We start from the raw sequence: 72089 nt of genomic DNA on the forward strand, positions 1-72089 counted from the left end.
TCAGGCCCCACTGAGACTGTGTTTTTCACCTTAGTGAGTGCAGCCATGACCTGTTACCTGCTGACAGTTGAGGGGGGATTATGCTGGTAGGGATTTCACAGGAGAAATTGTGAGTAAAGTTTGAACTGAATTTGTCAGCCAGCAGATTCACTATGTCACGCTGCTCATTAAAGGTGGTACCATTTACTACCAGTTCTGCACACAGTTACGTGTTACCTTTGAAATTTCAGACATGGCTGTAGAAGGTCTTGTTGTTGTCTTTAGCCTGAGAAGCTATCTTGACCTCATAATTGACCTTGCTGGATTTAATTAGTCCTCTTAGTTTCCTGTTTAGTATTTTTAATAAGCTTTTGTCATTATGAGAGTTGTTTGGACATGACATTTTTCATTTTGTTATATACCCCATTAAGATTAAGATTCCTCCAATGTAGTTTATTTTTGGAGTTTGTTTTGGGCTTACTTCTGGTAGCTGCAGCAGTCTCTATGCATACATTTACATGTTTCTATAATGTTTCTGTGAATAATTCTGCATAGGCTGTTGTGAACTTTGGGTTGGGCAGGGCACTGAATTTTGTCAAACTGTCGCTTAATAGGATGCGGTTTGCTTTAGAGTAGTGACTTCCTCTCCTACTTTCTACTTTCACCTTAGTCTGTATGTATTTTTCTGACCATCATCACCCATGTTCTTCTGTACTTTGCATTTCTCTGACCAATTCTCTCTGCTAACTTCCTATTGCCTCCTTCTTTCCTGTCTCACCCTAACCATTTCTTTCCTGACTAGCCTCATCATATTATCTCTAGCTACCATATTCTCCTCTAAACTCACCCATTTTCCTCTGCCACCCAAAAGCTCCATGATTCACCCTATGTCCCACATCATGAGCACTGTGTCCATCTGTCATTGTCCCTCATTCTTTCACAGCCCGCATTGCTTCTTTCATTTTGTCTTATTCTTTGAGTCCTTTACTTCTACATCTATTATTTGTAGCAGCTCGTTATATTTTCTGCTTGAAGTATTGTATTATCCCTCACACACTTATCAAAAATCAGATAAGTGACAAAAGCTAATAGGTAAATAAGAGTAAGAAGTCAGCAATTAGTACTTGATCTAACTTAACAAAACATAGATTTCTAGGTAAGCTGTCCTTGTGAATCATTTTAGGTCTAGACAATTTCCCTCACAGTGATAGTCAAACACAATATCTTGTATCTGTGAGGTTAACATGTTAACTATTATACCAATTCCAACTTACGTGTGAACAATGAAAAAGTGACCCCTTTATATTCTAAATAGTATGTTATACGTACACTAATCTCTAAATTCACAGGTCTTTAAGAAGCATATAAACAGTTTACTGCTTCTTCTGTTCAGATACTAACAGACATAGGTTATTTGTCTTAAATCTCACATAAGAAATAAATGATGGACAGAAAAAATGAGAATGAATTAAGTAAATGTAAAAGAAAAAGTATATGTACACATATAACCCCTAATCTACAAAATGTACAGTTATGTTGCTTCTTACTTTAAACAGTTTGTTTAAAAGTTTAAGAAAAAAGTTAAAATGCAAGGCCTTTCACACATTAAAAGTTGAAGGAGTAAATGCTAAAAATAGATTTAAATATAGTATTTTAAAGTAACTTTCTAAATGGCATACCCTATACATTTTTTATTTATTTTTATTTATTTATTTTATTTTACATTTGTTTACCGGGATAGTCCGACTGGATACATGTCCATTTTCAGCAGAGGCTCAGGGAGAAAAGCTCCACATATACAAACTTACACAGAAGTTAGCAAACAATTATAAAAACAAAGTGATTATATACAATGACTTAGTAGTGTTCCCTAGTAGGGACTCACAATTCTCATGGACAGACACTATTAAAAGTAAGAGACATCAGATTGGAAGCACAGCTTGGTGACATAGTTACAAGTTATGATAATTATAGAATATGCTTTCAGTTTATAACTTAATCAGGGTTGATACATGGGCATAGCCAATTCACTTTGAGATACAGTTTGAGGGTTGTTTTGAAGAGACTTTTGGAGGATTGTAGGGTTATATAGTTTGGCAACGAATTCCAGGTTTTGCCAACAAAGTTGGTAAACAGGGATTCACCAGCTGAGTTATTAGCTTTGTGGGTTTGGACCAGTAGTTTATTGGATGACCGTGTGTGTGTGTGTGTGTGTGTGTGTGTGTGTGTGTGTGTGTGTGTGTGTGTGTGTGTGTGTGTGTGTATACATTTATGTGTGTGTGTGTGTGTGTGTGTGTGTGTGTGTGTGTGTGTGTATGTGTACGTATACATCTATATGTGTGTGTGTGTGTGTGTGTGTGTGTGTGTGTGTGAGTACGTATACATCTATATGTGTGTGTGTGTGTGTGTGTGTGTGTGTGTGTGTGTGTGTGTGTGTGTGTGTGTGTATGTGTATACACGTGTGTGTGTGTGTGTGTGTGTGTATACATTTATATGTGTGTGTGTGTGTGTGTGTGTGTATACATTTATATGTGTTTGTGTGTGTGTGTGTGTGTGTGTGTGTGTGTGTGTGTGTGTGTGTGTGTGTTTGTACATCTATATGTGTGTGTGTGTGTGTGTGTGTGTGTGTGTGTGTGTGTGTGTGTGTGTGTGTGTGTGTGTGTGTATGTGTGTGTGTGTGTGCATATATATCTATATATCTGTGTGTGTGCATATATATCTATATATCTGTGTGTGTGCATATATATCTATATATCTGTGTGTGTGTGTGTGCATATATATCTATATATCTGTGTGTGTGTGTGTGTGTGTGTGTGTGCATATATATCTATATATCTGTGTGTGTGTGTGTGTGTGTGTGTGTGTGTGTGTGTGTGTGTGTGTGTGTGTACATATATATCTATATACATGTGTGTGTGTGTGTGTGTGTGTGTGTGTGTGTGTGTGTGTGTGTGTGTGTGTGTGTGCATGTACGTATATATCTATACATCTGTGGTTGTGTGTACGTATATATCTATGTCTGTGTGCGTACGTATGTATCTATATATCTGTCAAAAATTAAATCTGTGTAGTCTGTCTATCTAAAATCATGGTGTGGTCAAGTAGTTAAAGGACAAACAGCTACAGCAATTATAAGTCAAAAATTTAAACATGAAAAAAATCATGTTCTAATGTAGTTTATTCAGAAGTTAAAGTAAGGCTTTAAATATATTTTCAGATTTGTGAATTTGTTACAAATTTACTTTGGGTTATATTCTGTATTGTTACCAAACACTTACACAACCACAATAAAAGACACACTGGAGAGCCATATCTATGTGTCTGAACAGTTTACTTACATAGCAGGGAACTGCCTGAAAGTGGAAGCTCAAGTGACAGCCATTATGCACTTAGCATTATGGGCACAGAGGTTTTTGGAAACATAAAAACATACATATATATTTAATCCCTCCTCTTTCACTTTCTATTCCAAGTTTTATTATATAAATAAATATTATCTCCACTAATCTAGGAATGTTGTATAGAATAGGATGGAAGCCCTACAATATTAAGAAATCAAAAACAGGTGTGTACTATTTACAAACAGCAGCTGTAATGATCAGTCTTTGCATCACGTAGAACATCATAGCATGTCTTCAGATCATGCCATCTCTCTAGAGTCTTTAGCAGTATCCCACATCTGGTGCTTTTGGTGTCATGTCTGCTAGTTAAAATCATATTTGGACAAGTAATCTTAGCAGGTAACACATCATTAAGTTTTGATAAGGTCTCACGATAGAAATCCACCAGCGACTTTAACCGGTAACAATAAAGGCTCTCCTCCATATAAATAATAATGGCACTTAAACTCTCTCCAACACCCTTTGATACAGGCAAATGTAATCCACAGTTGGCACGAAGGTGTAAATATACGTAGTTTATTTATAATAAAAATACACAAACAGATTGAGCGCTCAGTCTGTGTATTTTTATTATAAATAAACTACGTATATTTACACCTTCGTGCCAACTGTGGATTACATTTGCCTGTATCAAAGGGTGATGGAGAGAGTTGAAGTGCCATTATTATTTATATGGAGGAGAGCCTTTATTGTTACCGGTTAAAGTCGCTAGTGGATTTCTATCGTGAGTTGTTTGCTTCTCTTTGGTTACCAGTTTTGATAAGGTCTGACAGGAACAATCTGGTAAGATATCTTATTCAGAGCAATCTTTAGATGATGTACATAGGTTCATAGGTTCATAGGTGTATAATGGCCATGGAGCCTTTACAAGCCTAGCCCATAGAAGTGCCCTGGTATTGTGCTGCCCAACGTCAGTTCCCAGTGCCTCTATCAAGCAGAGCCACTGGAGTGATCCCCGGGGTAAACTTTCTATTTCCCATTCACTCATCAAGATTTCTCTTGAACAAGGCCAGTGAGGTGCTCTGCTTAACATGTATGGGGAGTCTGTTCCAGAGCACGGGCAGTCTCTGGGTTATGAACCTGTCCCACCAGCATGTTGTTGATTATGGTAATGAGGTTGAGGTCTCTGGAGCATGTGGTGTAGAGAGATTGGGATTTCTTTAGATGTAGCATTTCTAACAGAGCTGGGTCAGACATGGCTTTGTAAGTCAAGCAGAGATTGTCTCTTAGTAGATGATATGAGACAGAGAATAGCTGGTGTTTTTTGAGTCTGTCCATGTAGGACATGTGTTTAAGGCCTAGGATCCTCTTTATGAGGTAGTTTTGTGGCCTCTCCAGCTTTTGCAGGTGTCTAGTGAGGTACATGCCAAATGGGGCATTATACTCTATGATTGGTCTAATGAGGGAAGAGTAGAGAGAAATGATGACCTCTTTCTTCCTAGATGCAAAACCATTAGTAATGAGATGTGCCACACAGAAGGACTTTCTGACCACAGTGGCAATGTGGTGGTCGAAGGAGAGGTTGCTATCAACCTGTGTCCTCAGATCTCTTATAACTCCTTCAGTGTTCAGTGGGCTCCCATCAATGTGGTAATTAGTGGGAACTGAGTTTTTCCCAAAGGGGATGACGATGTATTTTTTGGCATTAAGCTTAAGGCCATGGTTTTGACATCAGTCATTGGTCTCAATGAGGTCTTTCTGTAGGATGTCTGCATCACTTGGGGAGTTAATAATGGCTCCCAGTTGGCAGTCATCTGTGAACTTGGTCAGCCAGAGTCCCTCCGTGTTTGTTTTGGACTTCTGAGAAGTAGATGTCAAATAGGAGAGGACTCAGGACCGATCCCTGTGGGACTCCATTCGTGACTGGTCGGCAGTCTGACTTGGAGTCCACTACTTTCACACTGTCGGTTCTATCTGTGAGCCAATTTGCAACCCACCTAACAATATAGGGGTTGATGCCTATTTTGGTGAGTTTATCAATAATTCCTGAGTGAGGAATGGTATCAAAGGTCTGGGCCAGATCGATGTAGGCTGTATGAACTGCCATACCCTCATCCACAGCTCTGGTGACTGACTCAAAGAAGTCAACCATGTTGAGCAGGCATGATCTACCTTTCACAAAACCAAATTGCATGGGATCTAGAGTTTGGAGATTCCCTATATCCTTTTTAATTAGGTCCATGATGATATGCTCCACAGTCTTACATATCAGACTCGTCAGGCTAATGGGGCAATAATTTCCAGGGTCAGTATTCACTCCTCCTTTATGGACAGGGATGACTAGCAGTAAGCCATTTGGAAGGGACAAAGCCTGAGGTGAGGATGTGAGTGAACAGGGCACACAGATGTGGTGCCAGTTCACTTTGTAATTCATGTAGAACACAGCCAGGGATATTGTCAGGTCCCATGAAAGCTGTATGCTTGGCCTTGGACAATGCAGTTTTAACCTGTGCTGCAGTAATGCTGGGTGCCTGGCATTCTTCTGGTATTAAGATTGGTCCTTTAGGAGGGGAGAGAGGGGTAAAGTTGGCACTGAATATGTCGGCCAGTATGCTGGCAATATCTGTTGGCTCAGTATGGGAGGCACCATTGTGCAGAAACTCAGAGCAAATCGGGGTATTGTCATGGAGATTATTGATGTAACTATAGAAGGCTTTGTGGTTGTTTTTAGTGTCTGCCACAATTCTGCTTTCATAGCTGGCTTTGGAGGTTTTGAAGAGGGGTCTCAACTTCTTGTTGAGGCTAATAAGGGAATGTTTCCAGTCTTGAGACATCACCTTTTTCTGCAACAGTTTCTTCCTTCTGTTGTAGAGTTTATTAATGGCAGAAGACCACCAGATTGGCTTCCTTTTTTTGGAGGAGAGCATCTTGGTTTTATTGGGTATGGCTAGTTCCATGCACTTATGTACATAGTGTGTGAGTCGGCAGTCATGCATCTATTTTCCATTGACACAGGTGCCGTGAAGTTAGCCACCTCTTTTTTTAGTTGTCCAAAGTCAGCTTTGGAGAAGTGTTTCATAGTGGATACCTATTCGGGGGGTGTGGGTGAGATGTGGATTTCCATGGTGATTAGCTTGTGGTTGGATCTAACTAGGGAGGAATTGACTATTGGTGCAGAGCAATGATTGCCCATGTTAGTAAAAACCAGGTCAAGGATGTTGCTTCCTATAGTGGGAGTAAGAATGTGCTTTTCCAGGGCATTGGAATTGATGAATTCCAGGAAGTGTTAGGCCAGTGAATTGGTGCATGAGTAGTTTTCCCAGTTGATGGAGGGGTAGTTGACGTCACCTAGTATGAGAGTGTTGGGTTAGATCTTAATAATCTCCAAGGTGCTTAGGAATGTAGAGTGAGAGCCTTGGGACATGGTTGAGGACATATAGCAGGCTATGGCCTGAATCGCCATCTTACCCAATGTTAGTTGTACCTGGAGTATCTCAGATGCATTATGCTGGGCTACTAATCTGGAGGTGTGCATATTCTTTATGTATATGGAGACACCACCATCCTTGGAGCTTTGGTCCATGTTCTGGAGCCAAAAGATGTGGAATGAGTTTTAGCTGGTAACACAGGGGTGCTTTCTGTTGCTTTAAACCAGGTCTCCGTTACAGCACAAATGTCGATGTTCTCCATTTTGAGGAGTGGTTCGAGTGAGTACATCTTGAGATTTAGACTTCTAGCATTGAGCAGCATGACCCTCAGATTGCATTTATTTATAGCTGTTATGGTGGTAATTTGCTCTTTGCAACACCGCCTAAAAAAGGCACAAAAGGGGTGGCAAGAGCCTTAGCCAGTACCCAGAAATGCAGGGGCGAGAGATACAGGCCATCTCTGGCAAAGCATCGAGGTCTACCAGTCATGTCATCCCAAGCAGAAAGATACAGGATCCCATAAAAAACAAAACCGAATCACCATGGCTAAGGGAGAAACTGACTTTATTAACAAATAAATAAAAACAAGAGTGAGCACTTTCGCGATCTATGTGATCGCTTCTTCAGACTGCAATTACACTCAACTTCACCAGATTTAAATGCTCAAACACCCAATCTGCTTTTACAATCAATTAAACTATTCATCAAATGAGATACTAAAAGACACAATTAATTAAAAGTTCATCATAGAGGAATTTGTACTTTACAAAAGTGCATCTATTAAAAACAGATCTTAATAGTTGGAACTTATCAATCAATATCAAGCCTGGATATACATTATTATAAACTTTTAATAAAAACAAATCCAGCATTCCTAAGGGTGAGCTCAGTGCCTAAGTGCTCTTGCTTTAAGGAACGGTTTCAGTGATACTGTTTCATTGATTCCTGGGGTTCTGTCAGCATTCAGTTGTAATATCCATTTCTGTTCTACTTCTTCAGTTCTATTTTTTATATTGCCCCCTCTGAGACCTTTCTCTATCACTTCTAATACCAAAAATTTAAAAACATGATGCATTCCTTCTATTCCCACATGCTTAGCTAAGGCACTGGTCTTCTTCTTATTAACTATGTCCCTAATGTGTTCTAAGATATGCTCTTTTAACATTCTATTAGTTTTACCGATATAAAAAACTTTGCAGTACTGGCAAAAACTAAAATATACAATGTTTTTTGTCCTGCAGTCTGCATAGAATTCACTCCCTATTTTAAAATTCAGTTCTGGATGTATAAAAGTGATTCCGGAAAAAAATATATTTACAGGCTGTGCAGTTCCTGCATGACTATGTCCCTAATCTATGTGGTATCACACAAGAACCACCCAAGCAAAACTTTACGAAAGAAAAACTTAGATTTCCTATTTCATATGCTAGTGACGTCAACTTGTTTTGTGATATTTTCAAACAGAATTGGAATATTCTTACAGCTACTAAGGAATTAGAAGAAGTAATTGATCCTGTACCCCATTTTTCTTTTATAAATAAAAAAATCACTGAAAAGGCAGCTGTGTTATAAATCACAAATACCTGAACCAAAGTATTTATCACATAGATCAGGGACATACTCATGCAGGAACTGCACAGCCTGTAAATATATTTTTTCCGGAATCACTTTTATACGTCCAGAATTGAATTTTAAAATAGAGACTGAATTCTATGAGGACTGCAGGACAAAAAACGTTGTATATTTTAGTTTTTGCCAGTACTGCAAACTTTTTTATATCGGTAAAACTAATAGAATGTTAAAAGAGCATATCTTAGAACACATTAGGGGGTTCTACCTGACTTCGTCGACAGCTGAGAAGACCGACATCGGAATCCGGAGCTCCAGAAGATCGAAAGCGAAGAAGACCGACGCGAATCGCGGGTTGCAGAACATCGACAATGCAGAAGACCGACACGACGGATGACAACACCAACGCCGAGGATGCCGACATGGGGAAAGGCTGTGTGAGTATGCGGTAGTGACGGACGTTAGTGTGCGAGGCAGGTAAGTGTGGAGATTGACGGTCTGTGGGGATAGGGGTGGGTTAAGTGAGTTAGGGTTAGGGAGCGATAGGGGTGGGTTAAGTGAGTTAGGGTTAGGGAGCGATAGGGGTGGGTTAAGTGAGTTAGGGTTAGGGAGCGATAGGGGTGGGTTAAGTGAGTTAGGGTTAGGGAGCGATAGGGGCGGGTTAAGTGAGTTAGGGTTAGGGCGATAGGGCGGGTTAAGTGAGTTAGGGTTAGGAGCGGGTAGGTAAGTGTCGATAGTGACGGACCTTAGGGTTAGGGTAAGGTTTAGTGTGGGCTTGTAAGGATTTTGGTGTGCTTGTGTTGTGTGTGTGGTTTGTGGAATGGGGATGTGTTTTGTTTTGTATGGGGTTTCGTGTTTGTGTACCGTCGGTTATTTCGTTGTCGGTTATGTGTGGTTTCGTGTTTATGGACTGTCGAATATGTGGTGTCGGTGATGTGGTTGTCGGTGTTGTGTGGTTTCGATTATGTCAGGTAGAACCCATTAGGGACATAGTTAATAAGAAGGAGACCAGTGCCTTAGCTAAGCATGTGAGAATAGAAGGAATGCATCATGTTTTTAAATTTTTGGTATTAGAAGTGATAGAGGAAGGTCTCAGAGGGGGCGATATAAACAATAGAACTGAAGAAGCAGAACAATGATGGATATTACAACTGAATGCTGACAGAACCCCAGGAATCAATGAAAAAGTATCACTGAAACCGTTTCTTAAAGAAAGAGCACTTAGGCACTGAGCTCACCCTTAGGAATGCCGGATTTGTTTTTATTAAAAGTTTAAAATAATGTATATCCAGGCTTGATATTGATTGATAAGTCCCAACTATTAAGATCTGTTTATAACAGATGCACTTTTGTAAGGTAAAAATTATTCTATGATGGACTTTTAATTAATTGTGTCTTTTAGTATTTAATTTCATGAATAGCTTAATTGATTGTAAAAGCAGATTGGTTGTTTGAGCATTTAAATCTGGTGAAGTTGAGTGTAACTACAGTCTGAAGAAGCGATCAGATAGATAGCGAAAGCGCTCACTCTTGTTTTTATTTATTTGTTAGTAAAGTCAGTTTCTCCCTTAGCCGTGGTGATTCGGTTTTGTTTTTTATTTTTATGCCTAAAGCTTGTTCATGAACGCTGAATTATTATCCGGTACCTGTTTTGCTTATTTTTGGCTTAGATACTGGATCCCCTTAGAATGACACCAGAAAATTAGCCAGTTGTTGAATTCAGTCATTTTCTGTTTGTACTGAGGCATCATTCTGGGCAGTGGTAGGATGCTGCTCAGGGCGGGGGTCATACCTGCCTGGGACACATAATCTGAAAGCTCCACCATGTGTCTCTTTTCATGTAGTCCAGGGAAGTGCATCTCATGTCATTCACACCCACGTGGACAATGACAGAGTCATACTTGTACTTGCTGTGGAGTGACCTGAGTGCGTGTGTTATGTGTCGGATTCTGGCACCTGACAGACAGCCGACTGTTATAGGTTCATAGGTAGGTACTAGGCTATCAGCCCTGGGGCCTATACAAGCCCAGCCAAAAAGGTACCCTGCCTTTTGCCACCCAAGAAAATTATTTTCCTGTGCCATTGTCGAGCAGAGCCACAGAGGTGATCCCGGGGTGAATTTCCTATTTCCCATCCAATCATCAAGATTTTTCTTGAAGAGTGCTGTTGAGGAGCTTTGTTTGATATAGATAGGTAGTTTATTCCAGAGTATGGGAAATCTCCGGGACAGGAATCTATCCCTCTGGCATGTTCTGTTTATTGTGGTGAAAAGGTTTAGGTACCTAGAGCGTGTAGCTCAGAGGGATTGGGATTTCTTTAAGTGGAGCATGTCCAGCAGCTCTGGGTTTGACATAGCTTTGTATGTTAGGCAGAGATCACCTCTGAGTAGGCGATATGCAACGGAGTAAAGCTGGAGTTTTTTGAGACGGTCTGTTTAGGGCATCTGTTTGAGGCCAGTAATCCCCTTTGTGAGGTATTTCTGCAGCCTTTCCAGTTGTTGTAGATGGTCTTGTGAGGTACATACCAAAAGGGGCATTGTACTCTATAATGGGTCTAATGAGTGATGAGTAGAGGGGAACAATGACCTCTTTTTTTTCTGGATGAGAAACCTTTTGTGATGAGGTGTGCCACGTAGAAGGATTTCCTGACTACTGTGGCGATGTGATTATCAAAGGAGAGACTACTGTCCACCTGTGTCCCAAGGTCTCTTATCACACTTTCGGTGTTAAGTATACTACTGCCTATGTTGTAGTTCATGGGTACAGAGTTTTACCAAAGGGGATGACAATGCACTTTTTGGCATTGAGCTTGAGGCTATGGCTTTGACACCAGGCATCTGTCTCAGTGAGGCCCTTTTGTAGGATGTCCACATCATTAGGAGTTTCGATTATGGCTCCTAGTTTGCAGTCATCTGCGAACTTCGTTAGCCAAAGACCTTCTGTGTTAGCCTGTACTTCAGAGAAGTAGATACCAAACAGGAGAGGACCCAGGACTGAACCCTGTGGTACTCCGCTTGTCACTGGTCTGAAGTCGGATTTGGAGTCTGCTACTTTCACAGTGTGGGTTCTGTCAGTGAGCCAGTTGGCAACCCATCTTGTGACATAGGGATTTATACCTAGTTTAGTGAGTTTATCTATAATTCCATAGTGGGGGATGGTGTTGAAAGCCTTGGCAAGATCTAGATAGGCTGTGTGAACCACCTTACCCTTGTCTACGGCTTTGGTGACTGCTTCAAAGAAGTCTATCAGGTTTAGGAGACATGATCTGCCTTTTACAAACCTGAACTGGGTGGGGTCCAGAGAATGGAGATTACCAATGTCTTTGTTTATAAGTTCCATGATGATACGTTCCATGGCATTGCAGACCAGGCTCGTCAGGCTAATGCGGTGGTAGTTCTGAGGGTCCGTGGTGGCTCCCCCCTTGTGGAGTGGGATAACCATCGCTGTGCACCATTCAGCAGGCACAAAGCCTGAGGTGACGCTATGATTGAACATGGTACTTAGGTGGGGTGCTAGTTCGTTCTGTAGTTCATGTAGAACGCAGCCTGGGATGTTGTCAGGTCCCATGGATGCTGTGTTCTTGGCTTTGGAGAGTGTGTTTTTTACCTGTGCAGCCATGATTACAGGAAATTTGCATTCTTCCGGTATAGAGATGGGCTCTTTAGGGGGTGAGAGGGGGTAAAGTTAGCACTGAACCTATCTGCCAGGATGTTGGCAATATCAGTTGGGTCTGTATATTTAGTGCCATTGTGCTGTAACTCAGAGCAGATCTGAGTGTTGCCATTGAGATTCTTGACATAGCTATAGAATGCTTTGTGGTTGTTTTTAGAATCAGTGGTGATTTTGTTTTCGTAACTAGCTTTGGAGGATTTTATCAGGGATTGCAGCTTCTTACTGAGGCTGACCAGGGAGCTCCTCCACTCGTGGGATTTTACTCTCTTTTGCAACAGTTTCTTCCTTCTGTTGTACAGTTTGTTTATGGCAGGCAACCACCAAACTGGCTTCCTTTTTTTGGAGGATAGCATCTTGGTTCTGTTTGGGATAGCATGATCCATGCACTCATTTAAGTGCTTATAAAGTGCAATTGTGCAGGATTCAGTAGTCGTTACTGCATTGTCCATCTGCATGGGTGTCATGAAGTTCACCACTTCTGTCTTAAGAAGCATGAAGTTGGCTTTGGAGAATTTTTTTACCATGGTTTCCTTAATGGGGGGTGGGAGCATGGTGTAAATATCTAGGGTAATTAGCTTATGGTCGGATCGGACCAATGAGACATTGACTTTAGGTGTGGAACACCGGTCGCTCATGTTGGTAATGACTAGATCTAGGATATTGTTGCCCCTGGTGGGGGTGTGGATAAGTTGATCCAGGGCATTGGAGTTTATGAATTCCAGAAAGCATTGTGCGAAGGAGTTGGTACCTTCTCCTTATTCAACTTAGTGAGTGGGACATCAGTGTGCCTCTCTGTTGAGTCACCTATGATTATTGTATTGGGCAAGCTTTTGCCTTAGGGGCTTAGGTTGAGGAGCACACTGTGTAGGTGAGCTATGTATCTTGTGGTTTGTACTGTGTTGTGGTGTTGAATGCGTTTCTGCCTTGGAGGTCTCTGCTGTTTGGGTAGATTTCTGTTGAGAGCCTCCATGAAGGTGGGTGAGTGGTTTATGTTTTTATGTGAAGGCTGTGATGGTGGGTGTTCTGGAGGGCTATGTGTTCCATGTGGTGTGGTGCAGGTGTTGACCTTCTCCTCTTGACCAGATATTCCAGTCATGGCTGGAGAGTGCATGGCTTCCACTTTGGAGATATAAGTGCATCTCTCACAAGTCTGAGTGTTGGGAGGTAAGAGGAGAGGGATGTCTGTGTACATGAGGCAGTTGCTACACTGCCTCAGAATGCCCAAGTTCACCAGGTTAATACGAGAACGCACAGGGAACTGACCTTTAGGCATGCCAGGAGGGATGGTTATCATTACTATGTACTGCAGCTGTTTCCTTATAGGACATCTAGTGCTGATAGCACTTATGTGTGCTACAATAATTGCTACAAAAAGCCTGATGAAGTGCTAGGTGAATAAGCTAACTAAAGTGCGAGAGAGAAGAGAACTAGCAAGATCTAAGAAAAAATTGTAGAGCAGACTTTCTGGTAACAGTTTACCGCTTTTAAACCAGAAAGTTGAAAGGAATAGAAAAACTGCCCAAACGGCCAATGAACTACAATTTCAAAGCCGGAAACCACTCCTCTTGTGATAGATAGGCTGCCTAGTGCTTACCACTCCCACTGATAAGCTGGAAGGTTTCCCTCTAACACAGATTAGTCTTGGGAACTTGGAAACTTACAAAACAGTCCAGGATACAGCAAATCTGTATTTGGACTACTCTAGTAACAGGAAAGGCAGTAAACAAGCTTAGAACTTTTTTTTTTTTTTTTTTTTTGCAGCAAAAACAGTTAAAACAGCAATAAAATACTTTAAATGCAGTGCAAGCTAGCACACTTGAGTGTGTAGCAATATTAATGCAAATACAGTTAAAATAAATACAATTAAATGAAAAAATGACTTAAATCAAGTGCAGAAAGCAGTATAATCAGAAAAGTCTTTATCTAGTACTTGTTTCATTAAAATTCTGTTACATTTGGTAATCTGAATTATGTCAGTCCATTCATGTAAATGCCTTTTGTTTCTTCTACGTAAATGAGCTTCTTTCTCCCAGCATTAAAGCATCCAAACTAAAGGTTACAAAGGCCACATGGGCAAACCATTTAGTAAAAAATGCAAGAAAGCACCAACCAAGCTAGTTATCACATTGTAATAACACCTTAAACCTTCTGTAGTGGAAGCCAATTGTATATATGCAAATGAATCCTTAAGGACATACCAGGATTTCATCTTAATGTCTTCAGAATGCCCATAACCTTTTCTTTTTTTCAAGTCTTTATGGTTACATTCAGACCAATAAAGCTAAACCCCATTAGTTGTAATCAAGCCATGTTTCAGCTTTTTAGCACTGTAACATCTGGGATTTGCAACTGTTCTCACTACTACAACATTCTCTTGCTGAGAATACTTATCACCTGGATTTTATGAATGTCATAAAAGGCCTTTTGTTTTTGTTGAACTTCCTGCCAACCATCCCATACTTTTGGCATAACTACAGGATGAAGTGACACAGGAGACTGTGGCAATTCCACAGAGTCTTCTACCCATTAGTAACTGCAAAGGAAGTAGTCCAATATTTTGTTGAATAATGTATGTATTGTCTTGCCTTGCACTAGCAGAGTACTTTCTCGTGATGTTTTTAACAGTATGAATTGCTCTTTCAACATTAGCACTGAACTTTAGATATCTGAGACTGCTAGAAACATGTCTGAACTGTTCTTATACAGATTTGTGAAATTCTTGATGGACAAACTAAGAACCACTCTTTGAAATAAGGCTATCTAAAATCTAATGTCTATAGAATATTAGTCAAAATAACATAATGACTGAGTTAGAGGGGGCATCTCTCATTTTAATTGCTTTTAATTACTTACATTTACTTGAATTGCATTCCACAAGTAATTGAATAATGACAGTCATAAAACTGAAACAAGTTAGCAACAAGTTTGCTTCATGAACATTTTGGAATTTTTTGTGTAGCTAGCTTTTTTTGCATAACTGAAGTGAAATATTGCATACTTGACACAAACCTCTTGTTTAACAACATTTTACTCTAACGAGACATACCTGACCAAAATATAATGCCTTGTGCTCTTTCCTTAATCAACATCATTCCAAGGTGTGCCTCATGTATTCTGTCAAGCATTTTATCTAAGATAATTTGACACTATTATTCTGTTTGACTTTAAAAACAGATTGCATGTAGTTAGTTTCATCTCAAAATATATAGCACATCTGTATTTTCTGGAAGTTTCTTCTTTTCACCTGGTCATTTTGACAATACTGTCTCTCTCATACAATGCATTTTCATGTCAGACTCTATACTTTACAAACTCTCATAGCTTTTCTTTAAACACTAACAGATGAGGAATGAATTACATTCCATTAAAAAAATTCTTCCTTACATTCTCACAGATAAACTATTTCAGTGAATTTGATATATGCACCTCTTTCCCAGGTTTGTATGCAGTTCATAAGTCATATTTATGTAATGTTAACAACATTCCTTCAGCATTTAATGGTGAATTTTGTACAGGTTTCAGAAATATGCTGTGTAATGACTTATGACCTGCCTCAATACAGACTTCTTTCATGTACATAGTCACATAACTTTTCAAACCTGTACACTACAGCTAAAAGCTCTTTCTCAAAACTGAGCATATGTCATATATTGATACAGTCAGTGCTCCAAAACAAGAGGTAACTGGTTGTCCCTTTTGCAGTAGCACTGCTACTATACCAGCCTGACTGACAGGGATCCACTTGCAACACAGACTGCTTTATTATATCATAATAATGAAGAGCTGGAAATGATGTCACTAATTTTCTTAGCACTGTGAGACTCTTCTCTTACTCCCAATGCCACATCATCTTTCCCATGCAATCTTCTTAAAGGTATAGGCAGCAATGACAAACATGAGAATTTATCTGAAAAAATACTCAGCTGTGCCCAAACATCTTAGCACCATTTGCTTGTACTACTGCTCCTACCTTCCTTGGATCAGGTTGTGCACCTCAAAGCATTAAGACATAGGCTATCTGCTACAAGATACATTGTTTAGTTTTTGTCTTTGGTAAGTTTGAGATTAATTTTGTCTCAACATTTCCAGCATCTTTCTTAGTCTGTCATCATGCTCCATTTTTAATCACCCCAAACCAGTATTACACCAGTTTATACTACCTTATAGACTATCAGTAATCTGTAAAGCATCTTTCAAGAAGCCTTCAGTCCCTGGTGAAATCCCAAATGTCATTATTAGAAATCTTCACCTTTTCAGTAGTGTGCTAATGTACACAGCTTTGAACTGTCTGGATCACATTTGATTTACTAGTAGCTCTGACTAGCCTAGCTCTTGGCATCATGAATATAACTTCTTCAACAATCTTAAGATAATGTTCCTTTAGAATTTCTCATTTTGTGGATAGCAGGTGTGACGACCGTGCCCTGACCCAGCAATCAAGGAGCCTCAATCCTCACCACTAACACCAGGAAGGTCGTCTCCTAGAAGAGGAAAGGATAACTAATACACACAGTAAAGTATAATTTCCCTTAAGTGCACACAGAGATCACAGTCAGTCTGGGGCTGGCTGCTCCCTTGCTCACCAGGTCCCCAGTAAGACTCCCCACTGGCACAGCTATAGGGTCCAGATCTCAGCCTAGCTGGGCAAGCTAGAACCTCCAGTACCCTCTCTGTCCAACCAGTGCTTCGTGTTCCTGCCAAGTAGCTGACACAACACACACACTCTTTGAGATAAGTATTTATACAACTTCACAGACACGCCTGGGAAAGGCTGACACAGATTCTCCAGCTGTGCCCCTTTACCCAGACTATATGGTAGTAATGACTGCCACCACCCAGTTAATAATATCAGCTACTAAAAGGCCCTTAAAAGGGTGTCCAATTATTACTGTGCAATATTATTATCCAATGGTAGTATGACTAACAGTCAAGGCTTACTTTAGAGTGGCCTGTTACAATAACCTCTATAAATATGCAATGTATTCTAGAGCTTATCTCTACACAAAGCAGCCACAGGTAGAAGGTTTTAAAAATATTTAATAATAAATAATTAAAATACAAGACAAAACTACTACACCACAGAGATATCTAAGAGTTCAGAGATCACACAGAAAATTAAAATAATACAGTAGGACAGGTCTGATTTCAAAGAAAAATACCTAATTAATCTTTACTAGCTTTAACTATTCCTACAAGAAATCACAGTGCTAAAAACTTACATATGAGCATAAGCAGAGTGCTGGTGAGTTGGATATCAAGATCAAAATGCTCTTAGTCTCTTGAGAGAAATATTATTTAAACATTACTAACAAACATGTTTGCTGGGTCTCTCCCCAAATTACATCAAGTTTGACACTTAGGTTTTCCCAGGCAAACAAACTGCATTATTTAGCAATCTAACACCTGCACATAAACTTACAACAATAGAAGACATTTCACATGTATATGCTAACAGAAACCAGAGCAATAAAGCACCTTCCACATCTAAATTCTAGTCATAAACTTTAGCCTTAAAACAATGGGCATGAAATCTTTATCCAGCCACCCTGGGGCAGAATTCTAACATGAAAGTGTGCAACATGCTTCACTGGGCCAGTACAGTGCAATGTTGTCACATATTTTGCAGTTCCACATTTCACAGTATTCTTTACACTCAAGAAACATGCCTGTATTTTACATTTATTATCAAGAAAACATGCCTGTATTTTACATTTATTTATACAGTTGATAGAATTATGTATCAAATTCTATTTGACTAGGCTGGCAGACTTTGCCCATCTCTCCCCAATTGTCACCCCCCCCCCCCGGGGAACTCAGGCAAGTTTTTCAAGTGCCCCTTGAGAAGCATCGCTTGAGAGTGTCAGGTCTATCTGGGTGTACCTCACCCCATTCCCTGTCGTGAGAGCCCATCTGCATTGGCATTGCTACTCCCACTGCGGTGCTGCACTGACGTATATACTTGCAACCCCAGACTCCATCTTAGCAACTTGGCATTTTGCTGACTTGGCTCTGTTTAACCACATTAGAGGGTTGTGATCTGTCATCACAGTGAATTTTCTTCCATACAGATAAGGCTGAAGTTTTTGTAGTGCCCACACTATGGCTAGACATTCCTTTTCTACCACTGCATAGCATTCCTCCCTGGGTTGGAGCCTATGACTGAGATAAACCACTGGGAGCTCTTCTCCCTCTGAAGAAATCTGGCTAAGTACAGCCCCCACCCCATAGTTTGAAGCATCCACCCGCACAACAAAGTCTTTGCTGTAGTCTGGACTGGTTAACACAGGGGGTCCTCCCAAAGCTTCCTTAAGCTTCTGAAATGCCTGCTCACATGCTGGGGTCCACACTACCTTATCTGGCCTGTTCTTCATTGTCAGGTCTGTGAGGGGAGCAGCTATGGTACTATAATTGGGAACAAACATTCTGTAGTACCCTGCTGTACCCAAGAATGCCATCACCTGCTTTTTGGTGACAGGTGTAGGCCATTCCGGAATAGCTTCCACTTTGGCAGGTTCTGGCCTTATCTTACCACTCCCCACTCTATGTCCTAGGTAGGAGACCTCTGCCATACCCACCTGACATTTGCTCAGCTTAATGGTCAACCCTGCCCTTTGCAGTCTGCCCAGCACCTCCCTGACATGCTGAAGGTGCTCTTGCCAGGAATGGCTGTAGATAGCAATATCATCCATGTAAGCAAGGGCAAACCCTCCTGCTCCTGCTAAGATATAATCTGCCAGCCTCTGGAAAGTTGCTGGGGCATTCTTCATCCCAAAGGGCATCTTTGTGAACTCATACAAGCCAAAAGGAGTCACAAAGGCTGACTTCTCTTTAGCACTGGGAGTCAAGGGCACCTGCCAGTAACCATTGGTAAGATCAATGGTTGTAAGATACTTAGCCCCACCCAGCTGCTTTAGGGCCTCATCTGTCCTAGGCATGGGGTAAGCATCCGACTCTGTGTGACTATTTAATTTCCTGTAATCCACACAGAACCTGGTGCTGCCATCCATCTTTGTCACCAACACCACTGGTGTGGCCCAGGGAATGTTGAACTATTGAATCACCCCTAGTTCCAACATCTCCTGTACCTCTTCCCTCAGAGTCTGTTTGACTCTCTCAGGCACCCTATAAGGAGCCTGCCTGATAGGCCTTTGGGGTCCTGTATCCACCTGGTGCTGCACCAGGTGGGTGCGCCCTGGTTTCCCGGTGAACATGCCCCCAAACTCCTGCAACACTGCTCAGATTTCTTGAACCTGGGTAGGAGATAGCTGCTGGGACATTGCTACCCCTTCCACCAAGGTGTCAGCCCGAGTCTCACTGAGGAGATCAGTCCCCAGATCTCCCTCAGACTCCTCCTGCAATCCACTGCAAATGCTCAGCACAATAGCCTCCCTATCATGGTAAGGTTTCATCATGTTAACATGGTACAATTTGTGCCCTGCCATCTGCATAGCACTTCCACTATGTAGTTAACATCACTTACCTTTCTTACCACCTTGTAGGGTCCCTCCCAAGCTGCTTGCAATTTGTGTCTGACAGGAATGAGAACCATCACCTGCTGCCCTACAGCATACTCTCTAGCTCGAGCATTCCTGTCATACCACACCTTTTTCTGTTGTTGGGCTTCTGCCAGGTTCTCCTGGGCCAGGCCCATGAGTTCCCTGAGCCTTGTCCTGAGGTTCAGGACATATGCCACAACAGACTCCTTATGAGACTCACACTCACCTTCCCATTCATCTCAAATTAAATCTAGGGGTCCCCTCACCCTATGCCCATACAGCAACTCAAAAGGTGAAAAACCTGTGGATTCCTGGGGAACCTCTCTGTAAGCAAACAACAGATAAGGCAAATATTTGTCCCACTCCCTCTTAAACTGATCTGAAAATGCCTGTAACATGGACTTGATTGTAGAGTTTAACCTCTCAACAAGACCATCAGTCTGGGGATGGTAGGGGGTGGTCTTCATGTGCTTCACCCCACAGGACTTCCACAGACAAGCCAGCAGGTCTGACATAAAATTGGTACCTCTGTCAGACAGTATTTCCTTTGGGAAACCTACCCTGCTGAAAATCTCTAGCAAAGCATTTGCCACCTTCTCGGCCTCAATGGAGGACAAAGCCACTGCCTCAGGGTATCGTGTAGCATAATCTACAATCACTAGGATATACTTTTACCTTGTGGAATTTGGGGTACTCAGAGGACCCACAATATCCATATCTACCCTCTGAAATGGCTCCTCAATCACAGGCAAAAGCATCAAAGGAGCTCTCACCTTGTCTCCTGCCTTGCCTACCTTTTGGCATTGCTCAGATCCTGCAGTACCTTGTTACATCTCTGGAAATTCCAGGCCAATAGAAATTTTGCATAATATGCCTCTTTGTATGTTTTATGCCCATATGACCTGCAAAGGGAATATCATGGGCTATGGCTAGAAGCACCAGATGGTAAGCTCTAGGCATTACCAACTGCTGTACTCTCTCACCTTCTAGCCCTCCCTCAGGGGTCCACTCTCTGTATAGTAACCTTTTGTCCCAGTATACAGATTCCCCCTTCCCTTGAGAATAAGGTGCCTCCCTAGCTACCTGCCTCAAGCCTTGCAATGTAGGGTCTGAGAGCTGAGCCTGTCTCAACTCTCTCCTTCTAACCCTTCCCAGCTCCCCTTCCACAGGAAGTCTGGCATCCTCTGACAGTGGTGCCTCACTGTCAGCCTGGGTACTACTACTCACCTCTACCTTTGCAGTTACCCTGTCCAAGGGAACATCAGTACTCACAAGCAGCTGTGGCTCACATTCAGTCTCACTGCTACAGCGTAGCTCACTCCCTGAAGTAACCACCTCACCAGTCCTGGCTGCAAGTATGCAGTCTGTCTGGGTCTCCCTCAGGCTACCAGACCCACATGCTTGTCTCTTAGCCTCACTGCATGTAACTGCATAAGTACATAGTACTGCCTCATCCAAATACTTCCCTCTCAGGACATCTGCAGGATGGTAGTTCCATACCCCTGTTGTCTCAAGACAACCTACTGTTGGCATTTTGTCTTTTCCACTTACTGGCTCCTTCACCTTTGGTTCCCCACCTTGCCTCCGTGGACATCTGTATGCCACATGGCCCCACTGGTTGCATTCAAAACATTTAACCCTAGCTCCTGGATGTGTACCTGAACTAGTGGCTTCCCCTGCTACTGGCAGATTCTGTTGGGGCAGTCTGTGCTACCCACCATGGGTTCCTTTAGTCCCATGAGCAGTACTGTGGGTCCCTTTCCTGTGCAGGGCTGCCCTGCTTGCTAGGTATAGGTCTCCCTTCTTCCCCAACTCCTCTGAAGTAGCACACTGTTTATCAGCTAACCAGATCCTCATGTTCTCAGGCAAAGTGCTAAGGGCTTGTTCCCTTACCAAAAGGTCTGCCAGCCCTTCAAAAGTGCTGACCTGACATCCACTCACCCAGCTATGAAAATAAGTGCTCAGTTCAACAACATATTCACATACATTTTCATCTGCCTTGCATCTATGCTCACAAAACTTTTTCCTATACATTTCAGGTGTTAGCTTAAAACATTCTAACAAATGTCTTTTTACAACTGTATAATCAAAACAGTCAGTATCATGCATTTTTCCTAAAGAAGTTACAGCTTTACCATGGAGTAAGAGGGTCAGGAACCATACCCAGAGGCTTTGGTCAACTTCATACTGTTTACATACCCGCTCAAATATGTGAATGAAGCTATCAAAATTATCCCCCTCTTTAAACTGTGGAAGAAATTTACTGACCTTTTGTGCTTCTGGGGTCCAATTACTTCCTTCCCCATTACCTCCATGACTCTGGGGAAAAGTCAGCATTTCCCTCTCATGCCTCCTCTGCTGTTCATTTTCTTCAGCTTTTAGGCTCCTCATTCTCTCGGCTGCTTCTAGTTCCATACGCCTGGCCTCCACCTCAAGTCTCTTTAGCTCCAGCTGGATTTTTAAGTCCACTGCAGAAAGGTTGAGCTGTCCATTCTCCGAGGATATTGTATCTACACTGTCAGTCTGATTGTCCTCCAGGCTGCTGTTTCCTGATGCAGCTGTAACCAAGGCTGCAATCAGGTCTGCTTTAGTCAGGTTTCCATGCACCAGTCCCCTAGCCTGGCACATCTCCGCCAGCTGGCTCCTTGTCAGCTTTCCATACTCCTCTGCTGACATGCTGCCTGCTCACCCTGACTAACACTAAGCTAACAAAATAAATAAAATCATTGTGATCTGAACTCTGAGCATACACTGAGTGGCTGTTTTAGAGTACAAAACACTTTTAGAGATCACTGTACATAAGCTACAAGAATTCGCTCTACCCACACCACTACAAGCCAATTAGTATGTGAAATAGATCCCACCACTGCCAAACACTTGTGATGACCGTGCCCTGGCCCAGCAATCAAGGAGCCTCAATCCTCACCAATAACATCAGGGAGGTCATCTCCTAGAAGAGGAAAGGATAACTAATACACACAGTAAAGTACAATTTCCCTTAAGTGCACACAGAGATCACAGTCAGTCTGGGGCTGACTGCTCCCTTGCTCACCAAGTCCCCAATAAGACTCCCCAGTGGCACAGCTATAGGGTCCAGGTCTCAGCCTAACTGGGCAAGCTAGAACCTCCAGTACCCTCTCTGTCCAACCAGTGCTTCGTGTCCCTGCCAAGTAGCTGACACAAAACACACACACTTTGAGATAAATATTTATACAACTTCACAGACATGCCTGGGAAAGGCTGATGCAGATTCTCCAGCTGTGCCCCTTTACCCAGACTATATCTTAGTAATGACTGCCACCACCCAGTTAATAATATCAGCTACTAAAAGGCCCTTAAAAGGGTGTCCAATTATTACTGTGCAATATTATTATCCAATGGTAGTATGACTAACAGTCAAGGCTTACTTTAGAGTGGCCTGTTACAATAACCTCTATAAATATGCAATGTATTCTAGAGCTTATCTCTACACAAAGCAGTCACAGGTAGAAGGTTTTAAAAATATTTAATAATAAATAATTAAAACACAAGACAAAACTACTACACCACAGAGATATCTAAGAGTTCAGAGATCACACAGAAACTTAAAATAATACAGTAGGACAGGTCTGATTTCAAAGAAAAATACCTAATTAATATTTACTAGCTTTAACTATTCCTACAAGAAATCACAGTGCTAAAAACTTACATATGAGCATAAGCAAAGTGCTGGTAAGTTGGATATCAAGATCAAAATGCTCTTAGTCTCTTGTGAGAAATAGTATTTAAACATTACTAACAAACATGTTTGCTGGGTCCCTCCCCAAATTACATCATTTTTGACACGTAGGTTTTCCCAGGCAAACAAACTGCATTATTTAGCAATCTAACACCTGCACAGAAACTTACAAAATAGAAGACATTTCACATGTATATGCTAACAGAAACCCGAGCAATAAAGCACCTTCCATATCTAAATTCTAGTCATAAACTTTAGCCTTAAAACAATGGGCATGAAATCTTCATCCAGCCGTCCTGGGTCCGAATTCTAACATGAAAGGGTACAACATGCTTCACTGGGCCAGTAGAGTGCAATGTTGTCACATATTTTGCAGTTCCACATTTCACAGTATTCTTTACACTCAAGAAACATGCCTGTATTTTACATTTATTATCAAGAAAACATGCCTGTATTTTACATTTATTTATACAGTCGATAGAATTATGTATCAAATTCTATTTGACTAGGCTGGCAGCCTTCACCCATCTCTCCCCACTAGTCACAGCAGGTATCTCCCAAATTCTAATCTTGCTTGGTTTAACTGCAATAACCATGCTATTCAAGCAATCATGCTTATTTCAAAATAATAATGATACCCTGGGTCTATAATACACAATAAGCTCCAGAGCCGGAAAATAAAAAGAATCTTTATTAAAACAATAACCATTAAGTGCTTTTGTCCATTTTATCTATTTACGGGACTTCATCAGAATATTTAACTACTAAAACACAACCCTTATATACAGGAAGTACCACAAACCAATTTCCTTTGTTAATTGATGCATAACAATGTTAAAATAAACTTTTACAACTCTTTCCTAAAAAAAAACAGTTACAAACATTTCAAACACATTCTTATTACTCAATAAATATAATGCTTATAAATTCAAGGCTCTTTTCTTCAAAATAGGTAATAAAGAAAGGTATTAATTTAACTGGGGGGATGAAGTTTAACTTTAACAATCCGTTGGCATTCTTTTACTTCAATGTCTAATTCCCATCAACCACACCTAACATTAATAGGCACTACTTCCAGGATCCCAAACTGAAATTTATTAAACCCTTGACGTACTAAATTGTGTTTATACAAGGAATTGTTCATATTTGCCTGGGAAATGGCATGTAAGTGTTCATATAGTCTTTTTCTAAACAATCTTTCAGTTTTCCCAACATAATACATACCAGATTTATCACAGATTGCAATATAAATCAAACCTTGGGTGGCACAATTCCCTTTACCTAATCTAATGTGTCTAGAATACCTTTAACTTCCACAAAATAAGCTTCCAAATGTAGGGACATTGCTTACATGAACCACACCTTCTAGTACCCTTCAAAGCTAGATGGGGTTCAATGTAAGTTTGTTCAAAAAGATTTTTGAAATTCCTTCCAGTTTTATGTATGAAAAGGGGTCTTTGCCCCAAAATTTCCAGAAGGTCCAGATTCCCTTTAAAAAAATTATCCAATGTTTTGCCATAATATCCCTAACTTCTTTGGACCCAAAACCATAAGGGACCACCATACTACTAGAAAAATCTTTGTTAGACATGGTCTCAGCCTTTTGTAGTGTTATGCCTGCAGTTTTGTCACCTAAGAGAGATTTATACTTCTTTCCCCAGCCTGATAAAACTTTATCAACCGCTTTCTGCAACTTATTAACTGAGTAGCCTCTATTTTCAAACATTCTCTTAATTTTAACTATTTCTGTTTTAAATATGTCCACCTCAGAACACATCCTAGCAGCTTGGACCAACTGACCCTTAAAAATATTATTTTTCATATGCTTAGGATGATTGCTATGAAAATCCAAATAGTGATTGGAAAATGTTACTTTTCTATATATTCTAGATGCAAAACAACCCCTCACCTCGTCCTTGTACAGGGTAATGTCAGGATAATTAATAGAAACACTATCCGTGATGGAAGTAAACTTAAAATATGTACAAATGTTGTTTAAATAATCTACAAAATAATCAGCTGTCTCAGTGGTATCATTCCACAAAATAAAAATATCGCCCAAAAAATGATATGCTACCCAGTTCTTAGAATGTTGTTGTTGTTGTGTCTTTCAGCTTATCCCGGTTAGGGGTCGCCACAGTGGAACTCCGGTCCGCTAATGCTTGGTAGTGGATTTTTACGTGCCGAGTTACCAGCCCTGATGCACAACCTTCAACGAAGGCACGCTCATTCACGTATGCCTCCACACAGAAGACGCTCTAGCTGAAAATCGAACGGGACAACGTCCTGCTGTGAGGCGACAACGCTACTGCAGTACCACTACCATATGTGGTACAAAAAACATGCCTTTTCTTCCAGGCATAGAGAACTAAATTAGCATAAATGGGTGCACAATTGGCACCCATAGCTACCCTGAAATTTGTTAGAAATATTCACCCTCGAAGGTGAAAAAATTGTTAAGTAAAACATATTCCATAGCCGAAATAATAAAATTAATCAGCTCTTCATTAAACCTTGTAAGGCTCCAAACCGCTTCATAAAATAAGTCTAAGCCTTCTTTATATCAAATCAAACACATAGATGGTAGAAAAAGAACAAGCTTCATCGTACTAATTCATATCTATCTTAGTAAGAAAGTCCCAAGAATCTTTCAATAAATAAGGGACCAAGTCAATACAATTTTTAAGAATTCTGTCGATAAACACCCCCAGAGAGTAAGTGGGGCTGTTGTAAGCTGAAATAATAACCGTAAAAGGTAGCTGTTCTATGTCTTTACGGACTTTTGGAATACCAAAAGCCACTGGAATCAGGAGTTGCTCATTTCCTAGGAAATCAAATAGATCTTTGGAACTAGCCCCCTGTAAAAAGGAATTTTCCAAGAAAAACTGTATTTTCCTATAAGGTAAAAAGACTTCATTCTTTGAGGCTACATGATATCTGGTAGTATCATGGAATAATAATAAAAAATTGTTAACATAATCCATCTTATCAAATATCACTATACCCCCTCCCTTGTCCGGCTTCATGATTCTTAAGGTTTCATTCTTCCTTATTTCCTGCATTAAACTAAATTCATCCTTGGTTAAACTGAAAAATCTATTTTTGTTACAAGCCAAAGCATGATGAAATTCTGATAAACATGCTTTTTCGTAAGCCGAAATAACAGGATGCAAAGGGGGGTTAAAACAGCTCTTCCTCTTCAAAGCCATATCATAGCCAACCTTAACAGTTTTATTATGTTGTTCTTTAAACATCATTTGAAAATTTAACTTTCTTGTGAACAACTTAAATTCAGTTATAACATCCACAACCCTCACTTTAAAAGAGGGTACAAATTTAAATCCCTTCTTAAATAGTGCAAAATGAGTTTCATCTAGTACCATGTTTGTATAATTGAGAATGTTAAAATCCTGAAATGTGTTAAGTTTACTTTCATAAGCTGCTAATATTTTATTATTTAAGGTGTCTTTCTGTGATTGTGAAATATTCATTTCCTCCAGGTTTTCCCCCTCCCCCTGCCTTGTGCTCCCTTAGGAGTACGGCCTTGGGGTAAAAAATTTTGCTTTTTCTTATTTTCAGTTCTTTTCAATCTTTTTGTTTTTGGTACTCCCTAAAGCGTAATTTTCTTGTTTGGTCATTTTGTTTTTGGTGCTCTAAAGTGTAATTTTCTTGTTTAATCATGCTGATTTGCATTGGTTTGCTTTTCAGCTGTCCTGCTTGATTGTGTAAGATTCTGTTTCAAGAGTTTGTGAATCATCTGCTCTGCAAATGTGCAGATGGTAACCTGTAAAAATGGGTGAATGTTTGTTTTCATGAACATGATGCCATATTCTTTATGACTGTAAAATCATTTGTCTTCACAAATATGTGGATATTTGCCATCACTGACTGCATACTACCTTCTGATGCTATCAAACTATACCTGTATACTGTGTATATACTTCATTATAGCCAATAGTTCAGAAGCAATTCTTCCCAGAATATCAGATTGTTGTAGTTACATAGTCTGAAATAAAAGTTTGCAAGCTCCATATTGTAAAAATAATGTAGTTGTTTGTCCTTTTAGTATTAGTCTGAATAAGTCACACCCTTTGAACCCTTTTCTCTGTCTTACAAACTCAAATCTCTAAATGTACTTTCTTTTGAGACATTACACCCCTCTTCAGTGTTAAGGTTGAAGTGAACACTTTTGCCATTGATACACAGCTTCATAGACCACTGACTCCTTTTCTTTTCTTGTACTTTTGTCATTTCTGAAGTATGCACAAACGTGTATACACACATACTCATTTCTCAAGCTTATCTCTTTCTCTCAACACCTCTCCTTCTTCCAAGTAGTGACAATTGATGTATAACTCTATAGTATTATATAATTCTGAATGTTTTTACTGATGTACAGTTTTTTTTTTTTGAATTATCATAATTTTATTTGATGCTTTATTCATATGTAATTAAATGTAATCATTGTCATATGGTGAGATTTTAACCTATGTTATAAGTGGAGCTTTTCTCCCCGCGCCTCCACTGAAAAAAAGACTTGTGTCCAGTTGGACTTTCCCGGTTACCAAATGTAAAATAAATAAATATATAAATATATAAATATGTGGCATTTATAAACAACTCTTTCTCGGCATCAGTGTTAGTAATTAACCTGTTTAACTTCTATTACTTGTAGAACATTTATCTTCCCTTTATCTTTCCTTTTCTTTGATTTGCAGATTTTTGAAAAGAAATTCAATAAACTACACTTTCTGCATTCTTTAAGTAACACAGGACAACATTTGCTGTCATGCTTATAACCATACCAACAGCAGCATGGTGTCTGCTCAGTTTAGTCTTTCTTATGGTCAATTGTGCCATCATGGCCTGGCTTTCTGTTTTGATTTTTCACTGTCTTGCAGCTTCTGCACTGTTTCACATTATTTTATGTAGCAACAGACTCATTTACCTTCATTTTAACTTTCCTTTTCCCCAGTTTAATTTTATATGTATCCAGTACTTCTGCTAGATATGTCATATGAATACTTGTTCATTCATTTGCCCTACATGCTTTCATGGTTTTTGAAGTGCTACATCTGTTCCAGACAGAAGTTTTTTCTCAGTTTATTATTTTTGGGCTACAAACAATTAATTCTCTGAATAGCAAATCATGCATTTCACTGGACTCACATTCGTTAGTGCTATATCTTATTTAAGTCACATTTGCATCAATAAATTCCTGTGACCCATAATTTTTAGTAAGTGGCTAGTATATGGTATTTTTTTTTTCTTCGGGGTGATGGTACTGTTTGAATTTCTAGCAAGATGGAGAAATGTGTCAATATATACTGTTTTGCTTTTTTGTTTTGAGATATACAGTGGAAAAAAAGATGAAATTTCTACAACTATTTTTTTTCAGTTTTCTGTCAGGTTTTCTGAGGAACCTAACTCATTTGGTAGAGTTGATTGTCACATTGCTAATATGTTGAAAAATTCCACTGTTTTGTAGTGTTATGATATTGTTATTTTAGTTTGTTCGAATGTCCAATATTTTATCCCTGCAAACCTAAATTGTAGCAGTATTTTTTCAATGATGTTTGTGTTGCTCATTTTTTGGTATTTTAATAGTGTGATTTCATTTTTTTTGGTTATGATCATTTTAGTGTACTGGAGTATGCACTCACAAGGGGAAGGAATTCAGCCTCAAGAGTGACATGAATAGATTGTCCTGCATTCTGAAGTGAGGTTAAGGTCAGTGCAAATGTCCTCGTAACTGGGATACTGGCAAGGATGCAAAAAACCCTCATGACTGCCTGTATAATACCTCCCAATGATGTCCCCATATATCTGGTGGGTGACTACCACATTATGAGGGAACTAATATGCTCAGATTCAGTGGGGGCGGATGATGGTCAGTAGGCACAAGGGCAAAAACAGCCAAGAAAAAATCTTACCTGAAGTTAAAGTTTTAGATCAGCCTTGTTCATAAATTATAGCTCTTTCCCTTCTATCTAATTATTTTATGACCAAGTCTCATGATCTCTACCATAATGAAGGATTTTTATATATCTATTATTTATGTATTATTTCATTTTAATATTTTATTCGTTTGTCTGTTTGTTCCTTTGTTAACCAGGTAAATAGACTGGTCCAAAGATGCTTCTTGCCTGTGACGTGGGACAGAGGCAGCAGATAAACAGGAAAATGTTATGTGTGTAACATAAGTAATAATATTTCACACACTGATAGTTGCACACTTGTAATATTAGCAATAATATCTTAAAGGGAAATTTTGTATTCAGTGCACACAACCATCTTTAATATTGGAAAAAGTTGTTTTGTTCTGCATATGGAAAATAAAAGGTGTTATAGTCATGAGGTAGAGAGTAGATCAGCTTTATTATGAGGCTGAGGAGAAAATAAAATTTAAAAATTAGAACTGTGCATAAAAAGTTTCATAATGAATACAGGCATAAGACTCACAACTATGAGTTATTCTTGGCTACATTTTGTGCATGGTCATAGTAAAAAGGCCCTCTTGAGGAAGTATACTACTGTAATCTCACAAGTCCATCATAAACTGTGGTTTTGGTCAGAGTGATAAAGCCCTGCTTTGTCAGAATTTCTCAGTGACAGTTCCAGAGTTCATAAGATGCACCCTATGTGCTGTAAATTCAATGTCAAGCTATTAAAAACTGACAAAGATACAGCAGCCATTTGCTGAACTAAAGTCAGTCTCATAATGTTGTTAGTGCGCATCTTGTGTACCTGCTTTATGAAGGAAGAAACTGTAACATTTGTTTGGGAAAGACATTTTCACAGGTAGTGAACAAAGTCTCACCAATCTCATATGCAAAGCCAAGGAAAGAATTATCATGTCAATGATCAGTAATGACATAGGAAACCACCATACATTGGACCCAACCCAATTTGGTTTTGTCACAGGCAGGTCATGCCTACTGAGTCTAGAGAACTTCTTTGAGAAGGTCACCAAAGCAATGGATGAGGGAAAAATGGTTCACACTGCCTACCTTGATCTGGCCTATGCATTTGGCACAATACCCAACTCAGGCCTTGTTGACAAACTTAAGAGGTTAGGTATAAACCCTTATGTCACCTGGTAGATAGCCAGCTGGCTCACAGACAGGACCCAGAAAGTTAGAACTGGGGAGTCCACTTCTACAAAGAGGCCAGTTACAAGCAGAGTCCCTCAGGGATTGGTCATGAGATTACTCCTGTTTGGCATTTACTTCTCTGAAGTCTATACTAATGTCAATGGCCTCTGGCTGACTAAATTTGTAGATTATTGCAAATTAGGAGTGGTCATAGAAGCCCCAGCTGACATAAATGTTCATCAGGAAGGGCTGACACAGACAAATAACTGGTATCAGAGGAATGGACTAATACTAAATGCCATGAAATGCATAATATCCTTTGGGAAGTCATCCACCCATGGTAACTATCACATTGACAACACATCCCTAAGAGATGACCCAGTCATCTGGGACTTGGGAATGCACATAGACAGTAATCTAGCCTATGACCACTGCATGTCTACAGTAGTGAGGAAATCATTCTATGCTGTGCAACTTATAAACAGAGGTATAGCAGCTAGGTCAAATGAAGTCATTGTTTGACTGTATTAGTTATTCATCAGACCTGTCACTGAGTACAGTGCCTGCTTTGGTATGTACCTAACCAAGCAGATTTCTCCCTAAAAGAATACAGGCCGCAATTAACATGGCCTATGCAGACCACCTCAAGGTCCTATCCCTGTATTCTGTCTCCTACAGGTTGTTGAGGGAAGAGCTATGCCTACATACAAGGTATTGTCAGATCCCACCCTGATGGACCTCTGACATATCTACAAAACAAACCGCACCAGAATTACCTGTTCTAAAGACTTAAGCATTGCCTGTGATATAAATAGGACCTGCTAGAGAGACATGTATGTATCCCAGAGACTACCCCTTCTCTGGAACAGGTTTCCCATCCATGTGAAGCAGACTTCCTCCCTAACCCAATTCAAGTGTAACTTGGTCAATTGGATGGGGAACAGGAAATTCAGCCCTGGTTTGGCACTTGTGTCTGTAATGGACAGAGGCAGCCTGCAAATGGTTCATCTCCCAGCCTCCTGATTGTAAATGTTTCATTTCATAAGCCCCTGCTTACACTTATCAAGGGTACAAAAACTTGTTTGAGATTTGGGATGTATAGCTAGGCTTAAAAAGGTCCTTGTGGTCATTTGCCTAGTAAACAGCTATAAACATCTATGAACCTAAATCTCCTTGTTTTTGTCCAAGTGCCTGCCACCAGTCAAGCCTCCTCCAAACAGATACGGATGGATCCACTAGACGGCAAAAAGTTTTTGACCTCACCCTTATAAATATGGCAGCTGTTGAATACTCTTCTCTGATCAAGTCTGATCACAGACTGGTAAACTTTGCTTTCAAAATCCCTAAACCAGTAGATGCCGACATGACAATATTCAAAGACTTCAAATGTACATACTTCTAACAATTCTATGATGAAGTCTATAAGTTCAAGTATAACTGTAACCCGCCCCCCCAAAAAAGAATACTGGTACAGCTTATAGCTCTGCAAATAAATGCTGCACTCACTTAGAAAACTATATAAATCTGGGGTCTATATTAGTTCACCAAAAACACTTTCCAGCGAACACGCATTCATCGACCATCATTCAGCAAAAAACACTTCTGCGATTCGCTGAGTACTCCCAGGACAAAGAAATACTTGCCCTGCAACACAACAGACCCACATCTTGCTAAATCGAACCCACCCAACTGGGGGGGCTTCATCCCCACACCCCACAATGTGTGGGGCTGTGCTCCCCCACACCCCCTAACTATATATACCTACTCCGAGATTGCACTACAGTGGAGAAAAGGGAAAAGTTGTGTACTTGGCCAACAATGTCTTTGCCCTGGGAGTATTCAGCGAATCATGGAAGTGATTTTCACTGAATGACAGTCGATGAATGCGTGTTCTCTGGAAAGTGTTTTTGGCGAACTAATATAGACCCTAAATCTGTCAGTCCCTACCAAAACTAAACAAAAAGAGAAGGGAAAGAAAATAAAACAATTTGGTGGTCCACATGCATAAATAAACAAAATAGTAAGTGGAAAAAATTCCCATGTTCCCTTAACCTGAGTCCTCCTCTTCATGAACATTATTCTGCATGTATTGTTCCCACAATTTCCATTTATTTCTGTGTAATTTGCTCCTTCCCTTTTCTAAAGATTCCTCTTCTGGTCCTTTTATCTCTTTATAATATTCAGTGCATCAAATATTTGGTCTAGACTTTGATTTCCATTTTCTAGTAATTGCTTTTTTTGGCAGAATTAAATGTAATAGGCCTTACTGTGTCTAGGCAATTCAGATCCCTTGTCCCAGCTCAAAAAATAATTTTGTTAGTTACAGCCATTTGCTCACCCAATATTCCTGACAGAGTACTCTGTAGTGAATTTTTAAAATCTGACAACTCTATACTCCCAAAACAGATGTTCCCAGTTTATTTATTTTTTATTTGACATTTGTTAAGCGGGTTAGTCCAACTGGGCCAGAGGCCCATTTTCAGTGGAGACCCGAGGAGAAAAGCTCCAATACAGACAATTTAAAGTACATAAACTTCACCCTCCAATATAAAGAAATTTACATTACAAGCTACAGATACAGAGAAGTCTAATACATAATGATAATGATACAGTGAAGTATAATACACATGATAGAATTTTTTTTTTTTTTTTACAGTGAAAAAATAAACAGCAATTGAGCAAAGGCACACATTCAAGAGAGAATTAAAGTAACCAGTGGGGTACCACAAGGTTCCATGCTGATAGACCTACAATTTGGCATGTACTTCTCAAGTTACCAAACAAAGAAAATACAGGAACTCTGGTTAACCATGTTTGCTGATGATTGCAAAGTGGGTGCTGTACTTAAAACCCCTTCTAATATGCAGAAGCTACAAAGTGAACTTGCAGATGTTAATAGTTGGTGTGCTGAAAATGGGCTAAAACTAAATGATGAAAAATGCTTTATTGTTGCATTTGGCAAACAAACCCTCCACCCATCTTGCGGTACAGAAAACATCCCTCCATTGTATTTATTTATTTGTTTGTTTGTTTATTTGTAATTTGTTAACCAAGTTGGTGAACTGGTCTAGTGACACTTTTCAGTCACGACACGGTCTCAAAGAGCAGACAGAACATAATAAATATGGATTATGTTAAAAGTAGAGAGGTTTACAGTATTGTAGCACATTACAATATTGTATACATAGTGGTAGGCACAGAAGACAGTAATGACTGTGAGAGAGAGACCTTGTAACATGGGTAGATAAATCCCTCTCCTTTGATTATCAAACAGAGGTCAGAAAATCCTTCTATCTGCACAACTGATTGCAAAGGGTAATTTCTCTAGATGCAGAGAAGTTCTTGCCCCTCTATATTCTGCCCTTATCATACCCTTCATCGAATATAATACCTCCTTCAAATACATCATACTAAACATATTAAGCAGTCAGAAAAAAAACACAAAGGTTCCTGACAAAAAAGATGCTGGGCCTAAACTGCCTGAGCTATCAAGAGAAGATGAAGGCCTTATCTCTGAAGACTCCTTGGGGGAAATATGTGCCTTCCCTTCTAGGCCATTAGAGATCTGACAATATAAGACCTCTCCTTCTTCCACATATAAAACAGGACATGATCATCACATTTCTGGTGGCAGTGGTTGGGATAAGATATCCTCACATTTGTAGTTCACAGTGGTTGGGATAAGATATCCTCATATTTGTGGTTCACAGTGGTTGGGATAAGATATCCTCATTGTGGTTTGCAGTGGTGTGGGTAGAGTGAATCCTGTAGCTTATGTACAGTGATCTCTGGAGGTGTTTTGTGCTCTAAATCAGCCACGCAGTGTATACTCAGAGTTCAGATCACAATTGTTTTATTTCTTTTGTTAGCTTAGTTAGTCAAGGTGAGCAGGCAGCATGTCAGCAGAGGAGTATGGAAAGCTGACAAGGAGCAAGCTGGTGGAGATGTGCCAGGCTACGGGACTGGTGCATGGAAACCTGACTAAGGCAGACCTGATTGCAGCCGTGGTTACAGCTGCATCAGAAAACAGCATCCAAGAGGACAATCAGACTGGCAGTGGAGATACAATATCCTCGGAGGATGGACAGCTCAACCTTTCTGCAGTGGACTTAAAAATCCAGCTGGAGCTAAAGAGACTTGAGTTGGAGGTCAGGTGTTCGGAGATAGAAGCCAAAGAAAAGGAGCATCGGAGGAAGCATGAGAGGGAAATGCTGACTCTTCACCAGAGTCATGGAGGTAATGGGCAAGGGAGTAACAACCCCAGAAGCACAACAGGTCAGTAAATTTCTTCTGCAATTTAAAGAGGGGGATAATTTTGATAGTTTCATTCATATGTTTGATAGGGTATGCAAACAGTATAGTGTTGACCAAAGGCTCGCGTACAGTTCCTGAACCCCTTACTCAATGGGAAAGCTGTAACTTATATATCACAAATGCCTGACTCTGTCTGTTTTAATTATACTGCTGTAAAAAAAAATGTCTGTTAGAATGTTTTAAGCTAACACCTTAAATGTATAGGAAAAATTTTTGTGCATAGACGCAAGGCAGATAAAAATGTATGTGAATATGTTGCTGAACTTGAGCACTTTTTTCATAGCTGAGTAAGTGGATGTCAGGTCACCACTTTTGAAGGGCTGGCAGACCTTGTGGTGAGGGAACAAGCCCTTGGCACTTTGCCTGAGGACATGAGGATCTGGTTAGCTGATAGACAATGTGCTACTTCAGATGAGTTGGGGAAGAAGGGAGACCTATACCTGGCCAGCAGGGCAGCCCTGCACAGGAAGGGGACCCCCAGTACTGCTCATGGGTCTAAAGGAACCCATGGTGGGCAGCACAGACAGCCCCAACAGAATCCGCCAGTAGCAGGGGAAGCCACTAGTCCAGGTACATGTCCAGGACCTAGGGTGACATGTTTCAAATCCAACCAGTGGGGCCATGTGGCATACAGATGTCCACGGAGGCAAGGTGGGGAACCAAAGGTGAGGGATCCAGTAAGTGGGAATGACAAAATGCCAACAGTAGGTTGTCTTGAGACAACAGGGGTATGGAACTACCATCCTGCAGATGTCCTGAGAGGGAATGATTTGGATGAGGCAGTCCCATGTACTTATGCAGTTACACACAGTGAGGTTAGGAGACAAGCATGGGAGTCTGATAGACTACGGGAGACCCAGACAGACTGCATACTTGCAGCCAGGACTGGTGAGTTGGTTACTTCAGGGAGTGACAACACCACAAGCTCACGACCTGAGATATCACCAGGAACCGGACAGTTTATAATAAACTCTGCTTTAATAAATATGACTTGTACAAATGAATTGTTCCACAAAAAAGATTAAAATCCAACGTTCAGTCAAGCGCTTTCGCCCGGGCTCTCCCAGGCTTTATCAAGACAATTACATGCTCAATGTGCACTCCTTTTATACTCACATCACTTCTTAATCAATTATACAATTAGTTATTTAAAGTAGTTTCCTTAAAGTGTACCATTGTAAAAAGGTGCATGATTGTTATTTGCAATGCTTAAAGTCATAGAAATGGAAGTATACAAACATAACATATGAAACATAGCAGCAGTGGCAAAAAAATATAATTTCTGAATATTTTATAATGTTATTACCTTTTATATTATTATGGTATTATAATAATTTAATAATCTTGTAATAAATATATAATTTTATAATTTAACAATTTTCAGGGTCCTACTAGTATCTGAATTAAAATTTGTGTTTAAAAAAATTCTTATAAAAAATTTTTTATTTTTATTATTTCACAAAACATAAATACAATAAAAATAAAAATAAATATTGGATTATAAAATTGTAATATTGATATATTATAGTTTTAAAAGTTGTTAATTGATCCTACTGTATTTGTGCAACCTTGTGAATATAAATTAATTAAAAACATCCATCTTGCATAAATAATATGATGCAATAAACATCCTGTTTTTTAAAATATATAAATTCTTATTTATTAAAACTGTATAAGGTACTTCTTTGTATATTCTTATGGGTTATGTCCATCCACATTAAACTATAGTAAATCGTCCTTTTTAATTTTAATCAAATTACTAACTTACATAGGTTTAAATTCTGGTATATATATAACATATGTTAATTTGTTTGGTCACTATCTACAGTTTAGCCCTACGCAACTTGAGAGCACTGTTAATATTTATTGAATCATTAAGCCCCGGAGGTTTAGTAGCATTAAGTTTAATTTGCCATAACAGTTCTTTGTACTCTAGGGATGTTTCCCAGTCACCCCCTCTCACACTGTTAAAAACCTGTTCTAGTACAAAAAATTTTAAACACATGTTGTCACAATTCAAAGAGTGCTTGTAAAATGCATTTGTTTCTTTCTTATTTTTAATTTCATAAATATGTTCATACACTCTTCTTTTTAAAACCCTTTCCGTTTTTCCCACATAAAAACTCATACAATGTTGGCAAAACCCTAGGTACACCACACCTTTTGAATTGCAATTGAAGTGTCCTGATGGGAACAAATTTAAGTTTCTAGACTTTAAATAAATACCTTTGTTGTCTAGAATATAACAGCATTGGTTACAAGCCTTGCATTTGTAAGTTCCCCTAATTTGTTGCTTTTCATTAGTATTAGATAATACTTGCTTTTCCAACAATTCCTTTAGATTGCGGTCCCTTCTTCTAACAAAGTGTGGTTTATATGGGATGTTTTTCTTCAAATCTTCATTGATAGAGAGAACCGGCCAACATTTGGCTATTATATTTTCTATCTCTCTACTATTGCTATTGTATGTATATAGAAAGGGTAGATTTTCTGATTTGTCCTTATCAATTTTACTAACAGTTTGCTGTGGAGTTGTTGCACCTAGTAATGGGGGAAATTGTGTGGCTCTTTTTTGGGAAATTTCATTGAATACAATTTCAAATATGTCATTTGGATAGCCTTTTTCCATAAACAGGTTTCTTAAGTAATCACCTTCCTTCTGATACAGAATGCTAGTGCTGCAAATTCTTGATGCTCTTATTAATTGGCCTCTTATGATCCCTCTTTTCTGAAAAAATGGATGGTTACTCTCATAATGCAACAACATATTTGAATATGTGTCCTTCCTGAATATACAAGATTCAAATTGCTTGGATATACTGTTTTTCCTTAACACTATATCTAAATAATGAAGTTCAAATTGATTGATTTTGTGTGTGAATTTTAAAAAACAGGTGGAGCAATTTATATGCTGCATGAATTCATTAAATTCATTAATATTGCCTCCCCACAAAATGCAAATGTCATCTAAAAATCGTTTATAATGGATAATCTTGTCTGCCCATCTTGTTGAAAAGATAAATTCCTTTTCCCAGAAATGTAGCACCAAGTTTGAATAAGCCGTGGCGCAAGGTGTACCCATTGCAACCCCTTTGTTTTGCTTGAACAATTCACCATTAAAAATAATATAGTTGTTCTTTAATATGACTTCCATGAATTCAACTATCAAATTAATGATATTACTGCTGAAGCCTGATTTCTCAATAAGAATCTTACTGAACCATTCGATTCCTACTGTGTGCGGAATACTTGGGAATAAATCTACAATGTCAATGGTAACCATATAATTGGTTAAATTGTAATATGAATCTTTTATTCCTTTAAGAAATTCCCATGAGTCCTTGCAGATACATTCAATTGATGAGACCAGTTTTTTAGTTGATATATCTATGAATTTGCCTAAGGGTTCAGTAATACCTTTAGCACCTGCTACTATGGGTCTAAATTGTAGAGGTTCAAGGCCTTTGTGCACTTTGGGAATACCAAAAATAATTGGTGTTAGGGGTTTTTGCACAAAAAGATAGTTAAACAATTGCTCATTCAAAGCCCCTTGCATGAGATGGTCCTCTAACATAAGCCTTATTTTTGAATATGCTATATTGCGTTCATTTACAGAAACCTCTGTGTATTTCTCTGTATCATGTAATATATTAGCTATGTGTGCTTCATAATCATGCTTATACATAAGCACTACTCCGCCTCCTTTGTCAGGTTTCATAGGTCTAATTTCTTCTTTTTTGAAAAATCTTATAGTTTCATAGAAGTCTTTGGTGGGGCTAGCAATTCTACCTTCATCATTTTTAATTGACAAGTGCCTTAGTTCAGATTCTACCATGTCTTCAAACACTTTTAAAACAGGGTGTAGGGGAGGGTTGAAAGTACTTGTTCTTTGTAATGGACTTTTTACATGCTGCCTACCCCTAAAGTAAATGTTCAAATTAAGATTTCTGGTGAACATTTTTACATCCAAAATAGTCTTTGATGTGTTCATAAATTTTTCGGGTACAAAATGAAAACCTTTTTTAAATAACTCGAAAAACAGATTGTCTACTGAGACCTCTGTATAATTGTAAATAGAGAAATTTCCTTGCTTAACAATTGTACAAGATGGCAATTGTATGGTTTCTATATTTGAAACAGGCATATCTGATACCATTATTTCCTGAAGTTGTTCCTCCCCTGGGCTGACTGGTTTACTTCCCTGTATGACTGTCTCCCTGGGGCAAGCTGAAAACCCTGTTCTTGGGCTTGATAATTTTTCTGTGGTAGCATCCCCCCTCTATTTGGGGTAACAAATGTGTTTTGAAATTTAAAGTTCCCATTGTTCCTTCCCCTCAATGTGTTTTCATTATATCTTCTAGGATATGATCTATCTGCTCCTTTTGAGAAAACATAAGCAACCCCTTTATCATATTCCTGCAAATCTCTTTCAAGTTTTTTGATTTTTCTTTGCACTATTCTGTCACAATGATTATCAACTTCTATAAATAATTTCTCATAGTCTCTCTTAATACTGGAGAAACTGATGTTATCAGTAATACTTGTGTTGATATCATTGATGTCAGCTAAGAGCAAATTTGCTCTACATTCATAGTCAGCTACCATGAGTTTAAGCATTTCTATCCCCACTTTATTAAATAGAACAGTGATGTCATTAAATAACTTAGAACCTGGAGTTGCATTATTGGGTAGTTTATTGAAACGCAACCCCTTTGGTATGCGTTCAACCTTAATGCATTCAGTTAAGTATTCTATTTCCAATTGTACTGACCTAAAAGAATATAATTTATTGTTCAAATCCGTTAGCAGTTGTTCAAGTATAACATTATTAGAACTGCTGTTTCTATTGATATGTACAGTACCTTCAGCAAACTGAAATTGTTTGCTTGTCCATTTTTTAATGTTAAAATCCGTAAATGAAATCCCTTGTTTTAAAGATGGTGTAGGACCCGTTGGCTCTTGCTCACGATTAATTTATATTCACAAGGTTGCACAAATACAGTAGGATCAATTAACAACTTTTAAAACTATAATATATCAATATTACAATTTTATAATCCAATATTTATTTTTATTTTTATTGTGTTTATGTTTTGTGAAATAATAATAATAAAAAAAAAAAATTTTTTATAAGAATTTTTTAAACACAAATTTTAATTCAGATACTAGTAGGACCCTGAAAATTGTTAAATTATAAAATTATATATTTATTACAAGATTATTAAATTATTATAATACCATAATAATATAAAAGGTAATAACATTATAAAATATTCAGAAATTATATTTTTTTGCCACTGCTGCTATGTTTCATATGTTATGTTTGTATACTTCCATTTCTATGACTTTAAGCATTGCAAATAACAATCATGCACCTTTTTACAATGGTACACTTTAAGGAAACTACTTTAAATAACTAATTGTATAATTGATTAAGAAGTGATGTGAGTATAAAAGGAGTGCACATTGAGCATGTAATTGTCTTGATAAAGCCTGGGAGAGCCGGCGCTTGACTGAACGTTGGATTTTAATCTTTTTTGTGGAACAATTCATTTGTACAAGTCATATTTATTAAAGCAGAGTTTATTATAAACTGTCCGGTTCCTGGTGATATCTCAGGTCGTGAGCTTGTGGTGTTGTTACTTCAGGGAGTGAGCTACGCTGTAGCAGTGAGACTGAAGGTGAGCCACAGCTACTTGTGGGTACTGATGTTCCCTTGGACAGGGTAACTGCAAAGGTAGAGGTGAGTAGTAGTACACAGGCTGACAGTGAGGCGCCACTGTCAGAGGATGCCAGACTTCCTGTGGAAGGGGTTACAAGGAGAGATTTGAGACAGGCTCAGCTCTCAGATCCTACATTGCAAGGCCTGAGGCAGGTAGCTAGGGAAGCACCTAATTCTCAAGGGAAGGGGGAATCTGTATACTGGGACAAGGAGTTACTATACAGAGAGTGGACCCCTGAGGGAGGGCTAGAAGGTGAGAGAGAACCGCAGTTGGTAATGCCTAGAGCCTACCATCTGGCGCTTCTAGCCATAGCTCATGATATTCCCTTTGCAGGTCACATGGGCAGAAAATGTACAAAGAGGCGTATTATGCAAAACTTCTATTGGCCTGGAATTTCCAGAGATGTAACAGGGTACTACAGGACCTGTGAGGAGTGCCAAAAGGTAGGCAAGGTAGGAGACAAGGTGAGAGCTCCTTTGATTCCTTTGCTTGTGATTGAGGAGCCATTTCAGAGGGTAGCTATGGATATTGTGGGTCCTCCGAGTACCCCAAGTTCCACAGGGAAAAAGTATATCCTGGTGGTAGTGGATTATGCTACATGATACCCTGAGGCAGTGGCTTTGTCCTCCATTGAGGCAGAGAAGGTGGCAAATGCTTTGTTAGAGATTTTCAGCAGGGTAGGTTTCCCAAAAGAAATACTGACTGACCGAGGTGCCAATTTCATGTCAGACCTGCTGGCTTGTCTGTGGAAGTCCTGTGGGGTGAAACACATGAAGACCACCCCCTACCATCCCTAGACTAATGGTCTTGTTGAGACGTTAAACTCCACAATCAAGTCCATGCTGTCTGAGACAAAAATGTAAATAAAAAATAGGAACTAAAGATGTTTATCATATAGATCACTCTGCAGTAGCCTTGACTATATGGGTTATATCCTACTATGGATGTTAAACCCTGACAGCTTCCAAGCTTCAAGGCATATTCCACATGCCCAAACCATTAGTCAGCTTGAGCTGAGCTAACTAAAATTCAGGTTTAAGCATCAAGCCATTCAGTGCTTTCCTAGAGCTGAAGAAAGCTCCTCTTGTTGGCTTTTGAGGATTGACAGTCAGCTAATACCATTCCAGTGCTTGGCAGATAAGTTCCCTTTGGAGAAAAAAAGTTACACTTTACTTTCAATGACAGAAGTTGTACTTTTACTGTAAAACTATAATTTTAAAACCAGGAGAAAAGTGTTTTTAATGATTGTCACATGACTTTTAACAACTTTTAAAAAGGAATGTTGCAGTTTAGTTTTGTAGTTAAAAGTCATTAAAACTAACTTAAAACTATTTTTTTCTGTGGTAAAAGTTTTATTGTTTTACTTCTGTGGGCTGGAGTAAGTGTTTAAAGTGCTGTTTTTACTATGTTTTTACAGAAAAGAAGTTAAGTTTTTACTACTTACCCATTTTACCAACTGCTGTTGCCAAGCTTCTCCTGGAATCTGGCATCTTTTTTACCTTAACCATGAAACAACCTAACAGTTCCTTGATTTTTTTCTTCTTCTAGCCACAAAAAGAAAGAAATTCCTTAACAGCTTTTGCCACCACAGCAGGCTACTAAAGTGCCTCAGCAAAAGGTGGGCAAATGATGTGGCCATTTCTGGTTCATCAGATGATTCATCTTTTTTTCCGTGGCTCCCTCTGGTGTAGTTCCTACAGCCTCCATGAAACCTACATAAGACATGTCATCTGCAGCTGTTGTACCAAACTTGGTGGGAGAGGCAGTCTTATTGGTACTGGGAGAAGGGACTTCCACTATGCCTGCTCAAAAAGTGGGTCTGCTTCTTCAGTAATTCCTATCAAAATGAAACAAAAACATAGACATATTTCAGCTCTTGTTTCAGTCACGTTAGACAAATGTGATTTATTGGGCTTTGCTCGGGATTTAGTTATGGCTCTTGAACTCTCCAGTTCTGCTGTTTCTGGTAAAAGAAAGGTTGAAGTTTATGAACCACAAAATTATTGTGAAGGAACAGATTGTATTTTCTCTCCTCAGATTTGTCTCTTCAGATTTCTGATTGAGATTCTGTGTAGAATGTGGTTTTGGTCAGTCCCTTTGAATGATTTTCTTTTTCTGAAACTATTTCCAGAATGAATCAGTTGCTTCATTGGGAAGATAATATTCCACAGTCCCTAAAGAAGTACTATGATTTATTACAACTGAATTTTCCAGAACATACTCTATTCCCTTCCATTAGTGTGTTTATATAGTGCTTTGTTAACATTTTTGTTCCCTCGATAGTCTATTGAAAGAAATAGAACAAGAAGTTATGGAAGGCAGAAAAAGTAGATGTGCACCCTGTAATGAAAACACCCCCATTAGTGTTATAAATGATACAGCAAACACCTATAAAAAGAATTTGAAGATGCTTTCGTTACTGACTACAATGGTGATGCAGCTGTGATAAGGGACATTATAGAGAGAGAGTGGGCTAGATTTAATAGCATCTCAGACTTAGAGGCTATTTTCAAAAAACCTTTAAGATTATTTACAGAAAAGGATTAAATATTAAGAATACATTAGAAAAAAATAAAAATAAAAATTTCTAATTCATGTCCTTTTATGCCATCTAGTGGTCGGATTAAAATAATTTTAAGGTGTTGCTGCTCTAAGCTTTGAAACAAGGGCCAGAGAGACTGCTTCATTAAGCCAAGACATGAATTAGAAATGGGAGATGTTAAACTTTAGAAACATTTTAATAGGTACATACTTAATTAAATATTTATAATTTTGTATTAAGGTAATCTATTATGGAAGGTTTTATAAGTTGTATTTACTATATATAATTGTATTTAAGATAAATTTAGGTTTTAATATATATATATATATATATATATATATATATATTTGGTAATTTTTATATGCTTTTAAACTGTGCAATAATTTAATTATTAGACTAGTCCTGTAATTGGTTGTATTCTAATGATTTCAGTTTAAATATGGGCACAATGAGGAGGTATGCATGCATCTGATGAAGTCTTGATTTAGACGAAAACGCTGTGTGATTTGTAGCATTTACGTGTGTATGTTTGCTATTTTACTGCTTTTAATTTTGGAATAATAAAAGAATTTCAGCTCAAGAGTTGGTAGCCTTCTGAAGTGCTCTTTTTGCATATTTTTAAGTTGTTTGGTTTTGAGCACTTTATTTTTCAAACTATTTGGTATTTTTCATTGTTTTTGTGAGATGGAGTGGCTTCCTGAATCTATGAGTGATGGCAGAAAAAAGGGCAGAGAAATGGGTCAGATCAGGAAAATGATTGGCCAGTTGACACAACTGACAGATTTACTAACCACGGCCTGCCATTTGGTGATTTTGCTGGCTTCTAGCCTGCCGGGGAACCAGGAATTGTACGCCAACGGCCGAAATGTAGTTTGGAATGTACCTAATACCAGCAAAGAAAAGGACAAATCTTTAGGACAGCATATTAATCAAAATGGAGCTGACTGTAAAGGTTTCTGAAGTATTCTAATGGACAATACAGTTAGGAACCACATCAATCAGGATGGTAATTCAGTGCATTCTAAAGCAAACAATGGACAAAGTGACTATTCTAATTTCCTGTACACCAAACAAATATTGATTTTAATGCTGTTATTTCAAGAAAATACACATTTAATGGCAATTTACAAAACAAAGTTTGTTTAGAAAATGATACTTATGCTAACAGTTTGGCTAAATTAGATGTATTGTTATATAAATACAAAATGTTAGATCTAGAAAATGCATACCTCAGAGAATGTGTTAAATTAAACATTGTGCCAAAAGGATTAAGGGTTTATAAATACCCGAATAAAGTTAGTGAATGGTCTGAATTTCACAACGAATTAATCCAAATATTAGACAGATGTGAGACTGAGATAGTAAAAGCTATTATTAAGCAAAATGAGAAAGAGATGGATGTGATGTATAGTGACTTGTAGCAAGTCAATCAGAATATCATTAAGGATCTGATGTTACAGTTGATAAGGAAATACACAGATATTATGATATGTTGGAAAAGACTGAATGTAATTAGTAGAAAGATGAGGAAAATAGAGATTTAAAAGAATATAGGGCACAAACCTGTTATCCCAGACCTAAGAGGTACCAGAACCTTAATGTTCTAGATGAAAAAGAAGGAAGGAATTATACTAATAGTGAAGAGGAACATCAGGATGAAGGATATGATATGAGAAGACTCTCATATGATTTATTTGACCATTTATAATTCCTTCCTCTTCGAAGGTCGGAGAGACTGAAAAACAAGGAGGCAACAATTACAACCACAACAGGGGGAAAGGGAACATCAGGAACAACCAATGGAATAGATAAATGAACATATTAAAGGACAGGGTAGTATTTTAAAAGAAGATTTTAAACACAGTGTTAAAGGATATCACATTTTTAATTACAGCAGCATTTTAATAAATGACACTCATTTTAAATTATTTTCTAAAGATTTTAAATTCATTCCCCAGAAAAAAGCAGACATAAGTAAGGTTTTAACTGACTTAAAATTATTTTTAAGAAAAAAGAATTTTGAGTTGCTTTTTCATGGACAAGAAAGACATTTAGGTACTGACAATCTACTTAACAGGAGAAGTACTTTTAGCCTGCCTTTATATCCACAGCTAAACATTTTTGAAGCCTTAGTGGAAAAGGAGTTAAGATTGGGCATAGATCAAAATAAGGTGATTCCCAACTTATCTAGAGAAGAAAGACTTGTATTAGACAAGCTTAAGAACAATACATTTTTAAGAATAGTGAGACCTAATAAAGGGGGCAGTACAGTTTTTATGGGTAGCATAATATACGAGGCAAAAATGATGAAAATATTAGATGATGATACTAAGTATACAAGAGTATCATTAAACAAGATTAATATTGCTAACAATTTTTTTTTTTACTTTAAATGACCTTTTGCTGGAGGGAACAATAGATTTTAATACATTTAAGTATTTACATAGACAAGCCAAGAGTTCCCTCCATATTTGTAATTCTAAATGTGTATAAAAACCTTTTGGGTCCCCCCTTGAGACCCACTGTGGCTTTGGAAGGATCTGTTACTGCCACTTTAGTAAAACATTTAGATTTTAAACTTAAAGAAATGTCCTTGATGGGAGCCAATGTACCGAAAGACTCATGGGACATGTTGAAAAGTATAAAACCAAACTTATATAATGATAAAATTATTTTCATTACTATTGATATAGTAGATTTATTTGCCTCCATACCACACGAAGAAGGAATATGTTGGTTTGAGGAAGCTTTAGTTAAATATGGGAAATCTACAACAATGAATTTCTTATGATTTACCACTAATGCATCTGGTTTTAGGAAACAATTTTATATACTACAAAGGTGAATTCTTCCAGCAACTTCAGGGTGTGGCAATGGGGGCAAGATACGCCCCTATACATGCCAACATTATTATTTCCTATTAGGAGGAAAAATTTATATTTAGGTCAGAATTTGCAAATTGTTGTATTTTTTATAAGCGATATCTGGATGATATTTGTTTATTCTGGATTGAAACTGAGGCTAAATTTTCAGAATATTTTAATTATATCTCCAGGACCACTTCCTTTCTAAAATTCACTTACAAAATAAAATATGAACAGATGAGTTATTTAGACATTACTTTAAGAAAGGACAATGGTAGTTTTAGATCAACAGTTTATAGAAAGGGCACATTTTCAAATCCGTATTTGTTTTACATTAGTGCCCACCCTTTTTATCAGAAAAGGGGTCTAGTTAAGGGACAATTTGTGAGAGGGAGTAGAATGACCTCAGAAGAAAGTGATTTTTTTTAAAGGATTGTGATTTTTTGACCTGTTTGTTTAAAGAGAGAGGTTACCCCGATAGTCTATTGAAAGAAATAGAACAAGAATGGAAGGTAGAAAAAGTAGATTTGCACCCATTTTAGGTAATGAAAACACCCCCATTAGTGTTACAAATGATAAGGCAAACACCTATAAAAATGAATCTGAAGATGCTTTTGTTACCGACTACAATGGTGATGCAGCTGTGATAAGGGACATTATAGAGAGTGAATGGGCTAGATTTAATAGCATCTCAGACTTAGAGGCTATTTTTAAAAATCTTTTAAGTTTATTTACAGAAAAGGATTAACTATTAAGAATATATTAGAAAAAAATAATAGTTGTAAATCATTTAAAAAGGAAGGTAAGGTGTGGTTGTTGCCCACAGTGTCCCTTCGTGAATAAAAGTGAAAGTATACATCTGATTAGCAGAGACAAATGGATTCATAGTAGAAGTTTTGCAAATTGCAATATGAGTGATATACATAGCATTGTGCAACAAGTGCCACTGATGTTCCACTCACTAGACTAAATAAGGAGAAAGTTACTGTCAGCTGCCTGTCAGGTGCCAGGATCCGCCACATAACGCATGCACTCAGGTCACTCCACAATAAGTACAAACATGACACTGTCATTGTCCATGTTGGTGTGAATGACCTGAGACGTACCTCCCTGGACTACGTGAAAAGAGACATGGAGGAGCTCTCCGATCTTGTATCCCAGGCAGGTATGACCCTAACCCTGAGTAGCATCCTGCCATCACCCAGAATGATATCACAGTACAAGGACAAAATGATTGACTTCAACAATTGGCTAAGCTTCTGGTGTCATTCTAAGGGGATCCAGTATTTGTCTGCCTGGGACGACATGATTGACAGTCCACGATGCTTTGCCAGAGATGGCCTGCACCTGTCGCCTTAGGATTCGGATACTGGCTAAGACTCTTGCAACCCCTATAGTGCCTTTTTAGGCAAGGTTCAAATGACAAATTCACCACCGTAACAGGTACAAGCAAGCAAAATCTGAGGGTAATGCTACTCAGTGCTAGAAGTCTAAACCTCAAAATGCCCTCACTCGAGGCACTCCTTAAAATGGAGAACATTGACATCTGTGCAGTGACAGAGACCTGGTTCAAAGCTCCAGAGAGCACCCCTGCATTACCAGGCTTCAATTCATACCACACCTTTTGGCCACCTAACCCAGAAAGAAGCACTAAAGGTGGAGGCGTGTCCATATTCATTAAGGATATCCACACCTCCAGGCTAGTTGCACAGCATAATGCATCCGAGATTATCCAAGTGCAACTAACTCTGGGCAAGACTGCAATCCAAATTGTAGCTTGCTACAGACCCCCCACCATGCCCCAGGATTCACACTCCTCATTTCTTGATACACTGGAAAGTATTAGGGTACAACCCAACACCCTAATAATGGGCGATTTCAACTACCCCACCATTAACTGGGAAAACTACTCATGTACCAACTCTTTTGCTCAACGTTTTCTAGAATTCATAAATTCCAACGCCTTGGATCAACTTATTCACACCCCCACCAGGGGCAGCAATATCCTAGACCTGGTCATTACCAACATGGGAAACCGGTGTTCCACACCAGAAGTCAATTCCTCGTTGGTCAGATCCGACCACAAGCTAATCAGCCTAGACATCAACATCCCACCCCCAGCCCCAATTAGGGAAACCATTGTAAAAAAACTTCTCAAAAGCCAACTTCACACTTCTTAAGACAGAAGTGGTAAACTTCATGACACCCATGCAGACAGACAATAGAGGTATGACTGCCGAATCCTACACAAATGCACTTTATAAGCACTTACACGAGTGCATGGATCATGCTATCCCTAATAGAACCAAGATGTTATCCTCCAAAAAAAGGAAGCCAATCTGGTGGTCCTCTGCCATAAGTACAAACTCTACAACAGAAGAAAGAAACTGTTGCAAAAAAGAGTAAAATCCCATGACTGGAGGAACTCCCTGGTCAACCTCAGTAAGAAGCTGAGATCCCTCATATAATCCTCCAAAGCTAGTTATGAAATCAAAATTGCCACTGACTCTAAAGACAACCACAAAGCATTCTATAGCTATGTCAAGAATCTAAATGGGAACACTCAGATCTGCTCTGAGTTACAGCATAATGGCACTAAATATACAGAACCAACTGATATTGCCAACATCCTAGCAGATAGGTTCAGTGCTAACTTTACCCCCCTCTCACCCCCTAGAGGGCCCATCTCTATACCGGAAGAATGCAAAGTTCCTATAATCACGGCTGCACAGGTCAAAAACACACTCTCCAAAGCCAAGAACACAGCATCCATGGGACCTGACAATATCCCAGGCTGCGTTCTACATGAACTACAGAATGAACTGGCACCCTACCTAAGTACCATGTTCAATCATAGCCTCACCTCAGGCTTTGTACCCACTGAATTGCACACCGGGAACTACCGCCCCATTAGCCTGACGAGCCTGGTCTGCAAGGCCATGGAACATATCATCATGGAACTCATAAACAAAGACATTGGTAATCTCCAAACTCTGGACCCTACTCAGTTTGGATTTGTAAAAGGCAGATCATGTCTCCTAAACCTGATTGACTTCTTTGAAGCAGTCACCAAAGCCATAGATGAGGGTAAAATGGTTCACACAGCTTATCTAGATCTCGCCAAGGCTTTCAACAACATCCCCCACTCTGGAATTATAGATAAGCTCACTAAACTAGGTATAAATCCCTATGTCACAAGATGGGTTGCCAACTGGCTCATGGACAGAACCCACACTGTGAAAGTAGCAGATTCCAAATCCGACATCAGACAAGTGACAAGTGGAGTACCACAGGGTTCAGTCCTGGGTTCTCTCCTGTTTGGTATCTACTTCTCTGAAGTGCAGGCCAACACAGAAGGTCTTTGGCTAACAAAGTTTGCAGATGACTGCAAACTAGGAGCCATAATCAAAACTCCTAACAATGTGGACAAACTACAAAAGGGCCTCACTGAGACAGATACCTGGTGTCAAAGCCATGGCCTGAAGCTCAATGCCAAAAAGTGTATTGTCATCCCCTTTGGTAAAAACTCTCTACCCATGAACTACCACATAGCTGGTAGTCTACTTAATGCCGAAAATGTGATAAGAGACCTTGGGACACAGGTGGACAGTAGTCTCTCCTTTGATAATCACATTGCCACAGTGGTCAGGAAATCCTTCTATGTGGCTCATCTCATCACAAAAGGATTCTCATCCAGAAAAAAAAGAGGTCATTGTTCCCCTCTACTTATCACTCATTAGACCCGTTATAGAGTACAACGCCCCTTTTGGTATGTACCTCACAAGACATCTACAACAACTGGAAAGACCACAGAAATACCTCACAAAGAGGATTACTGGCCTCAAACAGATGCCCTATGCAGACCATCTCAAAAAACTACAGCTTTACTCCATCGCATATCGCCTACTCAGGGGTGATCTCTGCCTAACATACAAAGCTATGTCAAACCCAGAGCTGTTGGACATGCTCCACTTAAAGAAATCCCAATCCCTCCGAGCTACACGCTCTAGGGACCTTAATGTTGTTACCACAATAAACAGAACATGCTGGAGGGATAGATTCCTGTCCCAGAGACTTCCCATACTCTGGAACAGACTACCTATCTATGTCAAACAGAGCTCCTCATTAGCACTCTTCAAGAAGAATCTTGATGATTGGATGAGAAATGGGAAATTCACCCCGGGGATCACTTCTGTGGCTCTGCTCGACAGGGGCACAGGAAAATAATTTTCTTGGGTGGCGAAAGCCAGGGTACATTTTTTGGCTAGGCGTGTATGGGCCCTAGGGCCGATAGCCTAGTACCTACCTATGAACCTATGAACCTAAGTGCATGTCATTTTATGTAGGAAAAAACAAAAGAAAATTGAGAACCAGAATATATGAACATGGTTATGATATAAGGAACAAAAATTTTAACAACGCACTATATAAACACAATTTATTATGCCAAGAAGCCACTTACCACTTTTTTATATTAGATCCCACTCCACAAGGGGGGAATCCACCTTGGATCCCGGAAACTACTGTCCCATCAGTCTGACGAGCCTTATCTGCAAGGCCATGGAGCGTATTATCATGGAACTTATAAACAAAGACATTGGCAACCTTCAAACACTGGACCCCACCCAGTTTGGGTTCATGAATGGCCGATCTTGTCTCCTGAATTTGATTGACTTCTTTGAATCAGTCTCTAGAGCCATGGGCAAGGGTAAGGTGGTCCACACAACCATTTCCCACTCTGGAATCATAGATAAACTTACTAAGCTGGGCATTAATCCCTACATCACCTAATGGGTTGCTAACTGGCTTACTGATAGAACCCACACTGTAAAAGTAGCCGACTCCAAATCCAGCTCCAGACAAGTGACAAGTGGAGTACCTCAGGGTTCAGTCCTGGGACCACTCTTGTTAGGCATCTACTTCTCTGACATACAGGCCAACACTAAGGGACTCTGGCTAACAAAGTTTGCAGATGACTGCAAACTGGGAGCCATTATTGAATCCCCAAATGATGTGGATACTCTACAAAAGGGCCTTACAAAAACAGATGCTTGGTGCCAGAGCCATGGGCTCAAGCTCAATGCCAAGAAATGTATAGTTATCCACTTTGGGAAAAAACATGTACCCGTGAATTACCATATAGGTGGCAGTACACTAAACACCGAAAGTGTGATAAGAGACTTAGAGACACAGGTGGACAGTGGTCTTAACTTCGATAACCACATCACCACAACAGTCAGGAAATCCTTCTATGTGGCACACCTCATACCTAAGGGCTTTTCATCCAGAAAAAAGGAGGTCATTGTCCCACTGTACTCATCCCTCATTAGACCCATTATAGAATACAATGCCCGTTTGGTATGTACCTCTCAAGACATCTGCAACAACTGGAAAGGCTGCAGAAATACCTCACTAAAAGAATCACAGGCCTAAAGCAGATGCCCTATGCTGACCGCCTTAAAAAACTCCAGCTATACTCTGTCACATATCGTCTACTCAGAGGCAATCTCTGCTTAACATACAAGGCCATGTCAAACCCAGACCTGTTGGACATGCTACACTTAAATAAATCCCAGTCCCTCAGAGCCACACGCTCCAGGGATATAAACCTTGTCATCACAATAAACAAAACATGCTGGAGGGATAGGTTCCTGACCCAGAGACTCCCCAGACTCTGGAATAGACTGCCCATACATGTCAAGCAGAGTACCTCTTTGGCCCTCTTCAAAAGGAACCTTGACGATTGGATGGGAGAAAGGAAATTTACCCCAGGGATCACATCAGTCACCCTGCTAGACAGGGGTCCAGGGAAGTAAATAGTGTGGGAAGAAATAGCTAGGGAATTGTTATGGCTAGGCTTGTATAGGCCCTAGGGCTGATAGCCTAGTACCAAGCTATGAACCTATGAACCTATGAAGTACTACCCAAGGAACTAAGAGGGAGACCATGGGAGACTAGACTTTAATATAGGGAGCTATATTCGCAAATAATATTAGAGGCTACAAAACCACTGGGGCTTAATGAAACAGTCTCCCTGGCCCCTGTCTTAAAGCTTAGAGCAGCAAAACTATAAAATTATTTTAATCTGACCACTAGATGGCATAAAAAGGACACAAATTGGAAAATGAGAGATTTTAAACTTTAGAAACTTTTTAATAGGTACATATTTAATTAAATATTTATGATTTTGTATTAAGGTAATCTATTATGGAAGGTTTTCTAAGTTTTATTTATTACATATAACTGCATTTAAGATAACTTTAGGTTTTAATATATATATATATATATATATATATATATATATATATATATATATATATATATATATATATCCATATATGGGTACACGTCTAAATCTCGAAATACTGAAATACCGAATTTCAGTATTCCGAAATTAGAAACCCGAATGCTCACAAACCCGACAGTTCAGAATCGCGATATCACAATCTCGAACACAAACAGTAACAGCCAATACGGATATAGGCTTCGTCTATCATGCAGAAGTTGTACGTTGTGCCGACAATATCATGGCGTCCAGCACCATAACTCCACCAGGGAATGTGGGTGAAATATATACCAGGGTGAGGTCACAGAAAGGAAAGGATGTCCTCATTATAGAAGGGTACGTTTACCATCTCGAAAAGAAAGCACCGCAGAGAAATTATTGGTGCTGCAAGTGGAAGAGAGATATGAAGTGCAAGGGGAGGGTAATAACTACCCCCGTTGCAGCCGGGGAAGAACTGCTAAAGAGCGCGGTACACATGCATGCAGGGGACCCAACCGAGGCCGAGAGGTATTGTATGTGTGCAGGTCTGAAGGAGAGAGCGCGTATGTCACGGGATGCACCATGTTTAGTTGTTGAGGATGTGCTAGCAAGCACATCACTAGATGTCGTACCTCATCTACCTAATAGAAGGGCTTTGCTGCAACAGGTGGGGAGGGTAAGACGGAAGGGCAGCAGACATATCCAGAATAGACATGTCACATTACAAGACGTGAATGTCGGGGACTATGCACTGAAAGCGGGCAGCTTTATATATAAGCGTAGCAGTGACCGTACTGGGGAACATGTTGTGTTGGTGTTCACAACAGTCAATAATTTGCATGATCTTAGTACTGCAACTATTTGGTTGATGGACGGGACATTTTTCTACAAGGGGGAGATATGCAGGCAGTTGTATAGCATTCATGGTTTGATATGCTGTGGCGGGTACAGTAAGTCCGTACCGCTACTGTACTGTCTCATGACTAAGAAGTCGTTGCGGGCATACAATGCCATGTGGGATGCTATTTTCCAGTTATTAGAGCAGTGTGACTTACAAATTGATCTCAGGTATGTACTGTGTGACTTTGAGATAGCCGCCAAACGGAGTATAGCGATGAATTTCAATGGGGTGAAATCGAAGGGGTGCCTTTTCCATTTTAGCTGTAATATATGGCGGAAAGTCCAGCAGCTGGGACTTACTACGCTGTATAACACCAACCTGCATTTCCAGCTGAGTGTGAAGTGTTTGATAGCCCTGGCATTCCTACCAGAGGATGATGTGGTAAGGGCGTTTAGTGAACTTAAGGGCAGGTTCCCAACAGAGGGTCAGGACCTTGTAAAATACTTTGGGGACTGCTATGTGTTGGGGAGGAAAAGAAGATTTACCACGAGGTCTGCCTGTGTCGCTAGGTTTCCACCTTTATTCCCAATTAGCTTTTGGAATGTGTTTGACCTGAATACCATGTGTCTGCCACGTACGCAGAACTCTGTATAAGCGTGGCACCGGAGATTGAAGTGTTTGTTGGGGGCAAAGGCAACAGATTTAGGACTGCTTATGCATACATTGGCCAGAGAACAGGATAGGGTGGATGAACTTAGAAGCCGGCTAAGTGCTGGTAGTCCGCCTACACCTAAACGGCGTAGGGTTATGGTACGCCAGCAACAATTTGAACACATCCTGGCCAATCGTGAGTCATACACTACAGAGGAATTCCTGCTTGCAATAGGACGTTTACTTCAGTTATGAGCTGGGCATGTGTACTACTTATGGGGATTTGTGTTATGTATACTGTGAGGTGGTGTGTACACGGGTTTAAAGAGAATATATGCTTTATGGGGTGTTTTGCACATGGTGGAGGGTGTTAACTACGGGAAATGGACGCCAGGATTTGTTTTTCGGTATTATGGTACTTCGAGATTGTAGCATGCGCGATTGTGAACTGTCGGGTTTGTGAACGTTCGGGTTTCTAATTTCGGAATACTGAGATTCGGTATTTCAGTATTTCGAAATTTAGAAGTGAAACCATATATATATATATATATATATATATATATATATATATATATATATATATATTTTTTTTAGCCATTTATTTGTGCACTCATTTAATTATTAGACTAGTCCTGTAATTGGTTGTATTCTAATGATTTTAGTTTAAATAGGGGCACAATGAGGAGGTATGCATGCATCTTCTGAAGTCCTGATTTTGATGAAAATACAGTGTGATTTGTAGCTTTTATGTGTGTATTTTTGCTATTTTACCGCTTTTAATTTTGGAATAATAAAAGACTTTCAGCTCAAGAGATCGTTGGTGGCCTTCTGAAGTGCTCTTTTTGCTTATTTTTAAGTTACTATAATAGTAGATAATCAAATGTGCACTGCTACAGTAGCTGTTTTCTCCCTCCATTCCCTTAATTTTTGTATGTTCTGGTTTCCCTTAATTTTTGCATGTTCTGGTTTCCAGGGTGGCAGCCATTAGTTTTGTTTTCCTAACATTGTCCTTGTCTGGACTTTAGCATTTCTCTCTCCCTCTCTCTCTCCCTCTATTTCAGTGTCAGCCTGAAAGCTCTGAAGGTCTTGGTGCCCAAACTTGTCTTTTTTAGTTAGCTCAGCTCACGCTGTCTGATGGTTTGGGCATGTGGAAGGTGTCCTGAAGCTTTGGAATATAACCAGAATATAACCCATGCAGCTAAGGCTACTGCAGCAGTGATCATTCAAACATTTACTGTTATGGTAAATTTACTTACACAACTGTACTTTATAGCCAGTTGCTGACACGTGAGGAATAGAAAAGTCCATACCTCTCAACTGTCCAGATTTTTGCAGAAAGTCCAGATTTTTTCCTCATACAGTAGAGAGTCAATTATCCGAACTAACTGGGACCTAGGTAGTTTGGATAATCAAATTGTTCGGATAAGCAGACATATAATTGAACTGAATAAAAAACTTCTAAAATCTTGTTATTTTCTGCATACAGGAATACACTTTTCAACCATTCAGTGATTCCAATAGACAATAAAGAATATTTTTCACACATGAACTGGCTATAAGCTCAAAAACATGCTCAAGCAAATATGTATAATGTTTACATATTCAGACTTTATGATTTTTCCTACCTGAAAACTTTGGAAGGCTGGTTCTAATAACTGACGTTTCTGATAATCAACATTCAGATAATCAACTTTCTACTTTATTTTTAGTCTGTTCCTTATAACATTTGTGGTTTTCTGTCAAATCATTAAGGACTAAAGTCACTAAATAATGACTTACATTTGAGTTTCAAATGTCATATCTTTCAGAAAATGCATGTTAATACAAACCCTGTTATTGTAGCAACTTTCTAAGTGTATAGTAGCAATATTTAAAATCTGTCACTACTTTTGTGCCTTTGTCCCCCCATTAGTTTAGGCTTTGTCTAGATTTTCTTGCCTAAGAGGTTGAGAGATATTGTAATGTCATATGGCTTTTTGGTCAAGAATTTTGACAGCTTCTACTAAACTACCCTTTTGATTTATTTCCTTTGTGCTGCCAGTGGTTATTTCTCTTTTGTTGTTTATTAGAAGAAATCTCAGCCAGGTCATCCTGACTACAGGTGAAATATAAACATGCTTTGCACTTTTTTTTAGTGATACTATAACCAATCAATGTCTGCATATGGATTGGATTTCAGTCACTGGGACCTCTGTTACAATGTACATTTTTGATTAAACGTGGGAAGGCCAGCAGTACCTCAGATGACAGCACTCATGAAGGTGAAATGAAGTAGAAACCACACTGTCAACAATAAAAAATAAATAAATAAAAAATAAAACTCTCATAAAAGAATGAAAGTTTTCAAGAAAATAAAACCCGCATTAGTCTGTGGAAAATGTACTAGCTTCATTATAAATTAAGCTAACATCTAAGAATATTATATATTCACAGGAATCACACACACACACACACACACACACACACACACACACACACACACACACACACACACACACACACACACACACACACAATCAGACACTCAAAACAAAGATTTAACCCCTATAAAAAGAAATGTATTCATATCTGTGGCTAGAGTCAGGGAACAAAAGAAATATCTTAATACAGTGCAAGCTGCTTATAGCAAACACATTTGTGCTGTGGTTTTCAAATAGATAAGACAGATGGCTGGTAAAAATGAAACGATGGACTGGCACTGGTTTAATTCATAGAACTGTTTGACTGCTGTACACTTACTAGTTGAAGAGAATAACCTGTAGGCACGTACTGACACAGATTAAAACTAGCTTTACTTAACAGAAGTATGCAGTGCTTATTTTGTTATACTGTACTGTAAAAATGTGACAGAATGTAATATTCTGTAATGCAAGGTTCAACTGCTATTACACCAAATGGCTTACTAAAGTAAATGTCATTGTTATGCTGTTGCAGTCTTCTAATGCATAAGGCTATAGCATCTACCCTACAATCCTGAGATTTCCCCTGGAAAGTTATAATTCTTCACTTTGTTCTATCTCACAGTGTAAATGCCTCCTGCACGTAAGATGCTGAAACCTCTTTTATTTATTATATTGTCTTTGTTGTGTTCTTACAGATCACTCTAAACATAACACAGTGTTGCACCGATATCATCTCAGAGTGGTTTGGGTTCCCATCCCCAGGACGGCCTAAGATTTCAAACTCATCCTTTGTTAATCCTTGTGTTGTGTTAGGATTTTGTCACTAAGCTGAAGTTGTTAATCTGCCATTGAGGTGAAGGACTGGTGTTTGGTTTGGTCACTGGCTGGATTCACACCAATTCTTTATTGCATCAGTTGTAACTGAATCCCACATTCTATGCAACAATCAAATTACATCTAGCTATAAATTTTTTTCATAACAATCCACTGTAGTCAAATCTGCATTCTCATCTAAAATTTGAAAGACTTTTTCCCTTCACTGTGTGTACATAATGCTGTTTTAAACTGCATATGATTTCCTGTGTTAAATGACACAAGATATTGTTAAAAGGAAAGAAATAAAGTTAATGATACAAAGATTTGAAAGATTTGGATAGCAAGCAAAAATGTCTAGCAAGATAGCTGCATTTTGCCTTTTCATTTTTCTGCCGCACTGCACCATAGCTCTCAACCTTCCAGCTCCACAACGTGGAATGCTAACTCTCATAATGTGGAACAAACGGCCAGAATAAGGAACACTTTCTAAAAGCTTAGTAACTTCTTTAGCAAGGAAACTCAAAAGGTGGTTAAATGTTTTACTGTATACTTAGAAAAAAAAGGTATTTTGAAGAATTACCATAATTCAGTATTATTTGCCCAGATATCAGTTAAACCAATTCTTAACTCTGAATGTGTGGCATACCCTTTCAATCTGGATCTGCAAGAAACATGGACTTTTTAAGACTCAAAAAGAAGAACATTTCTTACAATGAGTTATAATTGAGAGGTATGTACAACACTATTAACTGAAGAAGTTCCTGGTTATCTGTGCTGTGTTGTTGTATTCTGTAAATGACTGACACCTCAAAAGAATTCCGGGTTTGTAGAGTTCCCCCAAAACATTTTTGTAGCATCCATATTATAACAAACAATAAAGTTCACTTATTGAATTTATTACTACTGAACTGTGTCTCATTTTTAAAGGCTAATGCCCAGCATCCCACACAGTGAAAGACAGCACCTGTCTCAACACAGTTAAAGATGATTGTGGTTTCATACCTTGTAAGAATTGTAAGTGAATCATTATTAAGTCAGTGGAGTGCAAGATGCAAATTGGATTTAGCATCTTGTCTTGCGAAGTCTAAATCAAAGATTGTACTTTACCTTTCACTAGTGTAGCTAGCTGTCTGCAGATTTAAAATTTTCCTTTTCCAAAGCTCTCAAGATGGAACTGACAAACTAAAGCATTTTCAACTTTGATGTTCATCTCATCTCATTCTTTTTCAATTTAGTTCTGATTAGTCTGCCATTTACCAGCAACTTGTCTTTGTTATGCTGATCTAATTGTGTGGCTTCTGAAATGCCCAACAGTACAACTTATTTAAGGTAGCTTCTTTGTATGGCTCAGAATATCTGTTTTCTCTTTCAGAGTGCTAGCTTTATGGTTTCAGACCTGTAGTAATGATAATGTTTGTCAGAGGAGCCTGTACCTTTAAGTAGCAACTATTAATAGCTAATCTAAATGAAGTTCTAATTGGTACTACTTTGAGTTGTTTTCATTGCATTTGTGTTTGAATACATGTAGCTGAGAACTTGCCAGTGAACCTGTAAATAAATGTCCGAGTTACACAACCTCTGTAGATTGCTATAATTAAACAAATTTCTGTGTGATTATGTTACTAGTTTTGTATTGCTCTGAGAAAAACAAGAAGAACGCATGCGTGCGTTGACTATAAGTGGCACAGACTTTATGCCCTGGCCTCTAGAACATATCAGAGGATTAATGTTCTTATTTTATGCTAAACTTTGTTTTATTATTGTATATAACCTTAGAAGACACACTGATCATTCAGAGATTCACCCCTGTACAGCTGCCAGAAACATGATATTAGTAATGATCCTTTCAATATTTAAAGAAGAGAAAAAGAATGCATGCATTTAAAATTGATCATGTTAAACATGTTATTAATGTAGAATTGTGCTTTAAGTGTGATATTTTAAAACCTGACAACAGTGCTTATCAAGAAATCATATCCAAAATTCAGAAAAATATATTTTCTGTGCCACTGAGTAAAATCTTGAATGGAACACTCCAATACAAAAACAGCTACCAATAAGAAATTCGTAAATGCTTTGGAAGTACTCAAACATTTGGATACATGTCCATTATCTGTTCAAAATGCCTAAGCAATAACATGGGTTTTCCAAGTATTGCTCTTAGAGTATAATAGAATTAGATTCCTCATTGGATTTAACAAAGACCCACAGTGCACACAGTACACACACACACACACACACACACACACACACACACACACACACACACACACAGAAAAACAAAATGGCTACACCTAAACTCTTTAACAAAAGGACAAAAAATCTTAAGTGCTATAACCAATCAAATCCACCCACTCTATCAAAAAGATTAACAAAAAACTAAAATTTACCACCAGTAAGATCGAAGAAAAATAGGGACTGAAACTAGCAACTGAACCGAAGGGCAATTATAAATCCTTCTTTAATTACATCAACAAAACAGGAAAGAACACAGCAGCAGCATTCTCAACTAATCCAAAATGGCATCTCCCAGTCTGGCCAACTCTACCCCAGAAATAGTCACTGAAATTTGGCAAATCCCTGAATCCTTTACACCCCCTAAGATCACCAATGGACATCTCCTAACTGTGCTGTCATCAACAAAAAAAAAATACCATTTCCTTCGGTCTATAGAATTTACCTGGCTGCATAATAAATAGTGCAAACATGCCCTTTTGGAACCACTCCTGAATGTGCTTAATTTAAACTTAAACACAGGATACCCCTGAGGAATGGAGAACTGCTGTTGTGATGCTGCATCATAAGGGGCCCTACCACCAACCCTGGGAGCTATGAGCCTAATCAGTCCAATTTGCAAAGCCACAGAACATACCATATCTGACTTCATAAGCTATGATATCAAAAACCTCATATAGTTAGACTCTTAGCAGTTGGATTTTGTCAAAGGGAGGTCATGTCTATTTAATTTAGTAAATGTCTTTAAGGGGTCACAGAGGCAATGGATAGTGGTCAGTCAGTCCACACAGCCTATCCAGCCTAGCCAAGGCATTTGTCACCATCCCCCATATTAGTATTGTAAATAAGCTAAGAAACCTAAAAGTAGACCATTATGTGGTAAGGTGGATAGCAAACTGGCTGAAAGGTAGAACTCATATAGTCAAAGTGGTAGATACCTGCTCAGAAGGTAAGAAGATAACTAGCAGTGTACCTCAGGACTCAGTACTAGGACCACTACTTTTTGGCATATATTTTGCCTACCTCCAAATCATGAACCTAGACCTATGACTAATTAAATTTGACAGTGACTGCAAAGTAGTTGTTATTGTCCATTCACCCCGTAATATTGTGTCATCACAGCAAGAAGTAATTCTTACAAACCTATGGTGTACTGAGAAAGGGCTAAAATTAAATGCAAAGAGGGGCAGTATTAGGTTCATAGGTGTGTACTAGGGAAATGGCCCTGGAGCCTATATAAGCCTAGCCCAAGAAGATTCCCTGGCATCATGCCACCCAAAGTTAGTTCCCAGTGCCCCTGTCAAGCAAGTTGCTTGTTGCATTTGGTAAACCACTCTTATTAACTTACAGTATAGGCAGTACGCCACTTCAGACTGATACTGTAATCAGGGGCTTGGTGCCTTGGCTGACAACTTGCTCTCCTTTGACCATGATGTATCATCAGTAGAGAAGGAATCTTTCTGGATAGCACAAATAATATATAAAGGTATCTCATCTAAGTCAAAAGAAGCTATCATTCCTCTGTACTCTGTTCTAATTAGACCAATTACAGAGTACATTGCCCTCTTTGGTATGCATCTTTCCAGACATACAAACACAACTAGAAAGGCCCTAGTAGTTCCTAACTAAAATAATTACTGGTCTAAAGGCTCCAGGCTACCAAGATAGGCTTGAAGCCCTTTGTCTGGGCTCAGTCTCTTATATACCTAGAGATCTATGTCTTCCATTCCATGCCATTAAGGATCCAACCATCCTTGATTGCTTGCATCACTGCAAGACAAACAGTTTGGCAAACACTAAAATTAAGGCCTTGAAATCTCAACCATCACGTAAATAAAACACTGGAAGGAAAGATTTATTACCCAATGTTCTCCCAAACTCTGTAATAAAATGACCTTACCTGTTGAACATAGTAACACCTTTATATCCTTCAAGATAAATCCTGATAATTGGATAGGTGCCTGCAACTTCATTCTTGGCCTGACCTGCTTTGCCTTAAAGAAGTGAGAGGTTCATCATGACAGTGAGTATTGGCAAAGTGCAAATGGTTTCATGACTTACTTTCCTTGTAATTCCTATGATATTTTGATCCTATGGTATGACATTTACTTATAGTGTATCTTTCTTGTCAGAAGTGAGTGCCTCTATCTTGTGTGACAATTTAGCATTTGCAGATGCTGCTAAAGCCAGAATAGGGACTGGCTTAGATCCTGCCCTTGTTACAAGAATTTGGATTGTAATCCTGATCCTAAATGGCATGGGCTACATCTAGTAGAGATATTTACTCATCTGTGTAAGTGTGACCATAAGAATGACAACAATAGCAAAACAGAGTGACGCTGAGGCAGATTTAAATCTTAGGTGACCCTTGTCATGCTAATTTACATGGGCTGTGAATATCATATTATGCTGCTGATTTCTTTCTACAGGATGGGAATTATAATCCCTTTTCCCCAGTACATAATGGACAGTGTTATTGGCTTGAGGTTGCAGGAATCATTTAAGGGCTTGATAATCAGTCGATTTAAAATGCCGTGCTAAGCACTGAATTTTTGGACCTACTTGCATTTCCTGCTTTGTTGTCTCCTACTAATGAAGTGCTGTTGCTTAGCTCTGACATTTCTTTCCTGACTCTAACTTTTGCCAAGGTGGTTGACTAGGGAATTTGATTCTTTTATGAATAACAAGTACATAGCCATTCTTTGGTTACACAGAACTAACTATCATCTCAGGTACATGGTTTACATCTTTTAATGTTTTTTATCATTCTTGTCCCCATGCCAGCTGATCACTGAAACTGTTCTCATGGGTCTTGAGACCATTTGTTCCTCCATACCAGATTCACTGGCATGGAGACAACAGCTCTCCAGAATGGCCATCCTCTGGCAGCAATCAGGGTACTTTATGCCCCCTGGTCATGCCCCACCTTAGCTGATGCGGATGGGTACCTTTGTCTCATTATCTGGATTTATCTGGCTTTTCCCCATACTGAGACCCTATGGTGGTTTCCAAGTTTGTCTCCTAAGGTAAGGAACTACATGGCACCCCACCCCTCTTGCAGCATGCATCATCCCAGACATGAGCAATCAGAGCATTTCTATTTAAATTCTAACTCCTCCCCCTGGTGGCTGATGTGCTGGTCATGTCAATGGAGGGGCCTCATACACACTGCCCCAGTGTGTAAGTGGTACCACATACATTCTTTACGAGAGAGATAATCACTGGCTAGGGACAGTCAAGGCCACATCCGTCAAACTTTAACCCTTTGGTATATACAAGCCTCCACTTGCATGGGAGTAATCACCTGACCAAAAGGCACCACTTCTTTACCCCAGAATGGACAAGCTTGTCTAAGCACCATCCCTTGCTTTTCTCTTCTAACACCTGAGTTGGTATTTAAACTCATGTCATCTGCAGCATGATCAGTGCTTTTCCCTCTGTGCCACAGACCAGAGCTAACATTTTTCATGTTTGTGCCACTGTGTTACTAATTACTTCTAAGTCAGGATCTGGATATGTAGTTCTCACCTTCTAGACAAGGCTGTGATATTTTCAGTGGAGATCTGAATGAGTTGCACATCATTTTGTAAGTGGATGGAGCGGATGGAGCAGCTTAGACAGTACTTTTATTTTGGATGGCTGGTTATTCAAAATAGAAATAATTTGCATGTTTATTCATAGGTTCATACTAAGCTAACTGCCCTCGCGAGCCATTTTAAGCCTAGCCAATTATCCCTTGTGAGACTCAAACCCTGCACCTTGTGTTGTTTGTAAGGCAAACACCTTAACCATTAGGCCACCCCCTCAACTAAAAAATATATACTTTCAATCTGTAAAACTCTTTCCAGTGGTGAGAATAAAACCTTGTACTTTATGATTGAAAGGCATATGCCTTAACCACTGTACCACTTAGCCTTTCAGGTACTTTAATGAAAATATAAAAGTAGGCTGTTTGATGATAGTTTACTTGAGTCTGTGTATGAGACTGTTTTGTAAACATTGATACCATCATTTTCTGTGCCCTTAATGTTGAAGAGTATTTTTAATCTGTTACAAAAATGTCTGATATCTCATCTAAGTTATATCCTGGAATGCTGTACTTTTAAATACCACTGAAGGTTCCAAATCACAAAACACCTTGCCTTTTCAAATGCAGATAATAATATTTTTTCTAGAAACTCCTACTTTGTAAGATAGTATTTAGTTGGTTAAAAAATCAGTGGCTTAATGAACACAGATATGCAGGGCTATCATCCAACTCTGATAGTGTTATTCTTATTTGCAGATGCCTTCACCTGGTCATTTTGGAGTAGATGTAAGATGATAGGTGTAGGCTTCAGGTTTAATTTTTCTTCAGACCATAATGAGATACCAACAGAAGAAGCACTATGGTATTCTGAGACCTTCTCAGTGTTATAGGTAATCCTTGCAGATCTACTCTTACCCAATCCTTTTCATGCACTTTCTCACACTGCTTGGAGTTCCTGTTATTATTACCAATCAATCACCACTTCTGCCATCACATTCTAGAACTTTGTTACCCTCTTTGTGAAGAATTGTTTGCTGACGTCTGTCTTAAACCATCTTACTTTCATGGGCAGCTATGTTCTTTCTTCCTCTTCCTCTTTCTTTAATCACAACATACCTTCTTGCCCTACACCCAATGTGGCATGTCAAAACCATAACCCACTCTTTTCTTTTATTTATTTATTTTTTTTGGTTGGTCCCCTTTCCACCACTGTTACTGGCCCAGCAACCCAGTACCCCAAGTCCATGCCAGGTCTACCAGCTACCTCCTTACCCTCAGACTGCTCTGCTGTGCTGGGGCTGGTCATGGATCCTAAAGGTTTCTCAGGAGCTCACCCACCTGTGCATCAGTTTGGAGAGTTTCTACTTATGCCCTACCCAATCCCCGCCCCCTTGGCAGTCTGGTTTCATCCAAGGCTGGTCTGCAGTGTATCACCCCCACCCCCACTACCATGACAGCTCAGTCAAGACCTCCTATTTTTATACCGGAACACACCTCTTTCCAGCAGCACCATTAGCCTCCATCAAGGAGCATCAAAGAGAGATGCCCACATCACTGCCCCCCCCTGTGAAATGGACACCCATCCCTTCCTGCTGCTGCGTCAGTCACCTGAGCTGCTAATTGAAACTAGGTCACCTGGGTCGTAGTCAGAGCTTTATCCCTCAACACCACCATAGCAGCCTGTGCCCCCATTTCTGGTTACAGCTCTGTTGAGTGCATATATAGATTTCAGAAACATTGCTCATACCACAGTATGTCCAGTCCTTTCAAAACCAACTGGTTGACTATAATGGGACTGGTGCTGCTACTGTTAGACTTACTGTCATTCAGTCTTCCGAGCTCAACTTTTTCCCTTACATCAAGAAAATGAAACTCCAAAATATCAGCATACTTACTACAGTCCAAAACTCTAGGTGCAGTGGATTTTGTAAGACAAAAAGGCCTTTTGGCTAGAATTGAGTTTAATCTCCAATTAAATGAGAAGGCTAGTTCCAAGGTTGCATTTTTTTCCAAGAATTGCTTCCTGCACTGTAAGATCTAAGACTATTAGAGGACTATCAAGCATTCAGAGAAGGACTACAATAACACCGAAAAGAATGCTAAATATGCATTTGCTTCCAAGACAACAGAAAATGCTATGTCCAATCAAGCAAGTTCTATAGTCATCTTTTTTTATTTTAAGATTCAGAGTAGAAGATATACTTATGTTTGTTTGCAGGGCTTAATGTCACTAATTCATGCTTTTATCCTCAATAATTAAATGTATGTCATTACATGAAAGTTGTAGTGGGCATTCTTTATAATTGTAGCCTTTAAGTTACATATGTTACAACACATTTTGATGTACTGATTTTTGTACACTTACAATATACTTCTGTGTGCCTATTTGTAAATTGTTGTATTTTATTATTTCACTGTGTTGTACTGCTTTTCTCATTGGCTTGGGTCATGGCTAAGAATGGCCTTTGGACCAGTCCACCTACTCAGTTAATACATTTAAATATATAAATTCATCATGATGCTACCTCAGTACCACATCCTTTTTACTGGCTTGATTTCATTTCCTCAGTATGGTCTCCAGAACTGGACAGTGGTGCAGTGGATAGCATTCTCACCTGGTGGTGTGAACATTGGCTCTACGTAGATGATTGTGCTATTTATTAAAAGTACTCAATTGCATTTATTCTTCTGCATTTATTACTGTTTGTTAGTAGCCTGATTCAATTGTAACTGTTATTCTAAGCCTTTTGGTTTAAGCAATTGAGGTTCAGGCCAGTTGTTTTGCATTAAGAAGGTTTGTGGTCTACACTCTTGTGGCAGGAGAGGTAGCTTACATCCTTCTAAGTTGGGAACTGCTGCTTGAAGGCTTAATGTATGTTATTCTAAAAGTGTCTTAGTTCTGATTTAAGCACTTGGGCTTCAGGCCAGTTATTTTACATTAAGAAGGTTTGTGGTCTGCTCTCTTGTGAGAGGAGAGGGTAGAGTCTGCCCTTCTGAGCTGGGAATTGCTGGTTGAAGGCATATTGTACCTGCTTATTTGAACTGTTTCTTTCTGAAATTGGTGCACCTTGTTTGCTGTAGCATAGACTAGATTCAGATCTATTAAATCTAGCTCTGTTTGTATAACTTGAGCACTCATCCAGGTCATTGTTTTTTGGAGAGGGTTCCCCTGCACCCTAGTGGTAGCACTGTGCAGATAGAACTTGTCTGATTCAAGACTGCCGGAACAGGGCTCAGTTATGAGCTTTTTTATTGGTTAATTGTTTAAGTAGTTTAAATCCATTTGCTCTTGTTTTCTACTATTATATTTACATGTGTATCTGTTCTCCTGTGTTAAATCTACCTAAACAGAGTTTAAATATCTTTAGCATTGTCTGGTTACAGGTTTTGCTGTATCCAGATCTGTTTGTATGATTCCTGTGTTTCCTGCTACTCCATCTTGTGTTGGCCAGGGCCTGCCTACACTTAGTGGGAGTAAGTGAACTGGTTGGAGCTGGTCTGGCATAGGGTGTTGAGTTAAGAGCTCAGGGACAAGGGTTGATTGGTCAATTCCAGTGTTTTTATTTTACTTTCATTTTTGTGGTATTTAAACCCAGCATTTGCATGGGTTTGTGCTTGTTTGCCTGTTGTGCACCACTGCTGTTTAAACCCTTTGTGAGGTATCTCAGTTGCATTTTTTTCCCTTATCAGCATTCCTGTGTAAGTGAGGCCCTTTAATCTACCACAACAAATAGTATGATAAACCAATACAAAATTTAATGTAAGCGCTTTCGCTGGAAAAATGTTCCAGCTTCTTCAGACTACAAACAGTAAAATACTTAGAAAAAACATCTTATAAGACAATTCAAAAAAAGAACTGCCAATATAGTTCTTTACCCCTCCTGATGTCAAACACAAGCATTAAGAATTAAAGCTACAGGGGGTTACTCCAACTTAAAACACACTAGGATGCTTTAGCAACCTGACAGCACCATCATTAAAGAGAAATAAAACATCTTTTAAAATAAAAATAAAAATAATGACAGTACTAAATTTGTGTATTATAAATAACACCTTAAAATTGTATCCTTTACGTGGTCAAGATACGGCTATGTTAAGTCACTCACAGATCTAATATACTATATTTTTCTGGAGTAAAATATGATATGTGAGACCAACAGTCCACTTAAAGGACCAACAAAGTCTTACATACATGTAAACCTACATATTAAAACATTAATAGTTGAAATCTTTACTTATTAGTAGTGGAAAAGACCCAATATTGTTAGATCAACTAACTATTCTTTAAAAGAATTTTGTGAAGAACTACTAGAACAAAAACAAAGGCTTTGCCGATGTATACAAACCATACCCACTAACAGACCTCATTACAACACAATTTAAATCACCAGCATTTAGGCACATATAAGATACTACACATTGTTGATACTGTGGACTAAACAGGTGATACTAACAGACTACAAACCAACGTGATGGATCATGTATGCCTTAAATCCACCTATTCTCCTTACACTAAACTATTCACCTAGCCAAAGCCTTCTTTTTAAGCAGGCACTTAATGAACAGGGTTTCATTTAACCCCGGTAGGGTGTGCACACCTGCCCGAATTTGCCAGGTAAGTTCAGCTTCTTCTAATGTCAGCTCCCAGGGACCCCCTCTTAAATTACTCTCTTTTTTTTGTAAAACTACAAACAAAAACCTATGTGTTGGGCAATACACAATATGTTTAGCTAAGGCATTCATGATGACAGAATTATTGATACTATATACATGTTCATAGATTCTTTGTTTAATTTTCCTTTCGGTTTTCCCTATATGGAAAGCCTCACAATGGTCAAAGACAGCTGCGTAGACCACCCCTTGAGAATCACAATTGAATTTAGCATCCAATGTATATTCTCTATCTCTTATAATTATCTTTCGTGTAACGTTAACATAGTTTCATTGATGACACTTGACAACCTTCTCTTTGGATTCTCATTTTATTAGGGAAATTATAATTAAAAACTGGGGGGGTTTATTTTAGATGACCATGCATTAAGAAGAGCTTTTGGTCAAGTGCCCCAGTTACTTATAGAAGAGATTTAAACTTGAAAAATTTAGTAGAGAATCCAAAAAAAATAGTGAAGGTACACACAGGCATGTTTAAATGTGGTAGATGCCTGTAAATGTGTAGTATCTTATATGTGCCTAAATGCTGTTGATTTAAATTGTGTTGTAATGAGGTCTGTTAGTGGGTATGGTTTGTATACATCGGCAAAGCCTTTGTTTTTGTTCTAGTAGTTCTTCACAAAATTCTTTTACAGAATAGTTAGTTGATCTAACAATATTGGGTCTTTTCCACTACTAATAAGTAAAGATTTCAACTATTAATGTTTTAATATGTAGGTTTATATGTATGTAAGATTTTGTTGGTCCTTTAAGTGGACTGTTGGTCTCACATATCATATTTTACTCCAGAAAAATATAGTATATTAGATCTGTGAGCGACTTAACATAGCCGTATCTCAACCACGTAAAGGATACAATTTTAAGGTGTTATTTATAGTACACAAATTCAGTACTGTCATTATTGTTATTTTTATTTTAAAAGATGTTTTATTTCTCTTTAATGATGGTGCTGTCAGGTTGCTTAAGCATCCTAGTGTGTTTTAAGTTGGAGTAACCCCCTGTAGCTTTAATTCTTAATGCTTGTGTTTGACATCAGGACGGGTAACGAACTCTATTGGCAGTTCGTTTTTTGAATTGTCTTATAAGGTGTTTTTTCTAAGTATTTTACTGTTTGTAGTCTGAAGAAGCTGGAACATTTTTCAAGCGAAAGCGCTTACATTAAATCTTGTATTGGTTTATTATACTACCTGTTGTGGTGGATTAAGTGGATTTTACGCTGTTCAGTTTCCGTTTTACCCAGTTTGTTTTTTGCTGTTAGTTTTAAGTGAGGCCCTTGCCTGCAGCTACTGTATTGATTTTATCCAGCCCTACTCACACCTATAGGTAGTCTCATCAGATAGAACCTACTTTACTATCCCTGACCTCTCTTACACAGATTATGACAATCATGGATGGACAATTTCCTATGGTTTCTCCTGTTAGTCTGGTTGATATGGGCATCCTGAGACCGTGTAACAACTGCCTTATGTAGGTTCATAGGTTCATAAGTTCATAGGTAAGTACTAGGCTATCTGCCCAAGGGCATTTATAAGCCTAGCCAGAATGTGTCGGCTTTCGCCACCCCCTTAGATTAGTTCCCTGTGCCTCTTTTCAGCAGAGCCATCAGTTCCCTGCTCCACTGTCCAGCAGAGCCATTAGTTCCCTGCACCACTGTCCAGCAGAGCCAGTGCAGTGATCCCTGGGGTAAATTTTCTGTTTCCCATCCACCCGTCAAGGTTTCTCTTGAAGAGTGTTAGTGAGGGGCTCTGCTTGATGTATATTGGAATCCTGTTCCAAAGCATCCAAAGTACACAGACAACCCTCTACTACTACCACCTAGGAACACAATATGTGAGAGATACAATTACATTAAGAACCTAAAATCCTTGCTGCCTCAGTTACAAGCCAGTACATCTGGCACTGAAAAGGTTGTCTGCACAAACACTCTGAACACCACACCTCTAACACCACCACATCTGTACAACACACTCCTATATATGCGGGGGTTCTCACCAAAAACATACCTAAACAAAACAGACCTCCGAAGCAAAAACAAACATGCACATTACAATCCACAGCACCAAGCATCACACATAGTACACACGTCTGTGTCTCACAGCCTGTAAGGGCCAGCCATGGACCACACATACTAGTCATTGGAGACTCTATTGTGAGACACACAGATGTGCCCCTCACCCAGCTAAACAAGGAGAAAGTCACAGTAAGTTGCTTGTCAGGTACTAGAATCTGCCATATCATGCACACACTCAAGTCTGTTAACAACAGGTACTGTTACAGTATGACTTTGTCATAGCCCATATTGGTGTGAATGACTTGAGATGTACCTTTCTGAACTATATGAAAAGAGACATGGTTGAACTCGCTGAATATTTGCCCCAGGCAGGTATATCCCTAGCCTTAAGCAGCATCCTACCATTACCCAGAATGATGCCTCAATACAAACAGAAAATGATTGACTTTAACAATTGACTTAGTTTCTGGTGTCATTCCAAGGGTATCCAGTACCTGACAGCCTGGGGGGACATGATTGACAGACCATGATGCTTTGCCAGAGGTGGCCTTCAGGCTTCTGGCAAAGGCTTTTGCCTCTTCCGTAGTGCCTTTTTTAGGCAAAGTCATGAGCACAAAATTACAAACATGAAAAATTATTCTAAATGAAATTTAAAGGTCATGCTGCTAAACGGTAGGAGTCTTAGCATGAAACTGCACTCATTGCAAGCATTCCTTGCCCTGGAGGATGCTGACATTTGTGCAGTCACTGAAACCTGGTTCAAAGTTGTGGAGAGCACCCCAGCCTTACCAGGTTACTTGTCCTACCATACTTTCAGACACCAAACGGAGGGCTACAAAGCCAAAGGAGGTGGAGTTTCAATATTTATCAAAGACATACACACCTGCAGGCTGGTCAAATGGTATGATGCACAGGAGACACTCCAAGTGCAGTTAACTGTTGACAAAACACCTATTCAAACCATAGCTAGCTACAGACCCCAAAACATGACTCAGGATACCCACTCCACATATCTGGACTTACTTGAATCCATCAAGATTAAACCCTCTACCCTAATCCTGGGTGACTTTAACTACCCAACCATAGAGTGGAAGACCTATTCTAGCCCAAACATGAATGCCTAGAGATTCCTCTACTTCGTCAATGCCAATGCATTGGATTAGCTGGTCAACACCCCTATGAGAGGTGAAAATATTTTGGACCTGGTCCTAACCAAAATGGGTAGCCACTGTAGCACCCCTACAGTGTCAACAGTGTCATCTTCCTTGGTAAGATCTGACCATAAAGCGATCACTTTTGAAGTCACCATCTCCCCTGACCCCCCTCCCTTTGTAAGGGTCAAATGAAAAAAACATTTCCAAAGATGAACATAATCTCCTCAGAGCAGGCATAAGCAACTTCACAACCACCGTCCCTTTAGTTGGAACTAGCACTTATGTCCAAGCCTACACCAAAAAATTATATGAGCACCTACATAGCTGTATGGACTCAGTAATACTTGACAGGACCAAATCATCTTCCTTAAGGAAGAATAAACCTGTCTGGTGGACAGCAGCAATAAACAAACTCTATAGTAAAAGGAAATAATTGCTGTCCAGGACCAAGAAGGAGCAGATGCCAAGTTAGAAGCAATCTCTCCTTTGTATGAACAAGCAAATAAGGTCATTGGTGAAATCCTCTAAGGCTAACTTCAAGTCCAAATTGACCACATCCACTAAGGACAATCACAAGGCCTTCTTCACATATTTCCACAATCTCAAAGGTAACACCCAAATCTGCTCTGAACTGGTGGTCAATAACAACAGATACATAAACGCCATAGATATAGTCAACTTGCTGACAGACAGGTTCAGTGAAAACTTCACCCCTCCTGTCTCCCCATCAGTAAACCAGGACATCCCCAGCACCTGCCCCTCTCCCCTCATCACCAGGGAGCAGGTCCTTAATGCCCTCTCAAAGGCAAAAAATACAGTCTCCATGGGACCCGATAACATCCCTGGCTGTATCCTACATGAACTCAGGTATGAGCTGTCAGCTCCATTAGACACCCTATTCACCCAAAGCCTGAGCACTGGCTTCATCCCAGCTGAATGGAGGACAGCCATTGTCATCCCTCTACACAAAGGTGGAGCATCCACTGACCCAGGCAAATATAGGCCCATCAGCCTAACTAGCTTGATCTGCAAGGCCATGGAACACATTATCATGTACCTTATAAACAAGGACATTGGCAACCTTCAAATGCTTGACCCCACACAGTTTGGTTTTGTCAAAGGGAGATCATGCCTGTTAAACTTGGTTGACGTCTTCAAAACAGCCACCAAAGCCATGGATGAGAGAAAAATGGTGCACACCACCTACCTTGACCTAGCCAAAGCCTTTGACACTATTCCCCACTCAGGCATAATAGATAAACTCTCCCAACTAGGCATCAACCCATATGTTACCAGATGGGTAGCTAACTGGCTCACTGATAGAACCCACTCAGTCAAAGTAGAGGAAGACACCTCTAGTAGTAGACCCGTAATGGTGTACCCCCAAGGATCAGTCTTGGGGTCTCTACTGTTTGGGATATACTTTTCCTGAGGTGCAAGCCAAAACCAGTGTTCTGTGACTGAACAAGTTTTCAGATGACTGCAAGCTGGGTGCTGTCTTAAATTTCCCTAGTGATGTGAACATCCTCCAAGAGGGCCTTACCCAAACTAATGACTGGTGCCAGAAGCATGGCCTCAAACTGAATGCCAAAAAATGCATCATTATCCCCTTTGGAAAAAATGGCATCCCCACTAATTATCATATTAATAACAAAGTACTAAGCACGTAATCAGTTGTGAGATACTTGGGCACCCAGGTTGATGGCAACCTCACTTTTGACTACCTCATTGCCTCCATTGTATGGAAAGCTTTCTACAGGGCTCACCTCATACAT

Source organism: Protopterus annectens, chromosome 4.part0 (assembly GCF_019279795.1).
Source record: "Protopterus annectens isolate FY-2018-M chromosome 4.part0, PAN1.0, whole genome shotgun sequence".
In the NCBI taxonomy this organism is placed as follows: domain Eukaryota; kingdom Metazoa; phylum Chordata; order Ceratodontiformes; family Protopteridae; genus Protopterus; species Protopterus annectens.